At 32.7% G+C, this 72,089-nt stretch overlaps 3 protein-coding genes across 16 annotated transcripts; all 3 read right to left on the bottom strand.

The window, feature by feature from the left end:
• Positions 1 to 5,466: 5,466 nt before the first annotated feature.
• LOC109816830 (O-fucosyltransferase 10) lies at positions 5,467 to 11,018 on the bottom strand. The gene is made up of 10 exons (XM_020381961.3): positions 10,449 to 11,018; positions 9,853 to 9,937; positions 9,697 to 9,764; positions 9,513 to 9,601; positions 8,829 to 9,026; positions 8,414 to 8,618; positions 8,115 to 8,282; positions 7,613 to 7,780; positions 6,707 to 6,897; positions 5,467 to 6,189 (listed from the first exon to the last, which is right to left on the bottom strand). The coding sequence occupies exons 1-10, from the start codon at positions 10,815 to 10,817 to the stop codon at positions 5,982 to 5,984; spliced, it is 1,749 nt and encodes a 582-aa protein (XP_020237550.1). The 5' UTR covers positions 10,818 to 11,018; the 3' UTR covers positions 5,467 to 5,981.
• Positions 11,019 to 40,763: 29,745 nt separating this feature from the next.
• Positions 40,764 to 49,590, bottom strand: LOC109816834 (uncharacterized). 10 transcript variants are annotated; one of them, XM_020381966.3, is made up of 17 exons: positions 49,492 to 49,590; positions 49,319 to 49,401; positions 48,474 to 48,566; positions 47,285 to 47,317; positions 46,288 to 46,500; positions 46,119 to 46,192; positions 45,934 to 46,017; positions 45,685 to 45,765; positions 45,180 to 45,260; positions 44,721 to 44,813; positions 42,508 to 42,687; positions 42,271 to 42,338; positions 42,121 to 42,172; positions 41,698 to 41,751; positions 41,518 to 41,610; positions 41,267 to 41,333; positions 40,764 to 41,147 (listed from the first exon to the last, which is right to left on the bottom strand). In XM_020381966.3, the coding sequence occupies exons 5-17, from the start codon at positions 46,427 to 46,429 to the stop codon at positions 41,056 to 41,058; spliced, it is 1,161 nt and encodes a 386-aa protein (XP_020237555.1). In that variant the 5' UTR covers positions 46,430 to 46,500; positions 47,285 to 47,317; positions 48,474 to 48,566; positions 49,319 to 49,401; positions 49,492 to 49,590; the 3' UTR covers positions 40,764 to 41,055. The 10 variants fall into 10 exon arrangements, with proteins under 10 accessions (XP_020237555.1, XP_020237556.1, XP_020237557.1 ...); XM_020381967.3 differs by having other exon boundaries at positions 46,288 to 46,495; XM_020381968.3 differs by having other exon boundaries at positions 46,288 to 46,482.
• A 1,218-nt stretch (positions 49,591 to 50,808) lies between these two features.
• On the bottom strand, positions 50,809 to 71,885 carry LOC109816847 (uncharacterized). 5 transcript variants are annotated; one of them, XM_020381993.3, is made up of 17 exons: positions 71,752 to 71,885; positions 70,841 to 71,682; positions 70,681 to 70,755; positions 70,529 to 70,591; positions 69,729 to 69,905; positions 67,578 to 68,141; positions 66,711 to 67,466; positions 65,289 to 65,567; positions 64,996 to 65,151; positions 62,681 to 63,033; positions 61,695 to 62,175; positions 61,019 to 61,351; positions 59,052 to 59,826; positions 58,874 to 58,932; positions 57,597 to 58,073; positions 53,324 to 53,362; positions 50,809 to 51,416 (listed from the first exon to the last, which is right to left on the bottom strand). In XM_020381993.3, the coding sequence occupies exons 2-17, from the start codon at positions 71,561 to 71,563 to the stop codon at positions 51,231 to 51,233; spliced, it is 5,496 nt and encodes a 1,831-aa protein (XP_020237582.1). In that variant the 5' UTR covers positions 71,564 to 71,682; positions 71,752 to 71,885; the 3' UTR covers positions 50,809 to 51,230. The 5 variants fall into 5 exon arrangements, with proteins under 5 accessions (XP_020237582.1, XP_020237583.1, XP_020237584.1 ...); XM_020381994.3 differs by having other exon boundaries at positions 70,841 to 71,799; XM_020381995.3 differs by lacking the exon at positions 71,752 to 71,885 and having other exon boundaries at positions 70,681 to 70,732; positions 70,841 to 70,984.
• Positions 71,886 to 72,089: the final 204 nt, after the last annotated feature.

The following is a 72,089-nucleotide window of genomic DNA, read 5'->3' as shown; positions in this document are numbered from 1 at the left end:
GTTAATAAGTTATGTATGTGGAAAACTTCAGATAAAATATTTTTTTAATTTTAATATTTTGAAACTTTATACCTTCGAAAGATTTTTCGGTTGGTAAGTTTTGGAGGAAGAATCACTTCTCTTTATTTAATTAAAAGGAACAATACTGCATTCCTTTATAAATTTAGTAAATGGTCTTGGATGTTGTTGATTCGAACCATTATAACTATCATAATACTTACTATCACTATATGACATGATAATTTTAGTTATTTTTTTAGTTGCTTTCTAATTTCAATTTTTTATAATTTTTCAACACATTTGACAATTTTTTTTTATTTTATTAATGAGATAAATATAGTATGTTTCTATGAATATTATAAAATATTATTGACAAATTTAACCACATATAAGGAATGACCCACAAATAGTTAGATGTATAATTAAGTTTTACGATATTTAAAGCCCTATGAACATCAAATTTTTTGTTATTATTTGTTTCACCTTTATATCAAAATTTATAGAATTTAAAGAACCTAAAATTTTGTTTAACACAAGTCTTCCTTGTTTTCAATTTGAAAATGTGACTTGGTGCGTCTTTGAAATATCATTTGCATTGATGCAAACATAGATTTCTTCTTTCCACAGCACAAAGGCAAGAAGAAACAATTTGTTACTATTGCATTCAACAGTCGTTTAAAGACTTTTGATGATAAATCAAACATTGTTAATCTCTTTTATCATTACACAACTTATTTAGACCTTTCATTCCTCTTGCATGACTAGATAATATATGCTGCATTCCTTAAATTATTTTGTACATTTCAAAAGGGTCTATTATAATCACCCTTTTTTTCTTTTCTTTTCTTTTCTTTTTTTTAATCAAAGAAATCATTCATTAAAAATACTCAATAGCACTATTATTGGTGTAATTAGTTAAGATGTTGTAATCAAATTATTCAAATAATTGTAATTAATATCTTATCATGTCTTTTGGATATTTATCTATATCTTTTTGGACATTTATCCTTTATTTGTGTATATATATATTCATTGTATTGAAAATATTTGAAATAAGAAAACTATATTTTATTTTATTCTCTATATAGTATCAAATTAGTTTATAGCTTTACAACTGTTTGTCGATCCACCCATAGCTCCCCTAATTATCATTTTTCTTGTAAAACTCACCACCGCATACACTATTCTCATTTAACTCAGTTCTAACAAACACCGCACTTAGCATACTTGAATAACTCATCTTTACAAGCCTATGATCTTTATGGGTAAGTCACTAGCAGCACACCTTGTCCTTCTCCAACTATCAGTGAAGGAGATGCGACCACTACAACCTTGCCTACACCCATTGGAAATGTTAGGATTACTATGTGTTCCTCACTCTTTTTGGTTCTTATGGCCTTGATGCACAATTTGTTATGACTTCAACCATTTCTTCTACTGCTACATGGACAAGGTTAAACAAACACTATGTGAATAGGTCTCGCACTCATGTAATGTCTCTAAAAGAGCACCTTGCATTTGTCACCACAGACACCTCTAGTGTCAATGATTTGTGTTCAATCTTCCTCTTATCGGTCATTTTGTTGATGACCTTGATCTTATCATTACTGCTCTCAATGGTCTTGGACCATTGTTTCGCGAGTTCACGACCTCAATTCGCACTAGAGACACTTTCTTATTGTTTGATGAACTTTTTGACAGATTAGTAGATTTTGAAACTTTTATCCAGTAATAAACCTCTTGAAACTATTTTCTCTAGTGTATGGGGTCCTACCTCAATTGAGTCAAACACAAAATTACATGTTTTTTGTTGTCTTTATTTTCCATGGCTTGTCCCTTATACCAATAATAAGCTTCAATCAAAATCCCAGCCATGGGTCTTTGATGGATACAACAATACACAAAATGCTATCTTTGTTTTCATCCACCCTCACAAAAAACTTATACATCCCACCATGTTTAGTTTGTAGAAAACATGTTTCCTTACTTCACCAAAATCGTCCCTACCAACCCAAATTTTCCTATGTCAAATTCTATTACTCTTGATATACAAAATCTACACCAATTACTGCCACCTAATCTTTCATTAAACCATTAAATCTCACCTATCCCAATAACCCTTCCACCATTAAATAACTAAATCTCACCTATCCCAATAATCTCTCCACCAATAAATAATCAAATCTCATCTATCCCTATAATCTCGCCACCATTAAATCATCAAATCTCACATATCTTAATAATCCATCTAGCATTAAATAATTAAATCCCACCATCACCAGTTCCTCAAACCAATCCTTCTAATTCAAATCAAATACCATCATCTTCAACCAACATACAAACTAATCCAAATTTAAACTCCCCACTCCCATTACCACATATTTATAATGTGTCTCAAGATTGCAACTTGCACATTTTATCTTCCAACACTATTTCCTTGATGAAGAACCACAACCACAATCCACCCACCCTATGGTCACACACTCCAAAAATGAAATATTTAAATCAAAACAATTATATACAACAACCAAATTCCTTATACTAGAACCAGTTAGCCTTCATGCCTTACTCAAACCTTTAAAGTTCCTGAATGGAAATTTGTTATGTTTGAAGAATTCACAACACTCATGGCAAATAGGACTTGGACCTTAGTCCTAAAACAACATCACTTCAATATCATTAACAATAAATGGGTATACTATATCAAGTGTAACACAGATGACATTGTTGCTTGTTACAAAGCTCGCTTAGTGGCCAAAGGTTTTTACCAACGTTAAGGTATTGATTATAATGACACATGAGCCCAGTCATCAAGCCACAAACAATAAAGTTGGTGATTTGTGTGGCTCTTTCAAAAAATTGGCTCTTGAGCCAAATGGATGTCAACAACGCCTTTCTCCATGGTACCATTGAAGGGGATATATACATGTTTCCACCTCTTGGTTTCATCCACCCTCAGTTCCTTGATCATGTCCGCAAGCTTCAGAAAGTGCTCTACAACCTCAAATAAAGCCCCTCAAGTTTGGTTTCATGCATTAAAACAATTTTTGTTGAGTATTGGCTTTACAAATTCAAAGTTTGACATATCATTATTCATTTACAATAGTTGTTAGGTCACAACATACTTCCTTATCTATGTTGGTGATCTCTTACTTACAAGTAACAATTTGCAATTTTTCACTTCTTTCAAGTACTCCCTTGTAAACAAATACTCTTTAAAAGACATTAGCTCACTTAGTCATTTTCTCGACATTGAGTCGCATGGCCTCTTCCTCACACAACACCATTACATCTGCGACATTCTACAAAAATTCAATATGTAAGATGTTAAACCAATTTCAACACCTATGTCTACCTCGAGTGATCTTAATGTTTATGGTGACACACCTTCATGCAACACACAAGAGTATTGTCACCTCATTGGCTTACTTTAATACCTTGACTCGACCTAATGTTGCATATTCTGTTTCCAAACTCTCATAATATATGTTGTTCTAAAGGTAGTTCACATGCAGGTTATCAAACACTTTCTCCGTTACCTCAAAGGCACTTTGGATTATGGTCTTCACCTCTCACATTCCTTTGACTTTTGCTTATGGGCATTTACAACTCAAATTGGGGTGGAGACTCATTTGACATGAAATCAAGTGCAACCTACATCATTTACCTTGGTCCCAATGCTATCTCTTGGTCTTGCAAAAAGCATAAAATAATTGCCAAAGCATCCATGGAGATAGGATATCGTACCATTGGATCATCTACAACTGAAATTCTTTGGATCAAGGAACTTCAACTTCCTATTATTAGTGAGCCATCATCTATTTTGACAACATTGGAGCCACATATCTTTGTGCCAAACCGGTGTTCTACTCATGTATGGAGTATATTTTCATTGATTATCACTTTGTACGTGGCTTAATTACCAAGAAAAAACTCATAATGTCTCATATTCCTTTTAGCCATCAACTAGCGGACTTGCTCACCAAACCCCTTGGCACTACACGACATAAATGATTAATGTTTAAGATTGATGTTGCCTCCTCCACCACCATCTTACGAGGACGTGTTGATGTAATTAATTAAGATATTGTGATTGAATTATTCAAGTGATTATAATTAATATCTAATCATATCTTTTGGATATTTATGCTTTATTCATGTATATAAATATCTGAGATAAGAAAACTTGATTTTATTTTATTCACTATTGCTACAAGAAAAATGGATAGACAAGCTTTGAAACATTTATTAAAGCCTAACAACCCGGTAGGAAAAATTGTGTTGATTCCTTCCCTCATTGTGAATCACGTGGAGATCAAATGTGGCTCCAAGAGATGGATGGACCACGATTAATTCAGAAGGGGTTGCAAATTGGAACAACTAGAATCTTGTTCAGGGACACGTTAGGAGTAATGGGTCATTGTTTCTCCTAGAGTCCATACACTTGGAAGATTCTGTTGCTGTGGTGGCTGTAATGTGGAAGGTCTCAAACTAGCTTGGGTGAGGGGATTTGGTAGAGTGGTTCTGAGAAGTAAACTGTAATTTCTGAATTTTTAAGTGTTGATTTGTTCATTACTTTAGTGCTGACTGTTTAAAATCATTATCTTCAGTATTTGATATTAGTGAAAAACATGAGGTGAAAATGACATAAATGACCTTTTTTCTTTATAAAGTCGAGTTTTTAAAAAAAATAAAACTTGAGCAATTATTCCATTCTGGATAGTCATGAACCAAATATTTGTGTCCGAGAATGCAGTGGCAAATCATGTGCACCATACCTTAGGTCATGGGTTCTGACCCGAGTTTAACATTGTCGGTAGAACTAGAACCCTTTCCGATATATATATAAGTAATATAGTAGTGGCAGATTTTGCGTGCTATCATCATGAGTTCCAATCTCCTACGTTTGGCTTTATGTAATTTCTTCCTGTATTGGGCCTTTAGGTTCGTCTATTAACATATTCAAGAAAGAAAGAAAAATATCATTCATTAATGAGTAAACAATCATTCTAATTAATTTCTGAAACAAAAAAAGGTCTAATTAATCTTTAAAATATCATATAAACCTTTAAATTTTACTACTTACTGTCTTTTTGATATGTAAATATATATTAATATTATTATTTTAATCACTTTTTTTTAAAATTTTGAAATAATGTAACTGTAAATTTACACTTTCATGAATATATTTGACATTTTCTTAGTCTCATGAAATATAATAAAAATACATTCCAAATTCAGAGACCAAAATAACCATTTGCTGGTTCATTAATCTTTTCCTATACTCAACTATCTCCCTTCCTGTAACTTTAACTAGTTTCTTTCTACACTGTTTTACGAGTAAATATCATTAGCTATTGTGATGGCATTCCAGACTCAATTGCATATTATCATCATAACCTGTTTTCCATGATCCAAAGATAATTAAGAGCTCAGATGATGTAAATGATATAAAAGAAAAGAATATACAAAAGACATTAAATTACATTTAGAAAATGAGGAAGGGAGGATAACAAAGCCTACTGACTCGACATGGGTCAAACAAAAATGCTCACTGACTCAACAGATTACAATCTTTCTTCAAGCCTAAATTTTTTTATACAAGAAACAAAGAATGTAAATGTCAGCTCAAAAAACATTGATCAGAAAGGGGAAAAAAATTCTAACTCTGTTTGAGTTTGCTATATCCTTTGGTAGAACACATTGGTGCGGTGTTGTCTAACCTTTAAATTGGAGGCTAGAAACTGTCCCGCTATGTAATATAAGTAATATGCATACAAAATCTTCATACAGTCGCAGCTACCAATCATAGAGTTGAAATCTCTCCTGTTATCAGAACAGGAATAGCCACTCCTTGCCAAACGAGAAAGCAACTTCAAAATGCTGCAGTATTGGAAGTAGAACCAGTGCCATGGAATTGGTAATGATATCAATCTGATGACCGTGCAGAGTTGTTGGAACAAATGAAAAATATCATCCACTTAAGATTTTGTTCCGTTATAATTATCCAAAATGTCAAGATGGTGGTCAATTTGATTGGCAAGAGACTGTTGCAGGCACCTGCATTCTGGTAAGGGGTATGTGTAGACAGAAGTTTTTCTGTTTATTTTTCTAACTCTAGGAACCATGATTCCCTTGCGGTCACTTTCACTGAGCATGTCTTCCATCTGATCCTTGAAAGCTTTCCAACTGCAAAACGAATACACAAATATATTGAAATCATCTAGTGTTTTCCAGGGATTGTCCTCACATCAAAATCCAGGTGACACCTATACTTACTTAAATGTAACATTCAGACGAGGATGGACAACTACAGTAACCAACCTATTGGCAGTTGATTTATAATGTAATCATACAAATCAAAGTTAAAGTAAACTGCAAAACACGGCACTAGTGGCTTAGCTAGCTAGCATTTGAATTTAGTTAAATTATCTGCTTTTTAGTTTTATTTTGTACGTATCTTAAGGTTCATGACTTGAAGTTCAAATCTAGGGGAAACTCCAATCAATTAACACACGTTATCGCAAAGAACTGACCGAGACTAATATGTGAACCTAGAAAAAAGTAACTACTATCACTTTTATTTCCTATCAAGGCAACATATGATACATGGGACCAAATTAAATATTCCCTAAAATCTTTTGAAACGTTTTTAATGTAGTATATAGTAGCTTTAAATGGAGGATGAGTGAGAAAGAGAATATACCTAATACTCACGTCATCCAAAAGAACAACAAGCTTGCGCTTATCTGGGATAATGGTCTTGGCATGGCCATCATAAAGGAATCTTCTATGGCCCATCAAAAAATGAGGAAAGTTACCTCCCTGAGTTGTCACAAAAACCTCACTAATCAAGCATACTGTGTAGTCCAGTGCAGCCAATTGGGAGGAATAACCCTAGAAAAAGATGAAACTAGGCATTAGCACATATTGGAAACTCCACAAATATAACAACTTACACTCTATGAAAGAGTATAGTTAAATTAAACTTGAACATAAGTTTTTTTTTTTTTTAACCTCACAAGAGTTGCAGCAAAGATGTACTTGCAACCAGCCATCAAGACATGTATTCTTGAGGTCGATGTACAAGCTATAAAACCAAAATATAAAAGTGTAGCAATAGAAGTTAAAACTGTGGATCATTTTATCAAATGGGTAAACTTTAGCTCAGTTCCAACCCAAATCCATGAACATAAACATTTGAGAATTTTAATGAATGGTTGTTATTAGTCTGTCACAGAGTCCAATTCATTAGCTATAAAAATTTCTTACTAGATGGTCATATAGATGATACATCTTATATTACTGGATACCAATTATTCTTTTTAATTTCTTAAATGTATATAGTTTTTAATCATTGTAAGGATAAAAGTTATAAATATTGCTGCATAAAATGAGAATAAATTGATGCTGCAGCAGAGCTACAAGCTACAAACAACATAGGTCTTCCAAAATCAAGTTATCATGCCTCAGTCTACAGGCTGCTATGAGAAAGAAATCAAAATAAAAGTGAAGAGCTCTGAAGCCACTCTGAAGCCGTCCAGATTCATACTATAGTATGAATCGTGACATTGGTTATTGTTTTAGTTTTCCAATCACCGAGGATATTTACCATAAAAGGAGCAAGCTCATCTGGTGTTGCAAGAGACTCCTTAGTATAAAGATTGGGAAACATCTTTAACAGAGGAGCCAAATATCTCTCTGCATGATATATTTTCCCAGAAGCTAAGTATATTGAAGTACTGTTATCAAATCCCATGCCACGTAGCATCATACCAACCTACATAGTTGAGGAAAACAATATGCAACACACATTAGTCTCTTCCATGCGATATCAACTTTCACACAATTTCAAATTTCGTACATTAGTTTGATTTTCATCTCATCACGCCACTCTGTCACTTAAATTAATTAAAATAAAAGCACACAAATATAGTGGCCAAAATCTAGTATCAAGAATGGGTATTGGGTACCACTAAGAAAAATATTGATGGCATCTCATTTAGAAGTCAATAACATTAGCACGAGATAGACCAGATTTAAATTAAGAAAAGAAAAAAAAAATCATAATTCAAGATCTGAATTGATAAAGCATTAAAAAGTAAGAAAATCACTTCTAGAGGAGTTAGCGGGCATTTTCCTTCTACTCGATTGAGTTCAGGTAAAATGACACGATCTTTTCTTTTAAATTTTCCCCTCCAGCTTTTTTCTCGGACTGAATCCATTTCCAACTTTTCTTCCTGTCCTCCATCATATACACAACAGGAGAATGCTACCATATCCTGCATGTTGAGAATATTTAGTCAGACATTAGATAAAGTTGATTCAATCTTGTACCCCTCCACCACGGTCACATATATTGATACCAACTACTGAACTACCAGTTCCAATATGATCAAGCGAGCATCAGTACCTCCTCAAAACGAAGATGCACGGCAATGTATTTTCCATCTGTCCTTGAACTCTTCTCAATCATTCGGTAAACTAGTTTCTTAGCTAGTGCAGATATTGAAGAGGAAAACTTCAATGCTTTATAGTTAGTAAGACATCTTAGAAATTGAATATGTGGAGGGACACTCATTGCCAAACGGTTGGCAAATGGAGCTATTCGAATTACCCTGCATAAGAAAATACCATTCATTACATCAAATTGTTTGCATAAAAAATCAAATTGTGTCAAATGCCAAATTTGAATTCACTTCACAGCTCAGTTTTACCCAAAAACTTATTTTTGAAAAAATTAAATAATAATCCGACATTTTCATTTAAAAATAATATTAAGAAAAAAAAGATGAATAAAAAAGAGGAGAAAGTGACTCAATACCTACCCTTCCTTTTGCAAGATAGGAGAAACAACTCCAAGGTAATAACTGACTGGAGACCAAGCTTGAACTCGGATGTTAGTGATATTACTCATATTGTAATTATGCCGCTCCATTAGTGCCTCAGGCAGCTCTTTAACCACCTTCACATAACCATCAAGGGTGGATATAAAATGATCTTCATCGTATATATCCCCAAATTCACTGTAAGAGAAATAGTATTATTTAAATAGAGGTAATTGCAGAAATAAATAAGGAATATAGAAGTCTAAAAAGGGTCATAACGGTCATTGTATTGCATATTTAAATATTTAACTAGTTTTTGAATCGTTTATTGCATATGGAAAACATGCATACCCAACGAGGGCTACTTTAATTTCATCACTTAGTTGGTAATAAAATTTAATCAAGTATCGCTTGACCAACCATATCATAAAGATAAGACATAGTACCAAAAAAGTTACAATCACTAATTATTGTGGCTCAACAAGTCCTAGGTTGCATAGGCTATGTAATAGGTTCGATATTTGTAGCAGACAAAGCAATGCAGCTGCCACCACAACAGCTGACCTGGCTGTGATTGTGGGCTGCAACTACTGCAACGCAGCGACAACCACAACCAGAACTTAGACCTTGGTTAAGACCTACGTTCTAAGGTTCAAAGCTAAAGATAGCAAGCCAGTCAGTCACCTTGGATCTTTCCACACATTGTGGAATTCAAATTGAGGTATAACTAGTATTGCATTCAGGAGTCCAGCCACAGCCACCGCATTGCAAATCTAACAATTTCAGAAACACAACAGTCAAAACACTATAATTTTTCAATCAAAAACACAACTGCGTAAAACCAGAGAAAGGAAAGCTTTTGTCACACCGCAGAGCGTTGCTGATTAAGACCCCCATTGGCCTCCACAATCAAAAAACCATTCAGCCCAGGCGACACTGAAATTAAGAAAAACCACCGCATTAACTTCCCACACAAACTTTACTTTTACGCCAAACTCCCCATTCGCATTAATATCGCACATACCAAAATGTTCACGATGCAAAGCCGTCAAATTCGGACAAGGCTTCTGCTCTCTCAACTTCCTTTTGTATTTCCACACAGAAGCCAACTGCAAAAAGACAATAAAAAATAATTAAAAAATAAATAAAAATCAGCTCTCTGTAAAAGGCAATGATTCTCCTAGTTATTTTTTTTTAGCCATCATCAGAGACCCTCTTCTGGGCACCGTTTTACACTAAATACAGACACCACCTCGATAGATATTAGGGAATATTTATGTCCTTATATACATCACATAATTAAGATTAAACAAATTCATATAGGTTGATTCGCGTGGTCGTCAATAATAAAAAGGAATATAATATAATATAAAACAAAATAACGTTGGAGACAGTATCAAATATTAAATGTGGCCATTTTTGTGTGAGTAGGGGACCAAATTGTATAGGAACGACGGTGAAACAGAGCAACAGGATGTGAGAGAGTAACCCATTAAGTTTGTTGATTACAGTAATTCTCTTGTAAAAAAATAGGTTAACTAGCGAGGTAAATTTGGCAAATTATAAATAAAAAAAAAGGAAAAAAAAAAAGAAAGAAAAGTTGAGGAGGTGGTTGAAGACCTGGATGGCAGAGGAATTATCGGCTTGGATATGGTGGCAGAGGTTGTGAAAGATCTGGTGGGTGCGGTAGCGGGAACCGGGAAGAGGAGTGTGGCCAATGAGGGAGGAGAAGGGCCCCACACACATCAGCAACCCCGAGATGTACACCACCGGCAGCAGGAAGAAGTACCGGAGGCTCCGCCGCGCCATCATGCTCGCCACCAGCCGCCGACTCTCCGCCGACTCTTTCGCCGGCCGCATCCGCCTCCGGCACCGCGAAATGCCGGAGTGACGCCGCGGCGACGGCGGAGGACTCGGAGAGCTGCTGCTCCCGGCTCCGACCACGGCGGTCTCGGTCGGCGCGGCGTTTCCGGCGGCTTTGGATTTCATTAGAGTGAGAATTGCGGAGCGTGAGGGAAGGGTTTGGAATGAGAGTGAGTGGTTTTGTTTGTTTTGTGGTGTTTAGCAGAGAGAGAGAGAATGAGAGTGCAGAGAAGATGGAAAATTAAGGGAAGCGGAAGTGCGGCATGGTGTAGTGAGCAGTGTAAAGCTTCTTGGCTAGCTGCTATTCCCAGAAATAGAATCTAATTAGCTAATTTTAGAAGATTCATAATCACATGGTTTTAAACTATTTTTATTTTACTTTTTCTTAACGGTTTTTTTTTTTTTTTTGCCTTTTAATTCATCTTATGTCTCTCCTCATTTCAGAGGCTAGAAAATAAAATCCATTTATTTTATGCCAACTTCATAACATGGATTTAAAATAAAAAATTATTATATTTATACACGAAAAATAATTATTATTGTAATTGCATTGTACATAGATAAACACAAAATTATTAGCTATAAAAGTGAAAGAAATTTTTTTAAAAGGATTCAAGATAATTAGTTAGGATTTTCAATGATTAGTCAACTTTTTTATATTAATAACATAACTACTAAAAGAATACACGATTATTAAATTTGTAAAGACAAAATATTTTATAATTTTTTTTTCTGTACATAAGATATTTTATACTTAATGAATGATTTGTAACAAAAAGAAATTAGCATTAATTTAAATAAATAAGATTTTGAATTTAAATTTTATCATATATATATATATATATATATATATTGCGAAAGAAAGATTTTTTATGTAAATAAAAAAAATTAATTTGAATCATTAAATTAAATTTAATGACTTATATTAGAATATTATAAATAAAATTATTATATTATTAATATTATATTATATTATTATTATTATTAAAATTTTGACATTATCATTATTATTATCATTATCATCAGTTATTGTCAATGTCATATAAATTTAATATGTGATACCATATTATTTTTTATAATTTATTTTCAAATATAAAAAATTAATATAAAATAAAAATAATAAATTAAAAGAGATGAGAAGTTAAAAAAATACTTGTGTTGAAGAATAATATTTAAAAAAAAAAAATTTTTGGTAGAAAGCTAACAAAAATCATTCAATATAACTATTTTTATTTATGTATTCAGAAGAGTTTTAAACAAATTTGAACGTTATTAAAAAATAAAAGCAAAAAAAAACATTTCCCCCTTATTTTTAATTATTATTATTATTATTATTTTACTTTTTTTGACAGCAACGATCATTTACTTGAGTACTTCTTCTATTAATTAATAACATTAAATTTTATTGTTTTTTTTATCTAAATAATAAATTTTCTTAAATTGTTTTTTAAAACTTAATATTAAAAATATAAATGAGTCATTAAAAATAACCACTATTAACTATGAAATTTAATTTTAAAAAAATATGTTACATTAAAAAACTAATTATTAAATAAAATAAATTAGTTAAAAATTAATTAAAAATAAATGAAATGAGTTATCATAATTTTTTTTATATATATTCAATGTATATAGAAAAGACTATAAACCACTAGGATCAATTGAAGTATTATATATATTAATTTGAGGATTGGGACTCTCACAATTATGTAATTTAAAAAACTAAAAAATCAAAATTAGGTAATTGAAAAACGTGCAAGCCTTAAACTTAAACTTATCATTCACGTGGGAATGATCGACCAAGACACATTTTAAAAACAAGTTAAACTAACATCCAATAAAAATATTCTTAAAAATAATATATTTATTAAGTATATTTAGAGTTTAGACCTCGATCACTGTTACTACAGAGACATCGTTTTATATAAAATTTCATAAAATATTAGAGAGGTATATCATTACTGGAGTTTCATTGTTTCTATGATTCTTCAACAAAACAAAACTTGCTGTTGAAGAAATAAAACTTTGGTATACAATTGGCAAAGAATAGGACCACTTGAGAATGTGTGCAGTAAGTAAGGAATAAAAGAATGGATTAGTTTGTTTTTCGATGTTGGATTTAGATGGAATAAACTAGAATGGGTATTTAGTGGTGTTCTTTATTAAGGTAAAATATGAATAAAAGTGGAGATTGTTTGATTATGATTGATAGCATGGGTATTATTGTATGCATAGAAAAGTTGGTAGGAACGTTCCATATCCAAACATTCATTGTTTTCGCAATTGTAATCTTGCAAAGTCAGCGGATGCGGACAACCCTCAAGCACCCACCCAACAAGTTAAGAATGAATTCCCATTATAAATGTTGTAAAATTAAGCTAGATCAAAACTTATACATCAGGGGATCCATTTGAGAATATTTATAAGACTTGCTAATAAACTACTTCGTAAATATAAAAGGACATAAAATATATATTTTCTATAATGAGAGTAAAATAATAACAGAATGAACAAAATAGTTTTTAAATTAAAAAAAGCCAAAAATGATTTCAAATAAGTTAATAGGGTAAATAAATAGAAAGATTTAAAAAAAAATAAGAACTTATAATCTGCAAGAAACTCCAATGTAACTTGTAACGACCCGCCTAGCCGTCACACAACAAAACATCACCATACAGGAATAGAGTATGCATATAAAAGAGTAAATATATATATACATATGTCTAGCTTGGAGCTCAACAAGTCAGTATCCAATACTAACAAAATAGCTACAACAAGTAGCCCATTCACAAAAAGCCAGCTTCTGCTACCACCTGTAGCCCTACTACTACACTCCAGCCTATCCTTGTTCTGCTTCCATACACAGTATGATCATTGCAGTCCAACCCACACGAAAACAGGCAAGGGTAAGCTAGTGAAAAGAAATCAACATATAGTATATTTACAAACAACTTTCAACTCAACAACAACATCATCATTCTCAACAGATTTAACATACAACATACAGCTCAATCACAGCTACACAGCACACTACACATATACAGCTCATATGAATCATCACATCAACACAACAACAGCTTATGCATCGTCACGCATTTCAACTCGGAGATCTCCTACAACATGGGTGAGCAGTTTAAGTGGCTAGGTCCTACCGAACCGACGCAAAAAACCTTTTTGGGCTTGCTAGGTAAACAAAAAATTTGGATGTCAATCCATAGCACGATAACGATTTCTCTGACTTTGCCACTTAAACAAGGAAGTATAGTACTATGTCAAGATAGAACAGCTGGGTTTAGGCCTACCACGACATTAGCTAGCTCAACTAAGCCATCTATGGGATTAGCCTATCGACTATCCTCCAAATACTACAACCCTCCGATACTCGGTTAGGAACTAAGTTCCCAACTTCGTACTTTACTCAAATTGGTCGCTTATAATCGGTATAACTCGACCTGACCCCTATACCGTGGTCGCTTTGTACACGTGTGCCTCGACCTTGACCACACACGGGACCAACTAAGTACTAGAGGAGAACAACATAATGACCACTCCAAGGGACAACTTCCCAAGGAGGGTTTTCAACAAATTGGGCTCTCTGAGCATCACAACTTTCTCAATCCTCACAATGGGATGAGCAACTTCGAAAACATCTCCTCTAGTCCTAGTGATCAACAGCTCATCATTCAACAACACAACTCATCTCAACATCATTAACAGCTTAAACAACATACAACACAGCTCAACTTAACAGTTGTTAATGCTTAAATAACATACAACACAACTCAACTTAACAGCATTAACAACTTAAACAACATACAGCACAACTCAACTTAACAACATTAATAGCTTAAACAACATTATCAACTTAAACAACATATAACACAGCTCAACTTAACAGCATTAACATCATATACAAAATTCAACATTTTCAGAGTTATAGAGTAAAACCCGTCCACGCTCGGCACAATAAGATTTGCACCCGGCCTGGACCCAACCCGAGAGCTCTAAAGCTCTTACACACCCGACATATTATCATTACGCCCGGCGCAATAAGAGGTAGAGACTTCCAGAAGTCTCCCCAAGCCCGGCGTATCAAACTCGCGCTCGGCGCAAATAAGGCAGAGACCTCACCAAGGTCTCACGCCCGGCGCGCTCATTCTACGCCCGGCACCACCCTAGGCAGAGACCCCCATGGAGTCTCGATGCCCGGCGAGATCGAATCACGCCCGGCGCCATTGCAGTAACTCAACTTTTGAGCCACTATCTGATATCACGCCCAACGCAGTTCTCCCCACGCCCGGCGTGAGTCATCCAGGGACTTCCATTCCCAACCTCGCCCGGCGCAACCAACCTAGCACCCGACGTGCTTGGACAATGAAGTTCTCTGATGGACACACGCTCGGCGCCAAGAACTGCGCTCGACGCAATTTCAAACAGCAACCTTCACAACTTCGAAAATTTCAAACAAAACCTACAAATCAGCTAGCTCAAGCACATGCAATCCATGAAATGAACTACATTTATATCATACAACTCGAAAACAAGCTTTATTTCAACATGCAACCACCAAACACTTCAAAATCACCATTTTCCCCAATTTTCCCGATACCCCGAAAATGAATAACTCCTCAATCCAACCATTCATCTTCTGAAATCAAACATCACATGAGTTCCTAAACTCACTTACACCCAATCAGCATGAAATCTAGCTTCCTTTACCTCGGAGAAGAAGAATCCGAGCTAAGAGGAGAAGAAGAAGAGAAGTGGAAAAAGGGAGAAGAAATCGGTGCTCTCAGCTAGCTCCTGACCCTCTACTCAGCACTTATAATCACCAAGTAGCTTGAGAAATTGAGTCTAAGGAAAAAGAGAGTGAGGAGAAATGAGAGTGAAGAGAGAAAGAAAATGAGAGTTTTGTGTTGCAGGTCTTACATAACTTATAAAAATAAACTAAATTTGGATCAACTTTTGTATCATTTTTAGTCAAACTAACTTATAAATCAATTAGATAAACTTATAATCTCTTAAAATGTATGGTCAAATACACTCGTAATATTTACTTTTCTATGTTATTTAAATTTAAAATTAATTTTTTTAGTTTGTATAATTTTAACAATTTTTTTTTAATTCTTATACTCAAATTTTGTTAAAAAATTTATCAAAAATTCTCACATAATATTTGCTTACTGGTATCCTTATTAATGAAAATATCATGATACTGCATAACTATCTTAATTTATCGCTTTCATATATATTATTAATAATTTGATAAATTAAAATAATTTATTTTAAATTATAGAGATTAAAAATAATAAATTTAAATTTGAGAAATTAAAAATATATTTAAGTTATTATAAAATAAGAGTGGGTTGACAGGTTGACTTGTAAAAAAAAGTTCAAGAATTTTATTTTAATGCTAATGAAATTGACAAATTTAGTTAAATAATTTACATTATATTAATAATTTATTATGCGAAGCTAACTCTTTTATGTCATTATTTAATAAATTTTAACTATTTATTAAAACTTAAAATTATAATTAGACACTTTATTTTTAGTATTTGAGAAATAGATAAGAAAATGAGAAGAAAATAGTATAAATGAGAGAGTAAAAATAATTTTTTGTGTTTGATATGTAGAAAATGAAAAGGTACGGGTTTATCATTTTTTTATTTACACACTATAGCACTAGAGTTTGTAACGACCCGCCGTGGTCCTTACACTTAATGGAATCGCACTAAAAATTTGTAAACTAAGATAAATAATAAAATTGGATAACTCATAAATACAAAACATGAAAATATATATGAATAATTAAGTTTTTAAGTAATAGTATTTACACAGTTATCCAAAACTACTATCTCCTAGTGTTAGTCAAGCACAAAATTGTTACCCAAGATGGTAATTCTGACACTAGGAAACCAAAAAAATCCCACTTCTAGCAGCAGACTCAGCCAACAGCTCCAACCTAACCCTGATCTGCTCTCATACACCGTATGATCATAGTAGTCCATCCACATGAAAACAGAATGGTAAGCTAGAATTCAATAAACAACTATACAAGTATAGGGAAACGCTATACTACTCATTCATTCAATCATTATTACAAACGACCATGCAGTTCAACATAAAAACACAATTCATTCATACAACTTAGAAGCAACTTTAATACAACAACAACAACAATATACAACAATATACAACTTAATATTTTATGTGTCGTCACGCATGAACAACTGGGAGATCTCTAACAACTGAAGTTGAGTAGTCTAGGTGACATAAACCCTACCGAATCCAAAGTTTGACCTATCTCAACCAGGTCAGGTATAGAACAACGTTAAGAACTCTGAAGAGAACCAGGTATAGACAACAATAGGCGATTTCTCAAGTGTGCCACTTAGACTCGGAGGTCCAGTACCTAGTCAAAGACTACATCTCTAACTAGATACCTTACTCAAATTGGTCATTCAACCATGACATGGATCGACTATTTCCATGTCGTCCACACAGTACTAAGGGATTCAACTTTAAAACAACTTTCAACTTATCACCTTAGTACTATGTATCTCAACATAGGACATATATCTTCACCATATGTCCCCAACTTTTCAACTTTACAACAATAGACATATTAACAACTTCACAACAATAGACAACTTACAACTTTACAGCAATAGACGACTTATAACTTTAAGCAACTTACAACAATAGGCAACTCATACAACTTTAAACAACTTTTACAACAATACACTACTTCAACTTATACATCTCAACTTATTAATAATTCAACAATAAACAACATAAAAACAACTTAGTTTCACAACGTATAACAACTTTAATAACATATCACATATTATCAACACACAACATATGAACATCTTAAACCAACAACTACTCAATCCACAAACAACAACTTAACCATTTTCAAATAAAACAATGCATGAAGCTTCCCTAACTCTCCTAAAATTAAACAATCTACATTCTAGCTTCCCTCACCTGAAGATTGGCTCAGACTAGCCAAAAACTGAACAGAAGTAGAATTTCCCTTCGAATCTCAACCCGGAACTTCAAACCACTCAAAGCAAGTTTTCAAATCTGCATTTCAAGAAATGATAGAAGACATTAGTGGTCTAGAGGAGAAAAGAAATCATATAGAGAAATTTGGGAGAGAAAGGAGCTCACAGACCCAGAGACCTTCTCTCTAAAACTTCTCTCTAAAAACTCACATTCTCCTCATGGCCCACAATCCCTATTTATAGGCATTCCGGAGTAGCCAGAACGGCCTGTACCGAATCCGGAACGGCCCGTTCTGTACTGCTTTTTCATGTGCAAAAATTACATGCAAAACGGCCCGTTCTAAAATCAGAACGGCCCGTTCTGCATCCAGAACGGCCCGTTCTGCATCCAGAACGACCCGTTCTCCCTCCAGAACGGCTCGTTCTCAACTACGATTTACAGGTCAATTTAATAGTTTGGAACGACCCGTTTCAGATTGGGAACGGCCCGTTCTAAACTACTAAATCACCTACACTAGATTTTCTAAAATAACTTGTTACGTTACAGAGTTTATATAAAAAAACTGAATTTTACATCGTGTAAATGTCACGTGTATTTCGCACGAATTAAAGATAAAATGACATTAAGAACATTAATTTAACAGACGGCTTTTTATAACATTTATGACTTACATTAATCAATTATTTTAAAAATAACTTCATAAATAAAAGAACTTAATAATAATGTGTTAATCAGATTCAACTACTAGTATCTTATAATAAAAGTAACAATTAAACATAATTAAATTTGTGATCGAATGATAATTGAAAATTATGTATTAGTCATTTTCAATGAACAAAATAGTTTAAACATGAATGTAGAGGTGGGGTAATATCATTTGTTTTTTTTTTGGTGGAAGATTACTCAAATGTCTAATCAGTAATCACTCCAACAACGGTCAACAGCTGGTCAGCAAAGTGCGTTGCCTCCTTTCTCTTGTTTCCTCCAATAATCCTTACTACATTTTGTCTTATTACACCTACTTTTTACTGTCTTATAGAAATTGCCGTTTATAATTTTTATACACAGATAATACTAAATGTATTTTTTGTGTGAAATATAAATTTATTGTTTTTTTTTGTAGTGTAATTTTACTTAAATAATACATTTTCTTAAAAAATGCATTATTAGTAAACAAAGATTTTAAATTTCTGTGGTGGAACTTCCGAACTTCGAATGCCGCGAGTGCTTTCCTTCCGCATTCAACGCCGTGAGTGCTTCCACGCAAATCAAATTGACAACTTATATATTTAAGGATTTCTATTTTTTTTATAAATATAATTTGTAACAACCTGCTATAATCCACACACTTCGAAATAACACAACTAAATAATATAACATGAATATATATATATATATATATATATATATATATATATATATATATTATTGTGCACCAAAGGTGGCCTAACATATCATAATATATACAACGATCTACAAAATAAACTCTTTCACTAAGAGTAATCAACAAAATATAACTCTCAAGCTCTTGTTACCAAGTAACCTCCATCAACTAACACCAATTTATCCTTGCACTACTCTCATACATTGTATGATCATCGCAGTACAAATCATGTGAAAACATGTAAAGGTAAGCTAGTAAAAATAAACGACACATATATAGGAAAACAACTTACAACATTGGCAACTTAACATCAATATCATCATTAACTAGATTAACATATAGCACACACCACATAAACAACACACATCTCAACACCACTTTCACAATACATCAACACATACAACTCATATCATCACAATATCAACTCATCAACACATGCGTCATTACACATTTCAACCCGGAGATCTCCTACAATACAGGGTGAGCAGTCTAAGTGGCTAGGTCCTATCGAACCGACAACACATAACCTTTTTGGGCTTATTAGGTAAACAACAAATTTGGTTAAAAATCCACAATACGATAACAATTTCTCAGACTTTGTCACTTAAACAAGGAAGTATAGTATTATGTCAGGATAGGACAGCTGAGTTTAGGCCTACCACGACATTAACTAGCTCAACTAAACCACTTATGAGATTAGCCTATTGACTATCCTCCAAATACTACAACCTTCCGATACTTGGTTAGGAACTAAGTTCCCGACTTTGTACTTTACTCAAATTGGCCACTTATAATTAGTAAAGCTCGACCTGATCCCTATACCGTGGTCGCTTTATACATGTGTGCTTCGACTTTGCCCACACACAGGACCAACTAAGTCCTAGAGGAGAACAATACATCATGCACTCCAAGGGACAACTTTCCAAGGAGGATTTTTCAACAAATTGGGCTCTTAGAGTATCACAACTATCTCAATCCGTACAATAGGATGAACAACTTTAAAAATATCTCCCCTAGTCCTAGTGATCAACAACTCATCATCACAGCACAACAACATAGTTATCATCTCATCATCTCATTCAACTCACAACTCAAACATCATAGTCATCTCAACAACTTAGATACCATCTCTACATATCTACACAACTAGGGTTCAACATGCAACTCTCAATTCACATTTATGTTTTCTCATCATACTACAACAATCATCATTATTCAACATTTTATCATTTATATCAACACACAACATTTTCATCACATAATACAACTCATACTACATATTTATAACTTATCTATCATGTCAACTTACACATATAAACATCATAAATCAACTTAAGCATCCAAAACAACTTTTTAACTCAATCAAATCACTTATTGTGAAATGGAAACCTTCACATAAAATAGCATAAATAAAATTATACTACTCCTATCATTCTCATCCTTAGCTCATATGAAAGATAAGAAGATTTCCTACAACTCTCATGGAGACATCGAGTCCTAATTCTATCATCTACCTTGTTAAAAAATGTAAAAACCGCAACAACTAACCTAAATCTTGACAACTTGACCTTTTCTCACTAAAAAGGTCATAACTGGAGTTCTATACCTCTTTTTTGGGTGATTTCGGCGCCATTGGAAAGCTGACATCCAAGGATACAACTTTCATGAAGACCTTAAGACCAAATTCGGTCATCTACCCTTGGCGCTGCAGCGCTCAATTCAGCACTCTAGCTCCAACTCTCTGCTAGCTTCGTTTTCTCCTGGAGCTGCAGCGCCCAACCCAAGTTGGGCGCTGCAGCTCCAAGTCTCTGCCAAATCAATTCCTCCCAAGGCTGCAACCCCAAATTGGAGTTGACCCCAAATTGGAGTTGCAGCTTCAGGTTTCAACCTCTATGTTTTCTCTCACAACTACAAAGTTGGTTCAGCGCTCTAGCGCAAAGTGCAAAACTTTCTACCCTTCCATGGCTTCCCATATGTTTTTCACCCAAAATCCATCAAAAACCTACAATCCAAGGAGACCTAACACATGCAATTGCAAGAAAACAGTCCTACCATCAACATGCAACTCAGAAAACATCACATACCCCACATGCAACAAGAATCCGATCCAAACCATCACACTTTCTCCCTTCCACTCAACACCTCACTTTCAACTCAAATGCTACACAAGTTAATCCCCATTCAGCCAACCCATCAAACAACACCACTTTCATGCTACAAGCAACAATCAATGATAAATTTATAGCTTTCCTTACCTTGGGAACGAAGAACACCGAATCCAGGCTGTCCGAGGAAGAACGAGAAGAAGAGAAATGAAAATCCGACTCCGGAACTTTAAAACTTCCTTGTCTACTTAATGTTTAACACCTTTGAGAATCTAAAGAAATGAAAGAGTTTAGTAAAAGGAAGGAGTATAATGAAAAAAAGAGAAGAAATCTCAAGTCTTACATAATTGACGTAATATTTTAAATCACTACAAGAAAAATGCTGATTTCCGACGGAAATTTCCGACGGAAATAGGTAAATTTCCGACGGATTTTGCTTTTTCCGACGGATTTCCGACGGATTTCAATCCGTCGGAAAAAGTGGCGTCGGAAAAAAAATCCGTCGGAAATAATTTTTCCGATGGAATTTTCCGACAGAAAATTCCGTCGGAAAATTCCGTCGAAAATTTCCGACGGAAAAATCCGTCGGAAATTGCTGTCAAAATTTCCGACGGAAAAATCCGTCGGAAATTGCTGTCAAATTTTCTGACGGAAAAATCCGTCGGAAATTATAATTTTTTTTTAATTTTTTAATAAATTTATTAATGTAACAACTCTCATATTTGGCTTCTCAAGGGTTCTATTTCACAATATTTCACTGTTTAGCGTGTTTTATTCTTACTTGTGCAATTTCTGGGAGACTTCCCAGAAGGTCACCCATCCCAGTACTACTCCAGGTCAAACACGCTTAACTGTGAAGTTCTGATGAGTAAGCTACCGAAATGTCTATGTATGTTGTCAGTATAACTTGTACAAATTAATTCATTTAAGTCATCCTCAAATATACAATCTCATATTTGTACTATAATAATAATATATAATAATTTTATATTATGAATAATAATAATAATAATAATAATAATAATAATAATATATTTAATTATTCTTTATTTATATGTACTTACTTTTATAATTAACATCTACTTACTTTTATTTAAAATTATAATTTAAATTATTTAATTTTATAATTTATAATGATAATATAATTTATAAAATTATAAATATTTATTTATTACATACTTATAAATTAAATTTTAATATTTTAAATAAATTATTAATTAATTTAATATATTTATTTACCTTAAATCAAACATATAAAATTTAAAAAATGTATTTATCCTTTTTTTTCTAATTATCAACTATTAATAAAATACTAACTTAAAATCTTATCTAATTATATATAATATTTTCATATCAAATTTAAAACAAGATATTAGTTATACAAAAATATTAAGATCATATAGTAAATTGTCAATAAGATTTTAGTTAAATAATTTAAAATAATTAATATTTCAATTATATTGTTAATTAGCAAATAATTTATTCCAAAACTAATTAATTTTTTATATTAATTATTAATAAAATTTAATAACTTTTAATTTAACAATTAATTGGATCGATGAAATTCAACACACCATGAGTTATTGAGCGGAATAACTTTACCAAGAGTTATTTTGTAAGTTATCTTAAATCAAACATATAAAATTCAAATAATGTATTTATCCATGTTTTATTTTTTAATTATCAACCATTAATAAAATACTAACTTAAAATCTTATATAATTATATCATAATATTTTCATATCAAATTTAAAACCAGTTCTTACATTTTCGACAAATATAAATTTGTCTGAAATATTCTATCAATAATATAACTTTTCTTACAAAAATTTTCTCATCAAAAATATAAATTTTTCGACAGATTTAATTTTATTTTATAAAAAATCATCTTCGATTAATATAACATTTTGTATATATGATTTAAGAGTAAAAGATTTTCAATTGAACGGTTAAATTTACAAAATTCACATTTAATATAAAGTTATTGAGCGGTGTAACACTTAGTAAAATTAATACCATTGTAATTATAGCTCCCCTCATGTATATATATATATATATATATATGTGTGTGTGTGTGTGTGTGTGTGTGTGTGTGTGTGTCTATATATATATATATGATTTAAGAGTAAAATATTTTCAATTTAACGGTTGAATTTACAAAATTCACATTTAATATAAAGTTATTGAGCGGTGTAACACTTAGTAAAATTTATACCATTGTAATTATAACCCCCCTCATATATATATATATATATATATTAAATGCGACTTTTACAATGTATTACACCGCTCAATAACTTTATATTAAATATGAATTTGGTAAATCCAACTGTTAGATTGAAAGTTCATATCTCTTATAGATTATATATACAAAACTTTATATTAATCCAAGATGATTTGATACTTCATTTTTATAAAACAAAATTGATGTAATATATTCATTTCAAAATACACTAAAATATGAACACTTGGATTATCTTCCAGTTGTTGTTCAATTTTAACAAAACTTGATATACACGTATAAAGTGATATGAACTTTCAATTTAACGGTTGGATTTACAAAATTCACATTTAATATAAAGTTATAGAGCGGCATAATACTTAGTAAAAGTTACACCGATATAATTATAACCCCTTATATTATATATATATATATATATATATATATATATATATATATATATATATATATATATATATATACACATACATATATATACAGCGACAGCTGCACGTTTGGAATAGTGAGGCACTTGCCCTCACTACTATTTGACATATACATAATTTTTTATCTAAAAAAATAATATATTTTAAAAAATAAAAATTATATTCTAATAAAATAAATATATAGATTCAGAAAAAATGTTTATTTATTTGATATCTGTCAAATTTTTGAAGGAAATTAATTCTCATGTGATAAAAAAAATTTCTTAATAATGAATTAATTTTTAAAAAAAGTTTAATTATAATATATATGTATATATATATATATGTCTTAATATTCACATATATAATGTAATATATTAAAACAAATAATTTTTTGATAAAATAAAATTTGTAGCATGCATGTTTTTCTTTTGTGTTTTTTATTTATTGTATACGTTGATTGAAAAAATCAAAATTGTAAAATTGTATACATTGATTAAAAAAATCAAAATAAGAAAAATCATAAGATTTATATTCTATTTAGAATTGTTATTATAAGATATATTTTAAAATAAATTATCATCTAAAAATATATATTAGATATTAAAAACAGATTTATATCATAAATAAATTAAACTTTATTTTTATAAATTTAACATATAGATTTTTATATTTTTAATAGTGTTAAATTATTATAAAATAAAAGTCTATATAATTGTAGTTCTACCCAAATATTTAAAAATTATCTATGATAGATAAATAAGTCACACTTAAAATATATATTTTTAAAGAAAGTTAGGTTTAAACCAAGTAAATTATAATAAAATATAGTATAACCTAATTTATTTTCATCTTTAATACTAATCGTAGATATAAAAAACTTGTAATAAATAATTATAATATATATTTATACCTTTAAAAGATATATAAAATTTTTAATACTACAAATATATATAAGAAATTAAAAATAATAAATTAAAAATAAGAAATTAAAAAAATAAATTAAAAATAAATTAAAAATAAATTTCCGACGGAATAATTCCGTCGGAAATTTTCCGGCAGAAATTTCCGACGGATTTATTTTTCCGTCGGAAATTTCCGACGAAATTTTCCGTCGGAAAGTTTCTATCGAAAATTTCCGACGGATTTATATTTCCGTCGGAAATTTCCGACGGAAAATTTTCGACAGAAAATTCTGTCGGAAATTTCCGACGAAAATATAAATCCGTCGGAAATTTCTGACGGATCCATATCCGTCGGAAATTTTCCATCGGAAATTTTCCATCGGAAATTTACATTTTTCTTGTAGTGAATTAATCTTTAAAAATTAATTTAAAGTTACAAAATATGATTTCTTACTAACATAAATTATTTTAAAATTATTGATTAATTAACTATTTCCTCCCATTTCTCTATCCTTTCATACTTCCTTCTCTATATTTTTAACTTTATAATTCGTTTTATTAAGTCTAAATTATTATTTTGCTAAATTTATTTAATGAGAGTTCTGATATTAATAGTTATGATTTGTTTATTTATATAATTGATGTATTAAAAAAAGTGACAGCCAAATATTAATACTTTCTTAATTTATTAATTCAAATACTAAAATATATTATATTTTTAATATAAATGTTAATAATATATTATTTTATATGTCCAACTTTAACATTAAACTTGACCTCTAACATTTTTGTCGTTGAAATGAAACAAAAATACAATAAAAAAAGAAGACTGTCGTGTCATAATGTTACTTAGGAGTCTAGAAGGCGAATGAAAAAATAATAGTAACATGAAGGAAAGTAGGAGACATGAATGAAATAATTAAATAATGTAACAGCAAAAATAAAACATCATTTGTTATATCTCTTTAATCTTTATCTTTACGAGGGAGATATGAATTATGAAGCAAATTTTTAAATGATTCATATCGATCACCGCGAAAGAACAAAAAATAAAATAGCACTGTCTTGAAAAGGAGAGAAGGGGGAATGCACGACACAGAACCCAAGAAAATAACAAAAATACAAACAAAAACAATAAAAAAGTTAAAAAAAAACTAAACTGTATAAAGAAAAGTTAAATATATTCAATGGTATTCTTTTTTTTGTCAAATTTAGTTTTATTTTAAATTTTTTAAAATAATTATATCTCATGTAAAAATTATATAAAATATAATGAAACTAATAAATAAATAGCTAAATGAATTTAATAGAACTATTTTTACAAATAACTATTATTTGGTAAAAATAACAATTTTAAGAGGTTATAAATAGTTAAACATCATAGTCATCGAATTAGATATGGAGAGTAGCAGAAAGAGTTAAAATAAGTAAAATCTTGATTTTCTTATTCTCTAAAAAAATACCGATGTAATCTAAAGTCAAGAGAGATTCCTACGATAAAAAAAAGAGGGTAAGCACTATTCTTTTATGAATTTCAAAATTTTATTTAAATTTTTATATTAGAACTTACATGTGTTATAAGAGTATGTGTTAAGAAATTTCATGATTCTTCATGATGTTTTTCACCAATTATATGTAAATTTTAATTATAAAATTTAGATTCTTTTTCTGCCACGAGTATCACACATGATAATGACATATTTTTGTTAAAAATGTTCTAGTTAAGGAATGATGTTTTAAAAAAATACTCCGATTAGATATAACTATTCTAATTTAATATCTAGATAATATGAAAACTAAAATTATAGTTTTTTTTTAAGTGTCAAGAGATGTTAGGGAAATTTTCTTTAAATTAAATAGATGGTTACATACATCCACATAAGTGTTATTTTTATTTTTGATAATAGAAAGTACCTCTTCTTTTTGGCTTTGTGAAAAACACATTTTCTTAAAAGAAAACTTATCTTATTTATCAGTATTTTTTTAATTAAAAATATTATTCAAAACACAAACAAATAATGTTAATCTTTTAGTTAGTAATCAATAAAATTAATTTTGAGGGGTTTTTATTAAATTAATAAAGATCCCTGTCTCAATTTTTTTATTAAACACATAAAAACAAATTTTCCACCGTGTAAGAAACATTTCCAAATTGCTCACTTTCTGGAATTCGTTTGCTATAAGGAAAATTTTTACATTTTAAGTATTAATTAAAGTAGAATATTTTTATGAAATATTATTTTTTGAAAATTTTTCATATAATTTTTCTTACAAAATTGTTCTCACAGGAATGAAGAAATTTAACATTTGCAAATTAAAAAGTATTTTATTTCAATATAAATATTATGTTACTTGTATGAGTTTAATGGTAACACCCATAATGTAATTTTTTTTATCATAATTTATTTATGTATTATCTTTTATAATAATTATCTAAAGAGTTATTAAATTATAATTTTTGATTAAAAGATATGTAAAAAAATTTACATCAACAATGTATCATCATTAAACTCTTATAATGAATTTAACACATTTAATCAAATAATGATTCTAAATTTTTTTTCAAGGATTATATTTTTTTTCCTACCAAAGACTTTGTTAGAAGCACATCTTTAAATACCTTTCACATTTAAGATCCTTACATTATTGAAAGTTTCACTCAAGAGGTAAGAGAAAGGGCAAAATAAGGGAGAATTCAAAGCTCATATAATTGAGTAATGAATCTAATGGAAGTGGGGGGGTCTAACCTCATCTTGTACATTATTAGAACGTAGAAGAAGAATTGATGGGGGGACAGTGTCCATAAATGTTATGGGACATTGGGACCTAAGCACAAAGAGGCACACCAGCCAATTTATGATACGAAGTTATGAACCATTTCCATACTATTTTCAACCTAAATGCCTTTCTCTTCATTTCTCCTAATTTTGCGGTTGTACTGTCCATAAACTATACAAGAAATGTAAAAAAAGAAGAAAAAAAAAACATATTCTGTAATATCTGAAGTAGAAGATTCTTTTAAATAGTGACCAGAGATAGAAAATTCGTTATCTTAGGTGAATAGTTTTTTAGTCAAGAATTCCAAGAAAAACACACTGCTACTTGTTTGGAACATAAGTAAGCCGATTGGTTACTTGCAACACCAAGATGCCAAGGACATTCTTCTTCTATAACACTTATGTTTCAAGGTTTTTTTTTTTTTTTTTTTTTTTTGTTTAATTTCACCAGTGTGAATAATCTAATAAAATTCAAAAATATAGTGTGAATTATATTTATAGTCTATGAATGATGAACATTACACTTGTGGGCCATACATGTGCATTTAGTCAATTAAAGTTGTCCTTGACGTGTGTCGCGGAAATCAAATTAGTAATGTGAGAATCAGTTGGACCCATAAATATGCATTTAGTCAATCAAACTTGTTCCTCTCCATGTACTTAATTTGTAGATTATTAACGTCTAATAATGACCAATCTATATTTCTCACAAACTAATTCATCTTTTTAATCTCCATTATTTTGCATTTTTCTCTCATTCTATACATTTATGCGCATCTAAGACACGATTCTATACGCAAACTATGTAGTTATTAAAGTGGGTTTGAACTTAATTCCAGCATAAACCTAATATTATGTTTAAGATGCCCCAATGTTGTAGCTATGAAAGTTTTCCACAACTATTATAATAGGAAGATGGGTCTAATGTTTTAGGATATGATTTTGTGAAATCCATAATGCTGTAGCTTACAGGATATTTTGGGCATGAAAACACCGACAAAAGTCATAAATAAATGAATGGAAAGCAAGAAGGACAACCCACAAATATGTAGTCAATATTCACATAAAATTTATCTGATAAGATGCACTGACCCTTCAACGAGGAATCAGACGATGTTCTAAAGCATGCTTAAGGAACACATTATTACATGAAGAAGCGTCACAATTAATACAGTATATATGTATTTAGTACTATAAGCAGCAGCCTATTATTACATGCATCTATTTGATCCAATGTTTTTTAACCAAGGTAGTGTTAATTTAACAATAATTTATCAAAAAATTGTAATTAAATACGATAGATTGATTTTTAACACACTTTTTTTTTTTGTATTTCACGAAAAATAGTGATAATTTTTGGGGTTTATAGGTGAAAGGAAGAAACAAATAGTAAAATGGAGAGAAATGATAGATGTAATAAACAATGAATGTGACGAAAAATCTAGAGTGATATAAAAAAATTTTAATTTAATAATCCAACCATTAAATTAAAAAATTTTAATGCAGAAATTAAGTTTATAAATTTTAAAGTATTTAATATTAATTATAAAAGTATTTTATATATTGATTTAAACTTATGTAACAAAATATTAAATAATTTTTAAAATTTTTAAAAATTATAAATTTGATCTATTTTTAAATGTAATAATTAAATAATTAAAATTTAATATAAAACATGATTTATTGAGTAGAATAAATATATATTACGTTTGAAATAAGTGAATTCTTTTTATTATATATATATATATATATAAGAAAATTACTATTATATCTTTACAAATTGAGAAATTTTGAAATAGATTATTATTGGATATCTCTATTTGTTGCATTATCTTATTCTTAACTAATACAATATTCTTGTTTGACACTTATAAAACACTATATCCAACTAGATACAAAGTTTAAATATAAGTTAGAAATATTTTTAATTAAATTTTATTCTAATAAAAAAAATTCAAAGACACTTTTAAATTTATATCTAAATATTCTTATACTCTTCGCTATCATAAACGTAATTGTTTAATGAAAACATAGTGTTGGACGAGGAGAATAAACGATTAGTGTAGCAATGAAAAGAAATGAACCATAGTTTGTGGTGGGAAACTTACCAACAGAGTGCATCCACGAAGGTGATATAATACGCATCTTCTACAGTTCTACATGACCTCTATAGTTATATTATATAAAATAATAATCCTTTTACAAAATTAATTATATTATTAACTATTTTATTAAAAACTATGCATCATAACAGCTATTTAAAAAAATTTATTTAGTATACAACATTTAAAATTTATTTTGATATAGATAGAATAAAGTTATTTGGTACATAGAATTTCTATAATAATAATCTTTATTATTTTACCAAAAACAGAGGTCACATGATGTCACTTGTGTTCCACGTGGATATGAATCTTTATTAAGAAAGAGAAATGAATCCCTGGTAGTGTGCTACGTAGCAGCAAGCACAAGATGTGGCACTGGACCATGTCCATGTTCTGTTTTTTATCATTAAAAAATACAAAGAGATACATGACACTTGTCCGTGTATGGTGCAAATCCACATGTGACTCTTCACTTATCAGCATTTACCAATTACCATGTCTCCAAACATGCAGCAACGACCCACCATTTTATATACCCTTCTTTGCTTACCTATTATTATAACCTCTCCAAATCAAGCCTACCTTCTCATTCTTTTTCTTTTTTCCATTTAAAACTCACCACAGGTAATTCTTCTTCCATCATTATGTCATTTCTTTTCATCCATTTACTCTTGTTATTATTGTTGCTGTTTTTTTAGTTCATATTTACTAGCTTCAGATTGAGTTCAAGTAATGGTAGCATACTCTTCATTCTCACAAATTATAAAGCTACCAACATTTTAACGTGAACTTAAGCTTTATAAATATGAACCAGCAAAAAAGTAGATAAAATAATCACATATTAATCAAGAAATACCTGTTTGTGCTAATTATAAAAGAAAAAAAAATAATGAATGAGAAAATGGGGAGCCAACCTTGATTTCGAGGTTATGGGAGGTAAAACGAGGGTACCGAAGGAAGGATGAGGTGAAAAAACGAGTTTTTTTATTTGCATAAATTATAATGAATAATTATAACAACATATTCAATCTTAAAATCGTGTATATATTATTCACTTCCACCTTTAGGCCTACCCTAGCCTCCAGTAAAGTGAAGATTCATTACAGAAGGTAAAGTGAGAAATTATAGCCATCGATTAAAAAAATCAATATAAGAAATTGTGATGAAATGGATACACATGTATAACAAACTGAGTAGTTCAATTCTCAATCATTGATTTTTTCAATCATGGGGTAGTTGCAAGGCAGGGTATGGGGTTAGCCTCATGATATATACACCTCCTAAGTGTACCTCCTTTATTTTTTTTAAAAAATTATTAAATATTGTAATTTTTTTTTAATTTTTTAATTTTATATTTCCAACTTTTAATTTGTTAATTTTTTTCTTCTTTTTCACATATTTTTTTTGCTCTTTTAGTTTTTACATGTTACCAAAATAGGTGTAGTGAAAAAAAGAAAAAGAAATGTATGTAAAAATTGGAAAAAAAAGGAAAGATATGTGAAAAAAATACTAAATTAAATATTATGGATGTAAAATAAAAAATTAAAAATTAAAAATTAAAAATTAAAAATTAAAAATATTTTAAAATTTTAATTTTTTTTTTAAAAAGAAGGTGTACTTATTGAAAAAAGGAGGTGCATATATCATGAACCATGGATAATGCGGAAAAAGGGATGATTGTTATACGGAAAAAAACCACCCCAAATAAATAGTTTTCAAATTAATCCAAATGTGGTAAAAAAAAAAACACTAGACTTACAGTCATAGTATATTCCTCCTAGAGGAATCCATTAATTTAAATCAGAGCAACATAACCATTTAATGAGCAGTAGCAAAATCAGTGTCATAATGTTGAATCGAATCATCAAACTATTGCCATCTCAAATATTCAAGTAAAAATCATGAGGGAAATAACCGTGTTAGCGAAATGTTTTTGTTTTTTAATAGGAAAATATAATTAATTTATAAATAAAAAAATTAAGAACGATTTCAAGTGTAATACCCCGAATTTTCTACTAATAGACTATTAATTATTATTTATTTTTATATTCGTGAAGATTATTATTTTAGTTAAATAAAAGGGGATTTATAAAATATTTTAAAGGTTTGTAATAATTTAAATTATTTATAAAAAAATTAATTCTGATTTTTTTAGGTTCAGAACGGCCTGTTCCGAAAAGCGGAACGGGCGTTCCAAAAAGTGGGTTAAAATCCTCTTTTAGAACGGGCCGTTCCACTTATGATTAATCTGTGTAAAATGGAATCCCAGAACGGGCCGTTCTAATTTTAGAACGGGCCGTTCTGCTCTTTGAAAACGGGTCGTTCCAATTTTAGAACGGACCGTTCCAGTGGAAAAATTTGCCTATATTCGAAAGATCCAGAACGGGTCGTTCCAAATTCAGAACAGGTCGTTCCGGGGACCCTAGAATGCCTATAAATAGGAGGCAGGGGTGAAAAAATCATACTGAGTGAGAAGGTAAAATCTTAGAGAGAGAAAGAGGAAGAGAGAGAGAGAAAGAGAAAGAAAGAGAGGGAAAGAAAGAGGGAATCCAGAGGAGGAGGTCCTGACCAAGTTTCAACTCCTGCTTATCCAGGTAAGGGGGGGAGTGAGAAATCTCGCTCGAGGGTGTGTGGATAATTGTTAGATAGTTTGTTTGTCAGATTGGCCCCCAATCCCTTGTCTGTTCTTCTGTCTTTCTGTTTGCTCTACTTTGTTTCTTGTTACTTTGTTTCTTGTTACTTTGTTCCTTGTTACTTTGTTCCTTGTTACTTTTTTCCTTGTTACTTTGTTCCTTGAAAGTAATAAATGAATATGGAATTAATGCTAAAACTAAATAAGTTTTAATATGAAAAAGAATGTTCTCTATGAATTCCTATGCGGACCTTATGAGGAGTATTTATGACATGACCATGTGAAATATGGACAAATGACATGAGACTTAAGAATGGACTATTGAGACAAGTTGTGATTATAAGAATATGGAAAATAATGACATGATATACTTGATGAAATTCTGTAATATGTTAAATGTTGAGTCCATGAAATAATGAAGGTATGACATGCATCATATGCATATATTACTCCAGGTGTGCCGCTGAGGTGATGTTAACTAGGTGTACCTTCGGGTCACCCACGACGTAACATGCTAGGTGTACCTTCGGGTCACCTACGACGTAACATGCTAGGTGTACTTATGGTCACCCACGACGTAACATGCTAACAAGGTGTACCTTAGGGTTACCAGTGATGTAACTAGGTGTACCTTAGGGTCACCAATGATGAATTGTGAATCTTCCGTATGGCGCCACATGCATGCATTTATGAGTCGAGTCCATGACATCATAAGCATGATAAATGAGTATATATGTGATATTGATTATTTATGTGTATTGTTTACATGTGACTTATATTTGTTGTGCGTGTGTGTGCTATCTAACCTTTATTTCTTCACCTAAAACTAAGTGAGATGTTTCTCACTCCCTTGTTGTTTTTGTATGTGTTTAAATTATGTTGCAGGCGATCAACATCATGAGGATGTGGTTGGTTGATGAGGCTTAAGGCTTCAGTTAGGCATGCTTTGATAAGATGTGACATCGAGGCATAGCTAGCTTAGTTTAATATGTTATTGTTTTAATAACTTTAGTTTCTTTTCTTTTGTAATTTCTAACGAAGTTTATAATCCAATAAAAGACCCAAATGTGCATCTTTGTTATATTTTTATTACATGATTTGGAAGTTATAAATTAATCCCTAACCAGGAGGCACTGCCACCTTTACTGGAGTTAATTTATATTTCCTTTATTATTATTTGTATATATATATATGATTTCTTATTTTTCACTAAATTGTATTGAAAATCTTAACTTCTTTTCTTTTATAATTTCTACATTGGAGTGATGATTTATGAGTTATGAATGTGAATCTTCTACCTTGTGATATTTGAGACATTTGTCAACTACGAAAGATTTTATTTACTCAAAAAGAGAAAAAAATTATTTACATTTATTGTGTATTAATGTTGGGATAGAAGGGTGTCACATTTAGTGGTATCAGAGCAGGTCGATCCAATCGGCCGTCAGTTATTAGTTTAATATGCTTGTTTGATGAATGATGAACTGAATTGATTGTGAAACTTGTTGGTATGCTAGTATGATGATTGATTATGTCTATTAATTGTATTATTTTCTTAGACTATGACTGGTAGAAATGATCGTGCGATTGCTGATGTTCTTCAAGCATTAGCACAAGCTATGAATAATAACAATAGAGCTGAGGTCGCTCCTAACTGGTTGGAGCAATTTCAACGAAATCACCCACCTACCTTTAAAGGAGGGTATGACCCAGATGCTGCTATGAATTGGCTAACGGAGATTGAGAAGATCTTCAATGTTATGGATTGTTCCCTCACTCAGAAGGTGAAGTTGGCCACCTTCATGTTGACTGCTGATGCTCACTTTTGGTGGGAGGGAGCACTTCGAAGGATGATTGATGGAGGGGTGCACTTGAATTGGGACAACTTCAAGAAGGCTTTTCTTGAAAAGTATTTCCCGGATGATGTGAGGAGTAGGAATGAAATGGAATTCCTTGAACTGAATCAAGGGAACGACACAGTGGCAGAGTATGCTGCCAAATTTGATGCTTTGGTTCGTTATTGTACACACTACGATGGTGAGGGTGGTGAAAGAGCTAAATGCATAAAATTTGTAAATGGTCTGCGTCCTGAAGTGAAAACTGCAATTAACTATCAGGAGATATATCACTTTCCCACTCTGGTTAATAAGTGTAGCATTTATGATCGTGACAACCGTGCTCGTGCTGCTTTTTATAAAGGAGTTGGAGGTCCTATCCGTGCTGTGAGTTCTAGTACTTCGGGTAGGAGTAAGCCTTACTCCGCTTCTAATAGATTTCAAGGGAATAAAGCTGTTTCCAATAAAAGCAAGTCATTTACTAAAGGATCCACTGTTAGTGTTACTGGAAGTGTTGGAGGATCTGTGTCCACTCCTTCAGGAAGATGTGGGAAGTGTGGACGTATTGGTCATAATCAGTCTGAGTGTCATGACAAGAAGGTTACTTGCTTCAATTGTAGTGGTAAGAGTCACATCAGCACCCAATGTCCTGAACCACGGAGAACACGTGTTATTGGATCAGGTTCGCAAATTGAGCGTCCAAAGACTGTAAGGAGAGTATTTACTCTTAGTGGTGTTGAAGTTGCTCGGTCGAAAAATTTGATACAAGGTACTTGTTTCATAGCTGAGACTCCTTTTGTTGTACTATTTGATTCTGGTGCAACTCATTCCTTTATTTCTGTCTCTTGTGTCCAAAAATTGAATTTGCCTGTGTCTTTGTTAGATTTTGATTTAGTTGTTGAAACTCCTACTAATGGTCCTGTAACTACATCCCTAGTGCGTTTGAAATGTCCTTTGACAGTTTCTAATAAGCAATTTCTAGTTGACTTAATTTTTTTGCCTCTTAGTCAATTAGATGTAATTCTTGGCATGGATTGGTTATCTTCTCACCATGTCCTTTTAAACTGCTTTGAGAAATCTATTTCCTTTGGGGAATGTAAGAATACGGAATTTCTTAGTGCTGCCGACATTAAAACTTGTTTAAAGGAAAATGAAAGAGTATACATGATCTTTGCTTCCTTAACACTTGAGACTGATAGTAAGCTAGATGAGATTCCCTTAGTGAGAGAATTTCCAAAAGTATTCTCTAAGGATGTGTCTAGTTTACCACCTGAGAGAGAGATTGAGTTTAGCATAGACCTAGTACCAGGTACCTCACCTATATCTATAGCACCCTATAGGATGTCCCCAACAGAGTTAGTTGAGCTTAAGAAACAAATAGAGGAACTGCAAGGAAAACAATTCATTAGGCCTAGTGTTTCGCCTTGGGGAGCGCCTGTTTTATTGGTTAAGAAGAAAGATGGGAGCATGAGGTTGTGCGTAGAGTATAGGCAACTGAATAAAGTGACCATTAAGAATAAGTATCCGTTACCTTGGATAGATGACCTTATGGATCAACTAGTTGGAGCTTGTGTGTTCAGTAAGATAGATTTAAGGCCAGGATACCATCAGATTAGAGTAAGAGCTGAGGATGTTCCTAAGACTGCATTTAGGACCCGCTATGGGCACTATGAGTATTTAGTTATGCCTTTTGGTGTGACTAATGCACCTGGTGTTTTTATGGATTATATGAATAGGATCTTTCACCCTTACTTGGATAGATATGTAGTAGTCTTCATAGATGATATCCTAGTGTATTCCAAGACTAGGGAGGAACATGTTGAGCACCTTAGGATCGTTCTTCAAACCCTTAAGGAGAAACAGTTGTATGCAAAATTGTTAAAATGTGAATTTTGGTTGGATAGTGTGAACTTTCTAGGACATGTGATATCCAAGGGTGGAATAGCTGTAGATCCTACTAAGGTAGAAGCTGTGTTAGAGTGGAGTACACCTAAATCAGTATTTGAGATTAGGAGTTTCTTAGGACTAGCCGGTTATTACAGAAGGTTCATAGAGAATTTCTCTAGGCTAGCTCTTCCTTTGACTAAGCTGACAAAGAAGGACCAACCTTTTGTGTGGGATTCTAAGTGTGAGAAAAGTTTTCAAGAGCTTAAGAGGAGATTAACTAGTGCCCCTGTGTTAGTGTTACCTGATCCTAATAAGACTTTTGAGGTATTTTGTGATGCTTCTAAAATGGGTTTAGGAGGAGTGCTTATGCAAGAGGGTAAGGTAGTAGCCTATGCTTCTAGACAACTTAAAATTCATGAGCAAAACTATCCTACCCATGACCTTGAGTTAGCTGCAATAGTATTTGTGCTTAAGTTGTGGAGACATTACTTGTTTGGGTCTAGATTTGAGGTTTTTAGTGACCATAAAAGCCTTAAGTACTTGTTTGACCAAAAGGAATTGAATATGAGGCAGAGAAGATGGTTAGAATTCCTTAAGGATTATGACTTTCAATTGAATTATCACCCTGGCAAGGCTAATGTTGTAGCTGACGCTTTGAGTAGAAAATCTTTGAAAGTGTCTTCTTTGATGATTAGGGAATTGCAAATGATTGAGGAGTTTAGGGATATGAGCTTAGGGTGTGAGTTGACTTCTAAGAGTATTAAGTTGGGAGCTTTGAAAGTGACTAATAGCTTGATAGATGAGATTAGAGAAGGTTAGAAAATGGATCCTTTCTTATTGAGTCAAGTAGAGAAGTTGAATCAAGGTGTGAAAAGTGAGTTTAGAATTGGAGTGGATGGAGTCTTGAGATTTAAGGATAGGTTGTGCATTCCTAGTGTGCCAAAGCTTAAGAGAGCAATCCTAGAAGAAGGTCATAAGAGTATCCTTAGTATCCATCCAGAAGCCACTAAGATGTACCAAGACCTTAAAAAGATGTTTTGGTGGCCTAAGATGAAGAGAGAAGTGGGGGAATTTGTGTATGCTTGCTTAATATGTCAGAAAGCTAAGGTGGAACACCAAAAACCTTTAGGTCTGATGCAACCTTTAGATGTGCCTGTGTGGAAGTGGGATAGCATCTCTATGGATTTTGTAGTTGGATTACCTAAGATTGTGAAGAACTTGGATGCTATATGGGTCATTATGGATAGATTGACTAAGTCTGCCCATTTTATTCCCATTAATATTAGGTATCCTTTGGAGAGGTTAACCAAGTTGTACATTAGTGAGATCGTGAGGTTGCATGGAGTTGCTACTAGTATAGTGTCTGATAGAGATCCTAGGTTTACCTCTAGATTTTGGGAGAGTTTGCATAAGGCTTTAGGCACTAAGCTTAGATTGAGTTCAACCTACCATCCCCAAACAGATGGCCAAACTGAGAGAACCATACAATCTTTGGAAGACTTGTTGAGGGCTTGCATCTTGGAACATAGAGGTAGTTGGGATAGTTTCCTACCTTTAATAGAGTTTACCTACAATAATAACTACCATTCCAGTATTGGGATGGCACCCTATGAGGCTTTGTATGGTAGGAGATGTAGAACACCTTTATGTTGGGTAGAACCTGGAGAGAATGCCATGTTAGGACCTGAGATAGTTCAACAAACTACTGAACAGGTTAAGATGATCCAAGAGAGGATGAGAGCAACCCAGAGTAGGCAAAAGAGTTATAATGGCAAGAGGAGAAAAGACCTTGAGTTTAAAGAAGGCGATCATGTATTCCTTAAAGTCACTCCTTGGACAGGAGTAGGCAGAACACTGAAATCCCGTAAGCTTACTCCACGTTTCATTAGTCCTTATCAAATTCTTAAAAAGATCGGTGAAGTAGCCTATCAATTTGCCTTGCCTCCATCTCTTTCAAATCTCCATAGTGTTTTTCATGTTTCCCAACTCAGAAAGTATGTCCATGATCCTTCCCATATCATTGAGTCTGACAATATTCAGTTGAAGGATAATCTCACTTATGAAACGGTTCCTTTAAGGATTGATGACACGAGGCTGAAACAACTGAGAGGAAAGGAAATCCCTTTGGTTAAGGTCGTTTGGGGAGGAAATTTTGAAGAAAGTGCTACATGAGAATTAGAAAGCAAGATGCGAGAAGCTTATCCATTTATATTTTCAGGTAAATTTCGGGGATGAAATTTCTAAAAGGAGCGGAGAATTGTAACACCCCGAATTTTCTACTAATAGACTATTAATTATTATTTATTTTTATATTTATGAAGATTATTATTTTAGTTAAATAAAAGGGGCTTTATAGAATATTTTAAAGGTTTGTAATAATTTAAATTATTTATAAAAAAATTAATTCTGATTTTTTTTAGGTTCAGAACGGCCTGTTCCGAAAAGCGGAACGGACTATTCCCAAAAAGTGGAACGGGCGTTCCAAAAAGTGGAACAGGCCGTTCTAGGGTAATAAAATAGCCTAAAATTGTTAGTTGGAAACGGGCCGTTTCAAGTATGGTCAACGTGGGTTAAAATCATCCCCAGAACGGGGCGTTTTGATTTAAGAACGGGCCATTTTGGTGTTGAGAACGGGTCGTTCCACTTATGATTATCTGTGTAAAAAGGAATCCCAGAATGGGCTGTTCTAATTTTAGAACGGGCCGTTCTGCTATTTGAAAACGGACAGTTCCGATTTTAGAACGGGCCGTTCCAGTGGAAAAATTTGCCTATATTCGAAGGAGGAAGAGAGAGAGAAAGAGAGAGAGAGAGAGAAAGAGAAACAGAAAGAAAGAGAGGGAAAGAAAGAGGGAATCCAGAGGAGGAGGTCCTGCCCAAGTTTCAACTCCTGCTTATCCAGGTAAGGGGAGAGTGAGAAACCTCGCTCGAGGGTGTGGGGATAATTGTTAGATAGTTTGTTTGTCAGATTGGCCCCCAATCCCTTGCCTGTTGTTCTGTCTTTCTGTTTGCTCTACTTTGTTTCTTGTTACTTTGTTTCTTGTTACTTTGTTCCTTGTTACTTTTTTCCTTGTTACTTTGTTCCTTGAAAGTAATAAATGAATATGGAATTAATGCTAAAACTAAATAAGTTTTAATATGAAAAAGAATGTTCTCTATGAATTCCTATGCGGACCTTATGAAGAGTATTTATGACATGACCATGTAAAATATAGACAAATGACATGAGACTTAAGAATGGACTATTGAGACAAGTTGTGATTATAAGAATATGGAAAATAATGACATGATATACTTGATGAAATTCTGTAATAAGTTAAATGTTGAGTCCATGAAATAATGAAGGTATGACATGCATCATATGCATATATTACTTCAGGTGTGCTGCTGAGGCCGCAGACCAACGATGCTAACTAGGTGTACCTTCGGGTCACCCACGACGTAACATGCTAACAAGGTGTACCTTAGAGTCACCAGTGATGTAACTAGGTGTACCTTAGGGTTACCAATGATGAATTGTGAATCTTCCGTATGGCGCCACATGCATGCATTTATGAGTCGAGTCCATGACATCATAAGCATGATAAATGAGTATATATGTGATATTTGATTATTTATGTGTATTGTTTACATGTGACTTATATTTGTTGTGCGTGTATGTGCTATCTAACCTTTATTTCTTCACCTAAAACTAAGTGAGATGTTTCTCACTCCCTTGTTGTTTTTGTATGTGTTTAAATTATGTTGCAGGCGATCAGCATCATGAGGATGTGGTTGGTTGATGAGGCTTAGGCTTCAGTTAGACATGCTCTAATAGGATGTGACATCGAGGCATAGCTAGCTTAGTTTAATATGTTATTGTTTTAATAACTTTAGTTTCTCTTCTTTTGTAATTTCTAACGAAGTTTATAATCCAATAAAAGACCCAAATATGCATCTTTGTTATATTTTTATTACATGATTTAGAAGTTATAAATTAATCCCTAAGCAGGAGGCACCGCCACCTTTTCTGGAGTTAATTTATATTTCCTTTATTATTATTTGTATATATATATGATTTCTTATTTTTCACTAAATTGTATTGAAAATCTTAACTTCTTTTCTTTTATAATTTCTACATTGGAGTGATGATTTATGAGTTATGAATGTGAATCTTCTACCTTGTGATATTTGAAACATTTGTCAACTACGAAAAATTTTATTTACTCAAAAAGAGAAAAAAAATTGTTTACATTTATTTATTTTGTATTAATGTTGGGGTAGAAAGGTGTCACATCTTCAAGTTTAAAAAATCATGTGATAGCCAAATGCATGTTTAGCATCACGAATGTGACTTTTGTAATAAAATGCTTTATGAAATAGAGGCTTAAGGGAGGCGAATATGAACATGTCATCGTTGATATTGCCTGAAGGTTAATAGGCAATGTTTTTTGAGGGATACGATTGAAGATTGATGCAAGGCTGTACAAAGGTTACCAAATAAATGATGGTGGAACTATTTTGACGACGCATTAGGATTTTGAATCAGTTATTTCCGTAATCCAATTTGATTTTCCAATTTTGAATTTCTGCACCTCATTAAAATCAACTATATTTATCGTTTCAGCGAAATAATTATGATTTTTTTTAACAAAATAAAACCACAAACGCAGAGACAACTTAATTTTTTTTTCACATCCTAACAAAATAAAATAGAGACACCTAGACAGTTACATCTCATTTTAGATTATCATTGTTGATTTATATTTTTCTAAAAGATTTCCTTTTGATGCTTCTACATGGGAGTTCAACAATTGCACGGCTATACATTAAAGCTCCTCTACTTTCCATGAAACACAACATTCAGAACATCAGAGTTCTGTCAAAACATATGAATCACAACAAAGTGGCATTGATTGCACATGATATAATCTTAGAATTTCAACCTTCATTGATGACAACATCTAAGGGCAAAATCCTTTTGTTGGAACCGAAGAACCGAGAACCCAAGGGACATTTCAATCAGTACCTGATCTCCTCTTGAATAGATTGTCTCCCAAGAGCCATTCCCTCGAAATTACTCAAAAAAAAACACCCATTAGTTAAATTTACCAAGTTCCATCTTCTTCTTGATAGCCCTCTGACCGTGATAGACAAATGAATCTAGTATTCCAGATACAGTGAAAACACCTATATGCAGTTAAACATCAAGTATGATTCTATTAGGACTCACAAATGAAATGATATCTGTCAGTATTCAAATCAAGTTTTGAAAGAATAAAGAGGAATAGTGGAAAATCCATATCTACCTCCAACTATGGCACACACATTAGTAAGAAAATGTAAGAATGAGACATTTTCTTCGATAAAAGTAACCTGCAAAATGTTATTTCAGTATAATGAGATCAAAGAGCAAGAAAGAAAAGAGAAAATGAAATAAAAGAAAAAACCTGGTAGAAGGAAAATAATAAATAAAAAGCTTGATTGCAATTACTGACTCTAATATTCCATATCTTAACATTAGTCAAAAGCCATAATAATCAGGGGTTAAAAAACTCACCTTAATTGGAGAAAGGTCATAGAAGAAGAAAACTCCGGGGAGGGACTGCAGGCGGCCTACATCTCCAGTCCTGAAGTGTTCTGTCACAGAGAACTGCAAGAACATTTCCAGTTTGTATTAAGTTTCACTAGCAAGAACCAAAAATAGATGCCAGAACACGAAATTTACAAGTTCAGCAACCTGGTTTGATTGAATAGTATGCCCAATCACATCAGTGTATACCGTAGGCACAACCTGGAAAAAAAATACAAGTGACAAAAAGTTGATGAGTTTTCGAACATAAATTTTTTTTGGTGCAATATTCCACCTATTAAGGAGCTAAGGGCTTCTCATAATGTCTTGGGGGGAAAGATGACAGAAGGTGCACATCTCACTACAGATGTGTCTAATATACTGATAACAACAAATTCTGATCCTGCAAGATTCATAGAACTTGTAGAATTAAAAGAAATAACAACTCAACTCACCAACATTTCCTTTTTTGTAGTAAACAGGCAATATTCATCAAGTAAATTATAGTTATATAAACCAAAAATACTAAAATTTGGAATGCTAACAACTTAGTATTAGTAATATGCAGTTTGTAGAGATACAAAAGCTAACCTTAATAAAGTACTGGTACATCCCACTTGGTGTTTCTTGTGTCCAATGCACACTGATAATCAAGAAAGGAATGAAATGAAAATAAATACAATAATGAAGTTTGATAAACTGTTGATTGGATTTGAGGCTACTAGAATATGAAGAGCTCACTTATCAAGAGGATTAACAACACCAGGGAAATACTCTCCAAATGCTAATCTGTTGATGTGGTGACTTAACTAAATTACATGTTGTAGACAAGTTAGTGTCTTGAAATATTAGAATTGAGAAAAAATTTGTTGCCAAATAATAACAAAGTATTATAATATGTTGCTCTTGAAATTTCACGTCTAGTAGGAATTGCAATAAAAATTTGCAAACGGAATACAAATTAACATCATGTCTTACATTAAAAGAATCCTTTTGAAATGCCAACAGGTCATGTACATGTACGCCAGATTGCTGAAAGCTTTTCCCAGGTGCAAAATGAAAATTCCCTGCCACCTTATTTACTTCCAAGAAACCATACACATTGCATCCTTCACCTTCTTCATCCTTGATTCTTTGTAAGAATCCTTCTCTTTTGCACTAAATGACACATCATATGCCAAATAGGGGCTGGATTAAATTAACAATTTTACGTTGGCAGAAGAGTAATTTAAAAGAGGAGAATGAAGATATGTCGATAAGATAAGACCACCAATAATTGAAGATACAACTAAGTGAAATATGATAAGGAATCCATCCTTAATCCTTTGATAATTCAACATTTAAATTTACTAGTGAATAATCAAACTATAAGCCAAACTCTTTCATAACAATGCTACATAAGTGATGAACCCCGCTACAGAGTGATGAACTCTGCTCTAACGAAGTAATGGTTGCATGCCTACGACAAAGCCAACATGCAAACTAGGTGAACCCAGTTCAAAAAAGGTGAACAAACCCATCTCCAACTGAGGTGAACAACCCATCTGTAGCAAGGTTGACCCAACTGCAATTCTATGATGGTGTGTTTGGTTGTAGAATTTTAATGGAGTATTTCATTTTTTTTTAAGAATTTCAAATGTCTTAGGATGAAATGCTTTGTTTGGATGAAAAATTTACAAAGAATTTGAAATCCAAACATTTGTAAAATTCTTTAAAATAGTAGAATTTCAAATTCTTCCAAAAAAAGTAAGAATTTGAAATTCTTCATATTTATCTTTTATCTCTCTCTTATCTCTTAATTATTAAATATTCAAAAACATTTTTTAAATAATTAAATATTATATAATATTAATTTTTAAAGCTATTAAATATTTTTAAAAAATTGGATAATATTTATTTTTATAAAATTTAATCTTAAAATCTCAAATATATATATATATATATATTATATTTTAAATCAATTTTACCAATGGTGAAAATCAAATTATCATATCCAAAGTAAGAATTTAAAATTTAATAAATTTGAATTGACTTATCCGAACAAAACATTTAAAGAATGATAGAAATTGAAATCAAAGTAATTCAAATTTCAAAAATTTCAAATTCCTTGAATTTCTAAAGTTCCCCATCCAAACACACCACGAGGGAAGTTCCCACCATTATCTTCCATCTTTAGACAGTTTTTAACCTTATGTCTTGTATGTTGTCCATCACTGTTGCAACTTTTTGCACTCTATGTACTGAATAAAGAACCCTTCATACAATTTGTGAAATTGTCAATAAGATCTGTTTGTGTATTGAGTTATGACCCCAAGTTCGGTTTATGAGGTGCTTATAGATAATTTGAAGTTTTGAAATATGAACCTCGTGGATCAAAATCCTCAAGAACTTAATTGCCGTTATGCTTTAGCTTGTATTATTATACTATGTTATTTTAGTTTGCTATAAAGTTGTAATGTCGAATATTTATTATGAATATAATATCACATTTAGTTTGGATTTTATGATAGGTATTTCAATTATTAAGGTTATTTGTATTATGGTATAAGTTTTTGGGAGCTCTATGAATTTGCAAAGTCTCGAGTTTGACCACCTTTGTTGTATATACATAAAAAAAATTCTACGTCTAATGTTCAATTACATGCGTGTTGCTGTATCAGACAGCTAATCCATAGTTCAACATCAAAAAAAGCCACTGGATGTTAAAGTGTGGCAGCCAACTCATCATTAATAGTAAAAGGATGAAACAAAAAATGGTAGTTCATCAACTAACAATACTGCATTGCACAATAATGATTTTTATCATTAACAGTTCATGTTACTGTTCATAATGAAGTTACAATAAAGAAAGTATCAATCAGGAAAATTAGTTTCTTCTATAATAAAACTTGATAAGTAAACCATGCGTACCATGTTATATGCTGTAGAAAGTATTTTAATTGAAAATTTGAAATTGCAGAATAGTTTCAAATGGATCGTACATATAGAGTTTTAACTAATAACTACTTCAGATAACCAGTCCAGCAATAAGTGTGGCCTGAAAAGTTGTGCACTTTGAGACTTCCGTACTCATAAATTGAAAGAATGAACATTGCACACAGCAGAAAATTTCACATGTATCTATCAACAAAATAATATTTGAAATGTAGAGGAATAATATTGGATTCAAGGTTAAAATGTCAACCACAAACCTGATCAATTAAATCTGGATTTGAAAGTGCCCAACCTTTCTTTCGGTATGCTTCACGAACATCCTCACAAGAATTACAACATTCGTCATCTGACTGTAAACATAAATATATGCAAGGTTCCGGTAAGCATCAACTTTTTTTATGATAAGAACATTTCCATCAAAACCACGTGCAATACATCATTTATTCATTATGAAGCCTTAATAGAAAATCAAATATATCAAATGGGAGAAAAATGCAAGGGTTTGACTATTAAATTTGCCTAGTTGAAATTAGAATATTGTTTATCTAGAAAAAAAATAAAGCCCCTTGAAGTTTTTACGTGCAAATAGCAATAAAAAAAATCAGATTTCCTAGTATGCACTGTACATGAACATTCTCCACTCTCTTTTCTCCAGAAAACAATACATGCACAAGGCAAGACATGCATATAAAACACAATTTAAAAACCAGGCATACCGCTTCAGCACCGTAACAAGAGCCACAATAAGTCTCATTGTGCTCGAGCCTGCCTCCATGTCTTTGCAATGGCTTTTCAATCTGACCAAATAAAGAGTTAGATGAAAATGCTCTACAGAAAAGGTAAGCAAGACATAAACCTGATGTCTTAAAACAATAATTCAAGAAGAAACCCTAGATAGAGTACTACTGATCTAATCTGAATAAGTGCAAAAATGAAACAAATTGCATCTCAAAGGAATCAAGATAATTGAGTGCCGACACAAGCTCATTTTCCAAAGACGAAGTTGCCTCTAAATGTTTTTTAGTCAGTTGGGCCTACTAAATATTAATGTGTCAATTACTACAACTGTGAATGACTGTCAACTTTTGGAGAAGTTAAATGAGAGAACTTCTATAAATTAACTTAAATTCATTTAGCATTATTATTTTCTTCTCTCATAAATGCTTAATAAGAAATTTATCCAAACTAAGCTGAAATTCAAAAATACATTTGTCGATTTACCTTGGGAGCACCAATTCCTTCTTGCCTTGTTTCTATCACATTGCCATGAGAGTCTAATCTCTTCTTGATTATATCATGTTTCTGAGCATTACACAGCAAAATACAAAAAACATTATTATATTACCAAATTACAGCAACAAAACCAAAATCAAAACGAAATTGATATCTAAATGCTGTTAATTTATTTATTAAGCGCAAAATTGATAATAAAAAATATTAATGAAGTTATTTTAATTTAATAACACATACGACATCTAGATGCTGCTCTCCGCTAATGTCCATGGCGTCAAGACTGAGTATGGAACATGGAAGTGCAGGAAACGTCACATCAAACTGCACTTTCAACATCAAAATGATAGCGACAAGTTAATTCATAATTATTTCGTATATACTTGCTTGCATTGCAGAAAAAAATAAAAGAAATCAGTAATTACATTGATACGCAGTGTTTCGCCTCTGGAAGTGTCCACAATAAGCTTGGTCTCCGTCACCGCATGGAGATACATCCCTGAAGGCAGTGGCAAATACGACAATGAGTTTTGATTGGGGCTTTTAATAAAAATGGCGGAAGGAAAGGCAAAATGGCATGGGAAAGAAGAGTACAAAGCTCAGAGAAGAAGAGCAAGAGCATGATGATGGAGGATGCGAGGGTGATGACGCCACCGGAGAGCGTACGACTATAGAAATCTTCGTTGATTTTAGGGTACGCATCGAGGTTGCGGAGCTTGCTCATTATGCTGTCCATGATTGAATTTCCCCCAAATCGGTGATTATTGTTGTGGATCCAAAACCAAAGATCTAAGATATAAACCTTAACTTTGATTAAAAAAAAAATATGGAGAAAGATTAGTAGAAGTGTTTTGAAATCGAAAACACCCCGTTCAATCAAAATTCTTTTGGTTTGAATTGTGACGAAGCATATTTATCTCTGCGTGTGCGTGTTTTTTTACCAAATAAAATATTCCGACTCTAAAAAACATACGAAAATGTTTTTGTTATTTGTCTGCGCAGGGAAGGAAGAAGGCTTTTTTTGCTGCGTCAATATAGGAAAATATTTTATTTTTTACCAAATAAAATATACCATTTTCTTTTTGGATTCAGATCTTCTTAATTTTCAAAACCTCTCTCCTCTCGACTTCTCTGTCAACCAAATTTACACAATTTTTTTCTTCCTTAAGTATACTTTTTAGTCCACGTCAATTTTGTTGCTCCAACCTTTTTCTAGTATAAATTGAATTAAGAGCACCATAACCATTTTATGAGTAGTGCCAAAATCAATGTCATAACGTTGGATCAAAGAATCAAACTATTGACATCCCAAATATTTAAGTAAATCATGAGGCAATAAAACTGTGTAAGCGAAGTGTTTTTGTTTTTTATTTGTAAAAGAATTATTTGTAATGGCAATGGCCCATGATAGGAAAATATAATTAATTGATAAAAAAATTAAGAAAACCATCAAGTTAAAAAAATTATATGATAACCAAATAAATAGTAACTCCCCCCTTCCCCCCACCGCAATCCCCCAAAAAAATAATGCAAACATGACAAACAATGAAAACCAAATTCAGACGGGAAAAATAATTACAAAATGGCATACCTGCACTCTGCTGAGGATTTATCCCAACACCATCTGCAAGTATAGCATAATGAATGTGATTTATAGCAAATCAGCTTTGTTCGTACAATAACAGAAAGATGAACGAATATAGAGTAAATTCTTCTTCCCTCTCTTGGATTTTGTGTGCAGTATACTAATATCCCATCTTTTATGAAAATACCCAAAAAAAATCCCTTGTATTTATACATTGCACTACAATACATTGCAAAATGTTATTGGGCCCAATAGATTTAATAACACAATTTAACCCTTTTTTTGGTCTATGAAAATTTAGGGGAAGGGAGATTGCCCAATTCTGAGATCAAGACATGCCACAAGCCTTAGTGGAGGCTTACAATGGTTACAACTTATCAATGAAGGACTACTAACAAGAACCAAATCCACCACCTTTTTTTTATTAACACTTATTCTCATCCTACCAGTCAAGCCAACCCTCATTGGTACTAGTTAGAATATACAAAAAAAAATATCTAATAATATCTTGATTGTATCTTAAAGTAATCAAGAGTAATTCAGAATATACTAGGTCATCTATGAGGATTGGTTCTCAACTTCTCACATCTGTTTATATTCCATTATGTGTTTTCTTATTTAAATTGGATTATGATTTAGTATTAACAATAGGGACTAATGCTTTATATTTTGTAACACAAGTCGAGATAGTATGTCAACAGCTTCTAGTTCGCTTACTTTAATGCTCATATGTTCAAAGAGCTCACCGGTGCACATTCTGAAACTTTAGTTCCCTAGTGAAGTAGCAAGATTTTATGATTGGTGTTGAGAAATTAATTTACTTCTTGTCATAGATCTGTACTTCTTTACTAAGGTAGTACTATTGTACTATGTTAATATTACTTGCTCTTTCGTTTATTCCAACATAAAAGGACCCATCCTCCCCATACAAAGCTAGATAATGAATTACAAATAAACATTAAGGGTTTGTCTATGCTCCTCTCTCTCTAAAACTAGATCCCTACGGACCAATTGATGGCATAGATAGAGCCCACATGAAGAAGCACCATGGGATAGTGATAAACAAAACAATGCCTTATTTTAATATAAAAAATAAATTTTATTACAGAAGTAAGGAACGTGTAAACGTGCAACTAGTTACATGTTCCTTATACTAAAAGGTAGATGAAAAAACTGAATAATGCAGCAAGACTACCTAGTCTCTTTACAACAACAACAGAAGCCTTATTCCACTAAGTGAGGTTGGCTATTCAGTCTCTTTGCATTTCCTTTCCAAACTTGCAAGTCCCTAAAAGTGGCCATGACGAGAACACCAAAGAGAAAGCTAAAATTAAAAATCCCATCCCATAACAAATATATGGTAAAAAAATATGCCCTTAAAGATGCTAACATTCTGCTCTAGACAGGTTCATCAAAGGATTGCATACATGTCACACTACCATAACAGATCACCCTCCTTACTTTTACTAAGAACCTTTCTAACAAACCAGCAAAAAATTGTTCGACATGGGAGAGACGAATTGATTCAAGTTAAAGCAAAAAGAGAATGCAATTGACGATACTAGAATATGGGAAATGGAAAAGAAAAAAAAAAAAAAGTTTTGATGAGCCTACGGATCACAATGCTTTTTCCATCTCAGCATACAATTTATCTTCTTTTTCATTATTTTAGGAGCCAGGGGAGTTAAAAGAGAATTTTGTTCTGAAATAATGGTATAACTCTTTTTCACAACAGAACAGAGCATTTTAGAAAAAAGAAGATTCATAATCTTAGATTTTACCCAGTTCTTAAAAACACTTGGTTGTCTTAGATTTCATAATTTCATTTTCACCCCCAAAAATACCAATGTGTCTAGTATCCAACACAATGAACACACTGTCAAAACAATTCTCCGAATTTGAAAAGCTCCGAGTAAAATTAAGCGTTCTCTGAATAATCTCCCAAACTTGCACAATCAAGCTCCCAAATCTAATCAATAAAATGAAATAAAATCTGAATCTATCCCAAATAGAAAAATAAGGTAATATAAAAGAAATTACCATTGGTGATGATGGCGCTGGCTTGGGGAGGCACTTTGAATTTGAGAAGGGCGGTGAAAGGTGCAGAGTTTGGAACACTGAATCTGAAATTGCTAAAATAGAAAATTAGAAGATTGGGGCGATTAAGTTAAGAAGACGGTGAAAAGGAATTGAAATGAGATGACAACACACACTTTGAAGAAAAGCTTTGGATCGGAGGTGAAGGTTACTTTGACCTAACATCCCTCTCTGTATACCAAAATGTGTTTTATACATATCATTTCATCCATTTCAAAAACTCAATATTAAAATAAAATATATATTTATTTTTATAATTTAAGTATTATTTTTATACATTTTTTTCTTAAAAATATTGTTTTTGTATTTATTATAGTATTTTTTTTAAAATTTTATCTCTTTAAATATAGATTTTTCATATCTATTTGAAAACATTTCTTAAAATAATTTATATCATAATTAAAGATATAATTTCTATTCTCAAAATTATTTATTATAAATTTTAATTATAATATACTATATATATTATAAAATATTATATCATAGAGTCCAAATTCAATCCAAGTATTTTTAGTCCAATCATTATAACCTATAACTCACATTGGACCGGTCCGTAACGAATCGGATAATTCATTTTATTAGTTATACTTATCTTTATCGTTATAATTTTTATAGATAAAAAAAATATTTTTCAAACAATTATGGGATGTCATTGTAGAGAAAAAAAATTAAGAAATATTTAATTAGCCTCACAAAACTCATGTAGTCTGGGCATATATTTATGTTTAAAAATAATTATTTTCTTATAAAATTTAATTATAATATCATTTATATATTCAAAAAATTTACTCATTATAAATTATAAATATATATATTAAACAAATAAATGTAATCTGATCCTTTAAACATGAGAATATTAGTTTTTCATCTCTTTGAAAATAATTGTGAAAAGCTTCTGCCAAAAGGAAAATTCTTGAGCTAGGAAAGTTATTTTTTTAATACTTAAATATTTTTAAACTTTGCAAAACAAGTAAGTTTTGTTTTTACTCCCGGTAAAAAAATTATATTTTTCATTCCTCTAAAATTTAAGATTATTATTTTTAATTCCTACTATTATAACTAGGTTTGATTACCCATAAGATTAGTTAACCTCGAATGCAATGTCAATATGTTTGGCAATTTTTTTTCTCATTCCACTGAAAGTAAATTACAAACAAACCTTAAGTTGAATCAAAAGTCAAAAGAATGTTACTTTTTTTTAAAAGCTGATTTGAAAAGATAAATTCAAATCATCTTTACAACTATAATCTAAACATACACTATATGATTCCTTATAATTACTTATTTGTTTATTAAAAAATTAAATGATTATCCTAGTAAGGGGTGCCGACAACTATTTATAATATCATGTTTAGATGTGACATTTATAAATTTTTTAATAAATTTTTAAAATAAATAATATTTTTAGAATTAAAAATAAATAAATAAATAAATTGCAGGAACCAAAATCAAACCCTTTCATTTTATAAAACTACAAGTTGTGTTTTTTTTTAATAACAAACTAAACATGGAAAAGTATCATTTCTAACTTCATATTATCACGTAATAAAAACTTTCCATGTAACAATTCTCTGCTCTAATTTACTCTGATTTACCAAACGAGTAAAATACTGTACACTAATTTACTCTAATACTTACCAACTTGCTCTGCTCATGTAGGATTGCAGCAACTTAATATCTAAAATCCTAAGTTCCTAGCCTGAAACATATTAACTAGAACTGCCTAAGTTACAATTCTTCCAAAAATAAACTGCCAGTATCCTAAATCGCCTATAAATTTGTTACTATACAGACACAATTTACTCTTTATATATATATATAACAAGGAAGTACTCATGTCGATGCCACAGATTCCCTACAACAAGGAAGTACTCATGGGATTAGCGAAGAAATGCTCTCGGAAAACTAACTTTGATTGGCTGGATTTGCTTCCAATAAGATCCTGAAGTAACGAGGGTCCCCCATCAAACATATTTTGAAGCATCTTCCTCACAATTAGGTGTTTGTCCAGAACCATCAGTTCCAAGAGGGTTCTACAGCTCTGTCAGAAAAACAAATCAGCATAAACACTCAAAACCAGCATACAAACAGAGGGTAGCAAAGGCAGCTATAGCATTAACAAAATTGAATAATCATTTAGCTATGAAGCCTGATACTTAGTACGACACAGGTATGATACGACACGGATACGAAGATAAACAGGTATGATACGACACGGATACGAAGATACAACAATTTTTGAAAATTTAGGATATAATATGTCCTGGATACATAACTAAAAAATCATAAGAAAATTTATGAAGATGTAGAATATTGGTAAAGAAATAGACATTTATCATTTCTCGTTAATTTATAACTATGATGATAAGAATTCACTAAAAAAAGATATTTGCGATTATAATAAATAGACTTATAGAATATAGTTTCTGCTCATACTATAACCAATTTTAGTTCACTATATCAATAAATGCATCTTTGGTAGAACTTAAAACAAATATGAGTTCTATAATAACATAGGACTCAAGCATCTGATATGGGATTGGGAAGCACAACAAAATATGATGCTGATAAGGGACACGTGGCACATGATCCTATTAATGTGGTAACAGAATTTGGCAAGTCGAGGCACGTGAAAAGCACAAAACTTGAAAGTTACAAACCAACGTAAAGGGGAAATGAGAACATATATTGGGAGGGGACAAAAATGAAAAGGGTTGGATTGTATTTTCTGCATATTCTCCTGTGTTTTCTTCTCTCACTATATTTGGCCAATCTCATGTCATGAGCTTGGATGACCTTTTATCTTCTGTTTTCGGATATTTGTCAATATATTTTCTGTCCATATAATTGATCCTATTAATATTTAGAGGGAGTATTTTAGATCAATTAATACTTGTTACTGTTATATTGCTGAGAATTATATCAACATCATTACTAAATTATTGTCTAATGTTATTTGTATCACTCTCCTCTCCCCCCTTACCATCATTTAGAAGCATAGCTTCTAAGTCTGGTTTTTCCATAGACAACTATGTCAATCCAAGAAGTTTAGCACCATTAGCAAGAGGATGATGTATATCTCAAATAATGTGCCACAACCTTGCCTCTCCTTTTTATATCCTTCATCATAGACAAAAATCAAAGGTTCAAATACACAGACCAAATATTCTACCCATTTTGGATCTATTTTGTTTTTCTTCAAAGGATGAATAGAGGAGTGTTTACTTTGATTCCTCTCAAGCATGAGAAAGAATATGGTTGCACAAGAAGTTTAAGCCAAGCTTTTTGGATACTTCTTGGGTACGTATCTAAGAAGTATCCTAGAAAAAAAGTTAAAAAAAATAAATGAAAAAAGATTAGATACTTTTTGGATACGTATTATTCAAAAGTATTTGAGGAGCATCGATATTTGACACAGGTACAACACTGATACTTTTACATTTTTGACATATACAGGCATCATCGATGTTTAGGCTCAAAATCACCAGTCAAAAAATAATAGTGTAAAAGCCTCGCATGATGCCAATGAACTTTCCTGTTATACTTCTATAGTTCTGATAAATGACCTTGTAATAATTGGAGTTATATATTGAGAAACTTAAAGGTTTGTAAAATCCTAGCCATTGATCTTCTATAGTTTCACGGTATACATAGATCCTCCTTTGTCAGCTTCTTTTCACCTTAGATGGAAAGATAAAATGTGACTGCAAAATACACACGGGTGTAGCAATAGATTTCACAAACTGTTGGAGGTTTATTGCACATTTTGAAACTAGGGAGGTGAAGGCATGTTTCAATAATACCTCGGGAAAAAGATCATTACTCAAACTTATCTCTAAAAGATTCTTTAATTCTTTAAGAAAAAACAAATCGAAAGAGTTCAGAAATTTCAGAATAAACTAGCAATTTCAGAATATAGGGAAGAATTTTGAAATTTTGGTAGAATACCTGTGGATTCAACACGTGCATGTGATGTAGAATATCAACCTAACACATACAAAATGAAATCGTCAGTGGATTTTTCCCTTTTCGAATGAAGTACTAAAAATTTGTAAAAATTTGCATTGGAACTTCTATTTCAATATTTTGCATTCTAACATTTAAATGTTGATTCTTTACGAACTTGTGGTTTGCCTTTTTATTGCATGACCACTGTTTTTCTTTCCATTTTGCAGCAGATAATGATGCAGGATCAGGATTCAGGAGCAATAATAAAAGAAATATTAGCAGCATGCACCAAATTATCAAAACTTGATATTTTTACTCCTTGTTAGAAATAGAATAAAATCTTGTTATATATTTGTTATTATTAGGATAGATTTATTTTCTTCCATATTTTCCCTATTTCACTTTTATTTTAGTATCCCTATTTCCTTTAATAGGTTCAGTCGTTTAGCCTATAAACAATTATTAGGGCTTGTAATGCAAACACTATATTTGTTATTATTAGGATAGATTTATTTTCTATCCTATTTTCCCTATTTCCCTTTTTATGTTTAGTTTCACTATTTCCTCTAATAAGTTTAGCTTTTAATCCTATAAAAGGAGATTAGAGCTTGTATTGCAAACACACCAAAATGTATTCCGTTCTTGTTCTTTCACAAGTCTCCTAAATACTCCCCACTTCAAGGAAAGGAAAATCTATTAGCCTCTAAATGGGATTAGTGTGACGTAGCAAGTTGGTGTTTTAGTAGCCCAGAACGGGCCGTTCCCAATCTGGAACGGGCCGTTCCAAGCTATTAAAATGACCAGTAAATTGTAGCTGAGAACGGGCCGTTCTAGAGGGAGAACGGGCCGTTCTAGATGGAGAACGGGCTATTCTGGATGAGTTCCAGAACGGGCCGTTCAAATTTCAGAACGGGCCGTTCTGCATGTAATTTATGTACGTGTTGAGGGGGTGCAGAACGGGCCGTTCCGGATTCGATACAGGCCGTTCAGGCCACTCCGGAATGTCTATAAATAGAGGTTGTGAGCAGTTGAGGAGGAGAGGTTTTTTTTAGAGAGAAGTTCTAGAGAGAAGGGCTCTGGACTGGAAAGCTAACTTTTGAAGGATTGAAGTTCCGAGTTGAGCTTCGGAAAGGGGATTCTGCTTCTTGGCTATCCTAATCCAATCTTCAGGTAAGGGAAGCTAGGTCTTGCTGATTTTGGTTGTAAATGAGTTCTAGAAACTCATTTGTTGGTTGATGCTTGATGGTTCTTAGTTGAGATTGCTGAAAATGGAGTTTTGGGGTTTTTTTTTTTGAAGAAATTTGGGTTTTCTTTGATTTATGGTTACATGTGTGAAAAGGTGGTGTTTTTGAGTTGTGTTGAAAATGTAGTATTTTAAACGGATTGCATGTGTTGGATATGTGGAACTTTGCAGGTTTTGGGCAAGATTTTCGAACTTGGTGGGCTGCTGCTGAGCTTCGCGCTGAGCGCCGTTCATCGCGCAGGGCACGTGACCACCTGAGGGCAGCATCTAGGCAAGCCCGCCGGGCGCAAAGAAGTGTGCGCCGGGCGAGCTTGAGGATGTTAGCCTCTGGATGGCCCACGCCGGGCGTGACATGAACCGCGCTGGGCGCGATATCAATTGTGACATGTTTTTGGGTTCATGGCATGGCGCCGGGCGCGACCATTGTTGCGCTAGGTGTGGGGACTCCTTGGGAGTCTCTGCCTTGGGGGTGCTAGGCGCAATTTGAATTGCGTTGGGCGCAAGACCTTGGGGAGGTCTCTGCCTTCCCCGCACTGGGCGCGGGTTTGGGCACGCCGGGCGCGTGAGACTCCTTAGAGTCTCTGCCTGGGATGCGCCGGGCGCAATTGGTATTGCGCCAGGCGCGTGTGAGCCTTGGACTCTCTAGTTGGGTCCTGCTGGGCGCGGGCACGCTTGCACCGGGCGCGCTGGCCCCCTGGTGCTCTCTGGTTGTACTGCGCTGGGCGCAACCATGAGTGCGCCGGGCGCGAAGATGAGATTTCACTATATGCTGTTAGATGTTGTTTTATGCTGAGTATGAGCTGAAATTGATGAATATGTTGTGCTGAATAGTTGATAATGCTGAATTACGATGTTGAACTGTAATTGATGAATATGTTGTGCTATTAGATATTATTGTTGATTAAGGATGTTTAGGTTGTGCTGTAAGCTGTTTAGCCGTGCTGTGTTGTGCTGTAAGTTGTTTAGTCGTGATGTGCTGTGCTGTAAGTTGTTTAGCTATGCTGTGTTGTGTTGTGCTGCATGCAAATATAAACTGTTGTAGGCCGTAAGGCTGAGCTGTTGTAGGCCGAAAGGCCGAGCTGTTGTAGGCTGTAAGGCTGAGCTATTGTAGGCCGTAAGGCTGAGCTGTTGTAGGCCGAAAGGCTGAGCTGCTGTAGGCCAAAAGGCTGAGCTGTTGTAGGAGATCTCCGAGCTGATATGCATGATGACGCATTGTATGTTTTATTGCTGTTTATGTTGTTATAGCCGCTATGTCGGTGTTGTTATAGTCACTAATGTGGTGCTGTTATAGTCGCTAAGTCGGTGCTGTTATTGTTGAATGCTGTGGTATTTTTAAGCTGATTGATGTGCTGATAGTTGTAACTGTTTACTATTCACATATTTATATATGTATGTTGTTTCTTTTCACTAGCTTACCCTTTGTTGTTTCCATGTGGTTTGGACTGCGATGATCATACTATGCATGGGAGCAGGATAGGGTTAGGTTGGTGTTTGCTGAGGAGAGTTTGCAACTAGCAGATGGAGTTTTATTCTTTTGATGTATTTAGCTACTTAGTTAGCATTTGCTGGATGTATTTTGTACACTTTGATTCTAGACAGATTTGGACCTTGTATATATATATATTCTAGATCCTATATGTATATACTTGTTCGTTTCTATGTAGTATTCTGGTGTGCTGTGTTGTGTGTATTGACCAGGCGGGTCGTTACAATTAGTGTTTGTATTGCAAACACGAATATATTCCTTTCTTTTTCTTTCAAGTCTCCTAAATACTCCCCCTTCAAGAAAGGGGCAATCTATTAGCAATAACTAGAAACCAATGAAATCAATTAATAAATAAACGGCTAAAATAATTTTTGGTCCTCTATGTTTAATTAAAGTCTAAATTTTGTCCTCTCTTTCTTGTCCATATTTAGTCAATTTGGTTCTCAAGCTTATTTTTTATTTTTGACATTTTTCATTCTATCAAAATTGTTACAAGCACGAAAGATAAAAAAAAAAAGGGGAAGGCGTTAATGCCGCATAAGATGATTTTGACTAATTTTACTAGAAATCCACACAAAAAGGTGAGGCAAAATACAACTCTTACACGATACCCCAAACCCAACACAAATCCCCATCACTTGAACACCTCACCCATCTGTCTAAAACCACCAACCACCACCACCGTCCAAACTCAAGCCAAGATGTGCCCTACCAGAATAGGTTTTCTTTGTTGCAGCTTAATATTTAGAAGCATTTGTTAAGTATCGGATTCCTTCTTTTTTTTTCAGTGATAGTGTTTTATGGTGATAGAGGACCTGACAAGAAGTGAAGAAAACGAGAATAGAACTTAGTCAACAATGTCCTTTTGAGTGATGTGTTGCCAACTAGGACTCAATTAATGGCATTAGTGCCACATACATGCCACGTAATACATTTATGTTAAGTGGGAAAACAGATTTCAAAGAAAGGAAATAAGTTAGAGGTCCAAATTGACTAAAAACGTAAGATTAAAGAAGGAATTGAAGCTTTAAATAAAGAGACAATGTATATTTTAGTTTAACTAAAATGGACCATGTCAATATAACAAAAATGCTAACAAAACTCTATCCAACACATTCTTTCAAACATGTAGAAATTTATTGGGATTCACCAAATGGAACAGGTCTCACTCCCTACAAAGTGAGTTTGACTCGTAATTTGATAATGCCTGATAAATTTCAATTAATAGTAGAATGTTTGTTGGGAAGAGTGTTCAGAATGTTGCTAGCATTCCATGCCAATAAAATAAAGTCCCGTATATTTGCTGAATAAGTTAACCTAATTCATTTTGAAAAGATGAAATCACTAAAAGGTTATAAAACAAGGATAGGATTATAACAAATCCCTTTTCATTATTTCTTCAGGCCCTGTTAAGCAGGGGGGAAATCTGACTTGAATCGGTGAAAAATATTAATATGCAGCAACACTCGCAACTAATCCCATTTTGAAGTTCTATGAAATTTTAAATATATTAAAAAAGGAAACACTATAGAGATTGCATATACCTCCAATATCCCTGGGTTTTGCATCACTATTCCAAGAACACGACGTCTGAGTCCCCTGTAAACAATGTTGTTGATGGTCCCATCTCCATTGATCCATGGCAATATTGGCACACATAATTCAGCAGAAGAAAAATTGAGTGTTTCTTTCTCGTTATCGACACTGGATAAACCATGTTTATCTTGCTTAGAGCCTCCATTCCTATCACAATCTTGATTTTCAGGATTCACATCCCCAGGTGGAAAATTAAGAATTGTCACTCTATGAACATTATCAATGGCAGTGCTTCTTTCACTTGGAGCATCAACAGAAGTAGTATCCCTTTCTTCTGAATTGTAAAGTTTACATTTATGATTACTTTTCTTAATGTTTTTTATTGAGGAAGGATGTTCCTGTCGATGAAAATCAGAAACAGGTGCCAAAAAGTACTTGTGACGGTATAAGGTATCCACAACCCGGACAGTATCATAAGCATTGACCTGTAAAGTAAAGATAATATTATTATAGAAAAAGGTGGGAAAGAATATGAAGGACCAAAAACCAGCCTGAGAATAATTTATTATGAATTTAAGCAAAAATCCTTCAATTTCTCCAAGAGGGAAAGGTCTCAAATCACTACTGCTGTTGTAAACTACTTCAGCAATATATATATATATATATATATATATATATATATAGAGAGAGAGAGAGAGAGAGAGAGAGAGGGAGAGAGAGAGGAATGGATCCACCTCCAAGTATTGGTAGAGTTATTCTATTTAATAACTAATAGTTTACATTGAATTTTAATGATCTAACCGTTAAATTAGAAGTTTTTAAAAAATAGATCAACTATACATATTTTTACAAAATTCGAAAATTATTTGCTACTTCATTACATTAATTCAAATTAACGTATATTCTTAAAAACATATTATACATTAATTTAAATATATATAACAAAGTATCATATAATTTCCAAATTCTATAAAAAAAAATTGTAAATTTAATCAATTCATTAAAAACTTTTAATTTATCAGTTAGATTATTGAAATTCAATGTAGACTATGAACTATTGAGTAGAATACTCTACCAAAACTTACTCTTCAAGTAAAAGAATATCTCCCCATACACACATACACTAGAAATTCAATAAAACTTAAAAAAGAAACTAAAAGAGTCACTAAAGACACAGGATAACAGTATCATAGCTTCCACTGAGGGAAAGTGTAGACGTAACCAATCTATCAATATTCACAAAGCAGCAAACCTTGAAACAGAGAAAGGGAAAGAGGGGAGGAACCTTTAAGAGTTGCCCAAATGCTTGAAGAGCATCAATGATCAATCCATCTACCTCTGCTCCTGAAAGGCATAAAGCCAAAGAACAATATACAAAGTCAATGTTTAAATACTTGAAATTCTTTATAAATATTAATCAATTTAAGGTCAATTATATACTTGGTTAATCTCAGAATCTATACCTGGCAAGTTTATAACCTGGGAAATTTCTCCCATGCTTAATCCTTGGTCACCAGCCTTTTGGATGGCAGCATAAACAACCTGGAAGACCTCAGCACAAATGGCATATGCATGTTCTTGATTGGAAAGCTCTGACAACAAACGTTGAGCATAGCTTGCCATAGCTTCCCAGGGTGATTTAGTATGGTTTTCTTCAAGAGGTATAGTAGGGTCATTAGATTTAGTGATTTCCAACATATTGTCAGGAAGTGAATAATTACTGCTTTGGCCAACATTTAAATGGAAATCGCCATCAAAAGGTTGTCCATTGTTACTATTATCCTTGAACAAATTTAAAATATCAGCTCTTGAAATTATTGTACGGTGTGCAGAAATGATGATACCAGGAAAACCTTTTTCCCGACGAGAAATACCTTCACCTTCTACTCCAAACAAGGTTTTTGTTTTTTTAGCTTTATCACTATATGAAGACTCTGTAGCATCAGATTTACGCTTAGCACTTCTCAAGTCTTCAGCCTCTCCAACACCATTATCTGGTAGGCATGGTGAAATTGAAAGTTCACCCGATGAAACTAAAGCAAACAAATGCAAAATGTCCCCACATTGTAGATCTTCAGCAAGATTAGCACCCATTTCTGTGAGGTCTTTGCTTCTTTCCTCCAGCCATGCAGAAAACTTAACAGCTTGCTTTCCAGTATAACATGGAAATGGTGACCTAGAAACACTCTGCAAGAACTGTTGTGATAGTTCAAAACGTTCACCGCCAGTGCCCCCAATCTGTCAAATGTCAATGTAATTAGAACTTCTACAATAACACGCACAGAGATACACACATTCAGGTTGTTAATGTAAAACAGTAACTAATACAAAAGAGGAGAAAGGAAAAGAAAAAGAAATCAGTAGTTACAAATTCTTGAAGTGCAGAGTCAAATTAAAATACAGGCAACAACATCAGAAAAATTATCACAAACTTTCAGGCTGCTTAGGGAGCAAGGAATTACCAAGGGGGGTTGCTCATCATAGTTTTGACCTCTTCAGAAATCTAAGGAAACATCCATCATGTCTTTTAAGGTCAAAGGAAAATGTTCATTACAGTTATCAAAAAAGTTTAGTTAAAAAATGAGTCTTAGTACAGAAAAGACTGTAATGACCCTGATTACTTTTATTTTATAGTGTATGGCTACCATTGATTTTGAAGTGAATTACATAGCTTGAATAAGTATTATTTCAAATACACTATCTAAGACCTAGCTTGGGTGGCATGTAGATGTAGGAAATTTTACAGTAGTATAAACATATTTTAATCCATACTCAATAATCAATATATCCTTGTAAACCTTTGAACATGTGTATAGAATTTGGTAAGTTAGGTGACTAATCAGTGTATATGTGTATGTTTATAATCTGTACAGCATTTAATAATTGGAAGGTGCTAATTCTAATGGCTAACATACAGGGATGAATTACTTAATTAGCTAAAAATTGGTAACAGCAAATCTGAGTTATACATGTATCCCTCGTTTACACATGTTAAATTCCAATACCAACAACACAAATAGACATTTTCTCACCGAATTAAATCAACATTGACACAAAATTCTCTTAGCAGCCGCCTTCAAATATATATCCACATTACATATCTTTTTCTTAATGTTAAGCTACAACTCACTTATTTGATTACTTCATTTACAGGCTTTAGAGTTTAGATATGTTTGTTTTGTCTACACACCACACATTTTATGACGAAGTGCTCCAGAAACAATTGGTAAAATATGAGCAAACATGATATAGAAATATGATCTTCAGTGTTTAGTGTATACATTATAAAATTATGAGGCACATATTTCACATGATGACCAATATAAAGATGACTGCAGCTAGTAACAGTAAATGGTTAAGTTAAGCACATAACCAATAAAGGTCACATCTCATGCAGCCAATACAAACAATGATATTGAGAACAATTTACCATAATTTTTTTCTCTCTAAGATAGTTAAAAGCAGCAAATAGATCATGCTCTGTGTATCGCCGAAGAATGTCAGCTAGTAAATTTGGTGCCCGAGGACCTGTTGAGGTGCTTAAAAAGACAAGTTTAAATAGCTCTACAGCGTTTGAAACAGCCAATGATTCGTTTACTTGTGCATAAGCATTAGCCACATTATTGAAAAACATGGTAAATTTAGTATCAAGGCGCCGCCGCCGCCGTGATCTTTGAGCAGAAAATGTATGGGGTTTCCCATGATGACTCTGAATAGTTTCACGAGGAATAGCTGACATATTTTCTTCATTTTCTTGAGATTCCTGCCACAAAATGATTCCTTTAGTCAAAGTGTCAAACAGATTCCAGAATAACTGAAGACTATATAACATAAGCTAAAATAAAATAAAAAGATTCATCCAAGAAAGACAATGAGAGAAGTGCAAAAGGAAATCTGAAAAAAATTAAGTGAAAGTTTGGGAACCCGTTTCCAAGCATCAAATGAAGTAACTTTTTATAGTTTCACATTCAACTGGATATTTTTCACATTGAATGGTAATCCAAACACACGATAACTACTAGACCCAGACAGAAATATATTAAGTTCATTTAGATACTTAGAAGCAATGACTTGAAATTACTGTTGTTAAAGTCTTAGAGAATTACATATCCATCATCCTTCACATTTGCATCTGACCACCCTTCATATTGCAGTTGAACTTTTTGGGAGGAGGCATCCAGCTTAGCCATCATCTTGCAGCGAAGAATCTCATCAAGGGCTGTCTTAATATTTTTGTTGTCAAAGTCATCCCAAGCTTCTCTCTCTAGACTTGTCATTTGAATTTCAACATTAGAACTAGAATTACTGGGGGTACCTTCACAGGACTGGGATCGCACAAACTGTTTGCAATCATGTTTGTTAAATGACAAGTTCTGGGACTTTTCCAGCTGCTTTGCATATCGTTCACTGAGCATGTTACACAGTCTATTCACAGCTTTCCTAAATGTCAAGTTACTATTCAACAAATTCATTCTTCTCCTACAAGCTCGTGGAGAAGATGGAAGATCAGAAATTGACCTCCAATCTATGCGATGATATTTGGCACCAAGAACAGCTCGGTGTTTAACATACTGGATCACCAACTGCCTGAAATGATATAAAATCATAGATACTTAGACAACATAGATAATACCATATTCATAACCTATAATACTTTAATACTTAATAACTACCTACCATCAGACTATACATAAAATAACTGCTCCTAAAATACATTACTGAACTTGATAAAACAAAATACACATATTTAATAATATGTAACTGCTCCTGATTTCTGCCAATAACTGTTATAAGTTATAACTTCCCTTACTCTCGGTTCCCATCATAGTTTGTGAAAAATAAAGCCTTAAAAGAACTCTCTTTTGCTTTAAGCTTGCATACTAATAATGGTAACAAAAAAATACTATACAGTCATTATATTCATCAATTTAGAGCAAACTAAAAATACAAGCCAGAATAAGCTAAATTACATAGCTCAATTCTTTAATATATAAATTGTTCAACTTCATGGATCCATTATTTCCAAACTTATAATCTAACATAAAATAATTATTTGGCTTAACATTTTGCAGGTTCCAAAAATTTCTCTTACCTATCAGTTTTGTCTGACCAAATGAATCTCTTTTGGCGTGTTGGCTTCACTTTGGTTAAGAGACACTGGCCTATAAGGGGAATAGAATCTTGAGGCACACTATCCTCAAATTCTTGAATGTCTGAGGCACACTCTCCTGAATGCATGCCCAAATTATGTGATTCTTCTATGTGCATGCCCACATCAGTTACTGCATCAATTTTTGCACGTTTTGCAGGCCTGAGCTCAGTGAATTTTTTTTGCCTACAACGAGATGAGTTACTGTTGCATTCAGGTGAATTGTCCTCTTTCTCTTCATCTTTGAACTGATTAATGGAATGGCGACGACGCATACTATAATACATGCTAAGTACCTACAAATGCCATTAAAATTAAAAATCCATATGGGAAAGAATTGAAATGGAGGCAATAATACTCAATGAGTTAAATTTTTATCTTACTTGAATAAAGAGAATTTACATTTCCTCATTAAAAGTTTTAAATTCTAGGAGTTCACTTCCCATTGACAAAAATATTCATAAAATAAGTTATATGTTTGGAATAACAGCTTAAATTTGCAAACAACTTTTTTTCTAAAAAAAAAATAGGCTGTTTTTAAGAAGCTGAAAATTTGAAGCTTGATATTATTTTTCAACAGTTTTTTTCTCTTTTAAAGCTAATTTATTATATAAAACTGATTTTTTTTGTTTATATCCAAACGAAATTAAACATCTTAATATTGCTTATCAACAAACTTACCCAAACAAAATTTCATTTTGATTATAATCGATTACAACAATAATTTATTATTCATACAATTGATTATTGAACTAATCTAATTTTCACAGCTTTTCCAAACACACTAAGCAGCATCAGGATCATGCAACAAAGTGTGTAACAATTTAATCCAAGATTAAAGTCATTAATTCCCTCATTGAAATTAATCAAAGGTTTCTTGCCAACTACAACAACAAAATCATGCTTCCTGAGATAAATGTGAAATAAAATTATTTTAGGAGAACATATTAAAGCAACAAACATATTAAACAAGTTATCAAGATAGAAAGAAACAGCATCTATTTAATTGAGACAAGACAGGGGCCCATGCAGTTATGTTCCCTCAATGATATACTCATCCAATGTTTTCAAAATTGAGATTTTACCAAGGATCAAAAAGGGGGTGAAGGATCATAACTCGAATCATATGATCCTATATTCCCACCTAAAATATTTATATACAATACATGTAGTTAAAAAATTACGTAGTTAAAAAAAATAACATAAATCACAGCATTAAACAACTTGAGAGTTATAATAATAAGTCATTAACAATATAATTTCCAAATTTCAAATGGTCAAATACTCAAATACATAAAAAAGCAAAACAAATCATAATAGAAACTAGAAAGTTCATAATATATTTGGAATTAGAACGAAAAAGTTAAAGAAAAAAAATATTTTACATAAGGCAATAAAGAATGGCTTTGATGGCAAAAAATTATATAATGCCTAGAAAAAATATTGAATTTGTTTAGTTTCAGTGGAATCAATTTAAAATAATCAAGATATTTAGAATTGGAAAGAAAAGGTTAAAGAAGAAAAATATTACATAAGGAAACAAAGAATGGATTTGCTGTGGAAAAGAAGAACGAATTAATAATAAAAACTAATAGTATGAGTGCATGACGGTGAAGGAGCATAAATTAAAAGAAACAGAAAAGGAAGAAGAAAAATATTACATAAGGAAACAAAGAATGGCTTTGCTGTGGAAAAGAAGAACGAATTAATAATAAAAACTGAATAGTATGAGTGCATGACGGTGAAGGAGCATAAATTAAAAGAAAAAGAAAAGGAAGATTGGCTTTTCAAAAAAGAATGAATAGAAGACGTTACAGGCATTGGACACAGTAAAGGAAGTGTCGAACTCGAACCTTGAACAGAATAACTTTCAATTAACCTAAGGTTGTCTATGCAAACCTAGTAAGTAACTACGCCATGACCCATTTCTGTAACCAATCCCCTTTTTAAAAAAGAAAAAAAAAATTGACTCGTCAGGAATAGACAATCCCACGAAAACACATGGAAGATCACAATCTTACATCAATCTCACTCAGCTGCATTTTTGCATGCGCTTGAGCAAGAAACAGCCTCCATGGACTGCAACATGTGCGATCCCACAAGTTACCCCTTGATTTTAACAACACAGTACTTACCTACTGATACTGAATTATTTTGGAAGGGGAGACGGGGAGGAGGGGTTTACTGTATTGAAATTGCATTTTCCAAAAGGGATAAACAAGCAACAAAATCAATTCAACAGCTTGAAACAAACTAACCTGTTCCATGGAAAGATTAAGATCTTTTGCAATCTTCTCAGAGTCCCTAAATGAAATTTTTTCATTAAGATTGTCCTTTGTTACATGCTTTAAAAGCTCAGCACGTTGTTCAGCTGTCATAAGGCGAGTAGATGCCCATGAACGGAAGCGGAAAAGCTAAAATATAAACAAACAATTACTATCTTTAGAGTTGGGACTGCTACCATGCCATCAAAATATAATATTAGGCTGGAATATAAGGCATTAAAACTGAGAAAGCTTGAAATTGTCCACTGGACAAACTTGGACATTACCTCATGGACCACAGATCCAGGAAATGCATATGAAGCAGCTTTTCGATTAGCACTAGCATAGCAATACTCCAACGTTTTCCAATATTCATCAACAGCATCTCTATTGGACAGAATAAAATCATGCCTGACTCTTGGTCGAAGATCAAGAGATAAAAAACTTAAAGTAGCTGCATCATTTGAAATGGGTTCCTCAATATAAGGCCTAAGCTCCATTGTGTGAGTAAAAGTACGAGGGATTTTTACTCCTCCAGATTGTACATCAGTTACCATCCGAATCAACTACACAAATAAATCCATGTCACACATGCATCATTAAAATTTTACAATGTATTGGTAATCTTACTTATTTCTATCAACTTTTTTTTTTTTTTGTTTCCGAACAGTTTCTTTTTGTTTTGGTGGACTTTTTGCCATCTAATTAAAAGCTCGTTGTCTTTCAGAAACTTATTTTTACAGTGGGAGAGAAAAGAATAACCTTATCCTACATACAACAGTATATTATGATGTAAAAAACAAGATGGACAAAACTAAAGCCCAATTTTAACACCATCTGCAGCTAACGCTCAAATAAAAAAGCAACATAAAAATTCCTTAGAAGGGATGAGAAAAGAGGTAAAATAGCCATGTTAAGAATAACTTAAATACATATAAGTTTCACGAGCCATGAGCAGAAACAAACACAGAATAAGTTCAAGACCAACTAATAATAACTTAACACTTTGTTAACTATAATGCTTTTCTTATACTCCTGTAGTCATGTTTTCTTAAGTATTTGATTACTATTTTTAACAATAGTAGTGCAACCAATCGAGTGAATAAAATATTAATATGGTTTGCTTATTAATGTTATGCCTAAGTATTTTAAATCAGACCCTAACTAACTAACCACTAGTTACCTATCAATCTATCTAGTTTCTTTCAGTTCCTTTCACTTATAAAAAGTTAAAAACACTAATCTTGATTCTTAGTACATTATATTATATAAAACATAAATGAGTAAAACTTCTTTAGATTGTTGTCATAAAACAATTGTGGTAAAGGAAATTAACAAACTCAAATCAGTGTGCTGAATGCTTCAAATGATGCTTTGCTTCAAAATGAGTAGGGAGACAAAAACAGAGACAGAAATGATAAAGACAACCCTTAATTTTGACATATAAAAAATCTCCCATGTCAACGTTTCCCCAAAAGAGATCAACAGGTAATTTTGTCCACCAATGATGTCTGCAACATGTTAAGGGATTAAATATATTTTGGTAAAGAACACTCTAGCATGTTAAGTGGTTAAATACTCCACCACTCTCAGTCCCAGACCTTAATACGATGAACCAGCAAAACAAAAGTAACAGAAAAAGATAAATTTTATACCATTCCGTTTGAAAACATATACCTCAAATTTAACTAAAAAATAAACAGGAATACCTTTAATCGCCGTAAAATGTCAATAACTAATGACAGCCTTCCTGTTGCTTGAGCATCCATTAAACACTTGTACTCCTCTAGAGGAAGATCAGAAAGACGTAAACCCATCTTGCACTTTTCAATCATTTCTTCGTATTTTTGAGTGGACCCAACAACTTGTAAGAATAATTCAACTGACATTTCTTTAATAGTTGCTTCTATAGAAAATAGTTTGCTGCTACTATGAGGAGTATCAGTTAGCTCATAGCCACATTTTCTAATTGATAAACCAGAAATATGACTTGTTGACCTATGCAGAGAATCCCAAAGAAAGCTGTGCAGCAGCTTTGCACGAAGCATTTTTGCTAATACAAATCCATTAGCACGCATGGCTTCTGCTTTACTAGCCTGCCCATCTGGAGCTATTACACTTTCAGTTTTTTGAATATCTTCCATTACAGGTAACAAGTCGTCATTTTTCTGATTTGAAGTACTTTTGCTGCGAATATAATTATTAAATGATCGCACTCTATCTTGAATTTCATCAAATAACTCAGGAGATAGATTCATAGATGGATGCACAACTACCACACAGTCTTTTGTCTTAGAATATTCAGTAATAACAGGTGAATGTACTGTTATGCATTTGACCTGCCCTAGTTCCTGAAGTTTGGTTAATATTCGGTCAATAGTCTTGCGGTCCACTTTTGTAGACTTATGCCTCTCAAAGCTATTAAGAAATCTACTTATCTCAGATTTCAAAATGAACTTTTCATCCTGCATGAGTGAAAACATAAAAAAAAATATCTTAGAAATGGAGAATACAAATTTTAAGGAAATAAACATTTGCTTCATTTGCAACAAGGTTAGGAAGGGGGAAAAAGACACCTTTAATCTTTCGAGTATCCTATTTGCCCTTCTAGTGTTATCCACAGTGAAAGATAAACTTGCATATCTTTGGGATGACCCTGCAGAGAATGGTTTCAACACATCAGATGGAGATGCTCCTGATGGTGCATTGTCTGCCTCCACCGATGAACTGACATATTTGCAGTGAGAAACTGTATCTCTTCGGTCAAGGACCAAATCTTGCAAAGCTGTTGCTGTTTGTACAGAGTTTGACTCAGTATTTCTTGGAGATATACAAGATAGTTCTGCACCAACTCCTCTATCTTCCATTTTTTCAGGGGCAGCAAGTTCTCCACTAGTGGTTGAAGCGTCAAATTCAGATATTATTTTTGAATTGTCAGGCACACTGTCTAAACTTTTATTTTCATCAAGCTTGCAAATAAGTTCAACTTCAGGTTCAGGTTTGAAATTTTTATATGTCCAAACTCGAATTGTCTTAGATTTTAGGCATTGCTCTTCCTGCACTTTCATTCCAAATCTATAGCACAAATTTATAAGTCGAATGTGATTCTTTTTCAGTTCAATCCCAAGCCTCTCACATATCTGTTTTCAAGAAACATTGCAATAAATTCAAAGTGGAAAAGCAACAATACTCACATTTAAGTGTGCATCATTGAGAACCAACCCTAAAAAACAAAACTTCATTTAAAGAGAGAAAAGATGAAAAAGAATGGAGCTCATTTCAGTTAAAAAGTTCACAAGTGTATAAAGGAGATAAACTTCCCAAACAAAGAAATGATAAGCCTAAATAAATCTTTTATTATTAAAAAGATTTATTACATAGAAATGAGAGGAAACACTTGGCGATACAAGTAAGCATGGCAACGGGGCGAGTATGGGACGGGTTTCAACATCCCCGTCCCCGTCCCTGTTCCCAAACCCCATATTCATCCCCATCCTCGTCCCCATACCTAACAGGTATAGGATTTGTGTCACCATCCCCATTCCCGTCGGGAATCAGATATACCCGTACCCGTTCAAAAAAGTAATAAAATAATTTTTTTGTAAAAAAATTAAAAATAAAATTTTAACATACAATAATAATTATAAAATTACATAATTAAATTTTATTTAACATAAATTTAAAATAAAATAAAAATTACATGAATATCAAGTAAATTCTTTAAAAAAATAAATCAAATTTTTAGAAATTTAAAGCGGATATAGGTATGAGACGGGTATGTATATACCCATACCCGGTTTGATGTATCGGGTATTACCCGTATCCGGTAAAATCAAGTAATCTCCATCAAAGTTGAGGCGGATTCGGATATTACTCGCAGATACGGGTTTATTTGTCATCCTCAGATACAAGATACTGTATCCTCCAAGTAGAATAGAAACAACTAAATATTTCTGCCAAGCCTCCATCCCTAGTCTCTTTGCATATCACATATAGCAACTCCTTTGAAGCAATACCAAGCAGAACACCAATAAGCCATAACATAAACACAAACTCATTCCCCTAAAGCATTTAAATGAGCAACAACCCATCAGTTCCATTATTGGGAACAGAAAAAGAAATCACTCCATCTAATTTTTATTTAGGAAATAATTTCCCTTTTTATCTGTTACAAACTGACCTAGCCATTGAAATATTGAATAAAGACATCACATGCTTTTTAGGCTATCAACCACAGTATGGGAATCCAAACAAGTACCATACTCGTTTAACATCTGTATCTGACAAGAACTACATTCCATAGACAGAATTAAGAACACAATGAAACTGCATCACAAGGTTTGAGTGAGCCTGTGCCTTGTCCATGCTTTGAGCTAAAAGAGCATTTACATAACACAACCAATTCACTCAAACAGTCTAACATCATCCTTACCATCATCTCAACAACTATATCTCACTATATATAAATCCATTGCAACCATTTTCTTACCAGTACTACATTAAAAACCACAAATTACATCGCAAAATATCTCCTCTTAAATCTCCTCTAAACAACATGAATTCAAATATAAAATCCATAAGCAAGCTTAAGGAAGTGCTTTTATAAGGAAATAACCCACCTCTGATCCATCTCAATTCATCAATGTCCCAAACAATATATATCAAAGACTAATTTATTGTTAATTCTTTCTTGTTTACCAAAGAGAATATAGGAATCAAAAGTGTACCTCCTTCAAAGTAATGCCACAAGATCCAGCAGCATCAATAATATCAAAAATTTGATGCTCAATGGGAAGCTCCACAAGCTGATCATTAACTTGACATATTTTCCCAGAGTTCAACTTTTTATCTTCATTTCCAGATCCAGTAGTTATTGGATCAAGAAGCCGCAAGCAAGCCTCAATCTGAAAACAAGTAAAGACTTACATCTATACTATCACCATAACAATGTTATATCAACTCATGGCCAAGGGTTGGGGGGTGAGGGGGTTGGCTGATGGTACAAAGTACAAAATATAAAGTACAACCATGAGACAGATTAATCTTTATTAACCTAGAAGGCAGAACAATGAGACTTGAAAAAAGAGGTTTGGTTACTCCGACACTATTAATCTCATGTCATGAATAGTGGAGAATTTGTCATCACTGTCATGTTATTAGAAAGAATTGTGTTAAAATAAAGAACCACCAAATAACCATATTTTATGTTTTCAGGTAACTACATGATCAATTAGGTTCGTTCTTGTTTTGCAACAGTAAAAAGATGTCATTGCCAAGAAATTCTTGGATAAAAAGGATACATTGCAAACCCAAACAATCTGTTTGTATCCTTAATGTGATTGCTAGTTTATTTATTTATTTTTGACAGACTAATGTGACTGTTAAGTTGATTTTGCTTCCTATAAGGGGAAGAAGATTTCTAATGCTTGCAAGACATTGCTAAGGCAATTCCAATCTGCAGCAGAGACTAGTAACACCATTCATCAAACAGAGAAGTATAAAAGCAATGGATACAATGTAAACTCACCTTGCCATTCACCTTGGCGTCAAACTGCTCCACAATACCATCTGCTTTCAACTTATGAGAAATCTGGTCACAGAAGAGCAATAAGGCAATCGCGACACAACATAAGACATAACTACAACTTTGGAAAGTTAATTCAAAGTCAGAAAACATACATGTCTCCAAGCCCTTTGTCTTTGACGCGATCCACAGTACCCAAGCTCCTTCCTAATACCAGACACAAGAAGAACCTTGAAGAAAAAAATTAAAAAACATGATCACAAACGAATACATCACCCGGTAGGTAGCATTAAACAGAATCAAATGAAAATGAACCTTGCCATCGGCTTTCGCAAGTTTTTCACAAACAGCTTTCATTTGAGGAGCATAATCATTAAGATGAACATCAGTCTTCAATGTGGCTCCATCTGTAACCTCCTCGTAGTCATCCTCCGGCGCATTGAATTTGGTAATTTCAAATTCAAGCCTCTGGTGAGAGGCGAGTTGTTTGGCGTAGCGACGCAAGTACACCAGATGCGTAGTCACACACGGGTAGTTCTTCGATTCGCCACTCGTGGAGATGTGTTTCTTCTTCTCAATAGCAGAATGCTTGACAACCAACCCCTGACACTCGAGACTCCGCAAGACATAGTGGAAGTTATTGGGATCAATGCGCAATTGTTTAGCGAGCTGAGTTTGAGTGATACCGTTGGCTCTAGCGTTGGCGAGAAGGTGAAGGACACGCATTTGGGCTTGTTGAAGCGTTTGGGAATCGTAGAGACCGACGAAGTTTTCAGCGAGGCTCTGCTGAGGGAAGATCTTTAGGTTTAGGTTTTCGGCATCGTGTAGCTCCGAAGAAGAGGGTTGCGGTTCGAAGCGGAGAGTGGGAATGCGGAGTAGGTTTTTCCATATGGCTTTCTTCACAGTAGGAGAGAGATGGAGATTGGAGGATGAAAGCGAGGGTGAGGTTTCGAGCTTCGACCATAGGTCTGCGAGAGTGACTCCGTTTTCAATCTCACCGCATATCTCTTCCAATGCCGCGTTCACAACGGAGTCCATTTTAAGGTATAATTGAAATTGAGGACTATTCGATTAGGTCTAATACAGACAGTGCCACGTAACCCCTCGCTGCGTTTATGAGAACGGCGGTGAAAGGTGTAAGCTCTGGAAGGGTGAAGCTGAAATTGGGAAGACGGAAGATTAGAATATTGAAGCGATTGAGAAGAAACTGGAATGAGATGACTTACATTGCGAAGGGAGGGTTACGTTGAAGCAGTGGCGGAGCTTGAGAAAAGTAGTGGAGGGACAAAATAATTTTAAAAGGTGGAAAAACACGATAATCTTTTTTTTTTTTTTTTTAATTTGATTAATAATACTACACGTGGGTACTGTACATTGCCTAATGCCTATTATGTAACTGTGATGTTTTGCGCGGTTTCTAATTTTTGGGCCAGAGACCATTTTTTTTATAAAATAAATTAAATTAAATTATAATTTTATCTTTTATTTTTATTTTTTAAATTAATAAATTTATTAATTTTGGAGCAAGAGGTTATTTTTTTAAAATAAATTAGATTAAATTATA

This window comes from Cajanus cajan, chromosome 9 (assembly GCF_000230855.2).
Source record: "Cajanus cajan strain Asha chromosome 9, NIPB_CcT2T_4, whole genome shotgun sequence".
Taxonomy (NCBI): domain Eukaryota; kingdom Viridiplantae; phylum Streptophyta; class Magnoliopsida; order Fabales; family Fabaceae; genus Cajanus; species Cajanus cajan.
Note: the sequence above shows the minus strand (reverse complement) of the source record. Positions and strands in the feature narration are given on the sequence as shown.

Bases quoted from the DNA above. Each gene is read 5' to 3' on its own strand.
- LOC109816830 (XM_020381961.3), bottom strand. From the start codon at position 10,817: ATGAAATCCAAAGCCGCCGGAAACGCCGCGCCGACCGAGACCGCCGTG. The intron at 9,765-9,852 runs GTATGTGCGATA...TCTTAATTTCAG, and splicing joins TTTGCATCGTGAACATTTTG to TGTCGCCTGGGCTGAATGGT. The intron at 9,027-9,512 runs GTGACTGACTGG...TTTCTCTTACAG, and splicing joins AATGTGTGGAAAGATCCAAG to TGAATTTGGGGATATATACG.
- LOC109816834 (XM_020381966.3), bottom strand. From the start codon at position 46,429: ATGGACAGCATAATGAGCAAGCTCCGCAACCTCGATGCGTACCCTAAA. The intron at 44,814-45,179 runs GTATGCCTGGTT...TTATGTTTACAG, and splicing joins CTTGTTACGGTGCTGAAGCG to TCAGATGACGAATGTTGTAA. The intron at 42,339-42,507 runs GTAAGACATGAT...CATGTAATTTAG, and splicing joins TTCAAAAGGATTCTTTTAAT to TTAAGTCACCACATCAACAG.
- LOC109816847 (XM_020381993.3), bottom strand. From the start codon at position 71,563: ATGGACTCCGTTGTGAACGCGGCATTGGAAGAGATATGCGGTGAGATT. The intron at 65,152-65,288 runs GTAATGTCCAAG...TTTATATTTTAG, and splicing joins CTGGATCTGTGGTCCATGAG to CTTTTCCGCTTCCGTTCATG. The intron at 63,034-64,995 runs GTTAGTTTGTTT...TGGCATTTGTAG, and splicing joins TTAATCTTTCCATGGAACAG to GTACTTAGCATGTATTATAG.